The following is a 72,089-nucleotide window of genomic DNA, read 5'->3' as shown; positions in this document are numbered from 1 at the left end:
TACAGTAAAATTCACATTCACAATAGTAATTGAAAAAGACCATAACAATGACATACAGTATATGGAGTCTGGTAGTGGGATAACATAATGTACTTGTAAATCTCTCCTCAGTATCAGCATGTCACCGTGAGTTGATGCAGTGTAATTGTGCCACAGCTGCACCTCTCCTCTATCGACTGAGGAACTATCCAATCTCCGCCATGTCTAATTACAAATGAACAATCAAACTTCGGCAGTCTAGAGAACAGCACAAATCACAGACAGGAAACCATGCAGAGTTTTTCTGCAACTAATTGAATACCCGACACTAAGCGGGTTATTGTGAAAAGAAGTCACATACAGCTTTCCTCGAGAAGTGACTTGTATGTTTGAAAGAAGGGCAGTAGGAGGCCAGCGGCACGTTCAGATAAACACAGATAAACAGTGTACAGTACACAGTCAGTACCTCACACAGAGAACCAGCAGCAATGCATTAGCAAAACTACTCACGTCAAATTAGCTTATTATCCTTAGTGTTTGTTTTATCCTGCTCGGAGTACCAGGTGGTGGAGCTTGACACATGGAACGATCCAATGAGTGCCAGAAAGATTATACCTTTCTGTGATTGACAAGCTACCTGACACTCGTTGAATTGCCTTGATACGGTAAGTCCAACATATCTGACGCTGCAAATTGATTCAAACAAACACTAAACAATTTTTTTTTTTTTTTATCTTTTTCCCCCTCCTTTTTCCTCCGATTTTCTCCCATCCCAATGTTAGTCGTTATGCCAATTCCCAATCCCCTTCCTGGTCGCTGCGCACTTACCCCCCACAGTCGGTTTGGGAGAGTGGAGGCTATCACGTGCTTCCTCCGACACACGTCTAGCCAATCAACCGCTTCTTTTCACCTGGCAGCGCGGACTCTCACTGAGAGGGTGTAACGTGTGGAAGGATCACACTACCCCCCTTAGATCCTATCCTCGCTGAGCAGGCGCCCCGACCGAACTGTAGGAGTCGCTGTTTACAACGACCCGGACCCACCCCGCCAGCTTTCCCACCCTCTAATACAGCCAATTGTATTAGTGTGAACGGCCAGCCAAGCTGGTGACAACGCCGGAGCTGTGAGCTGGATTCACGTCTCCGGTGTTGGTGACGAACGCAATCTCCGCTACGCCACCTGACCGCCCCTACTAAAACACTTTTCTAAATAATTAAACGTTTTAATTAATATTGAAGTCTGTAACAATACAGGCATTTAGGGGGACGGGGGCAACAAAAAGGAACTCGTACAGCTAAAATATTTACTGGGGAGAGGTGGTCTGCCCTTGAAAGAATTCAATATCCTTCCCCATTTCAAGTGGAGATAATGTTGACTAAAGTATTCCTGTATAGCAGAACAAGGGGCCTCTGAACCTATCTGTGCACATCAATAACTAGAAACCTGTGACTTCAAGATGGCTGTTTTTTTCTTCAGTCGCTCCATCTACCCAAGTGGATGAAGTTGACATGCATTCAACTAAGGCTGTGATCACATCGGACGCCTTTTTGAATGTGCCCGTTAGAAAACGGTGTTTCAGCCTGGTCGTCGATCGTTATCAGCCTCTGTCCGTGCCATATCTGCCGTCTGCGCTGTGTTGTTTTTTTCATCGAGGCGATCGTGGTGGAATTCGTACTCCACACCACTATCTATTCCCCGGTGCATTTGGAACAATCATACACTCACTGTTATATAAAAAAGGATGGTTTCTTTTAGGGCTGTCAGTTTATCGCGTTAATTAGATTAATTAATTACACAGCAAATGATCGCGTTATGAAAATGTACTCAAAATGTATTACATTTAAAAAATTCAAGAAAATATTATATATATATTTTTTTTATCTCATGCATTCCATAATAACGTAGAATACACATTTACAGACTTTTTTTTTAATATGGGCCATTTGCATGTTCTTAGGTATCTGAATGTTCTTAGGTATCTGATTCTAGGGACATCTATGGATCTCAGGGAATGTATTCCCAGTGTCAGAAATACTGTGTCTGGTACTAGGCTTGAGTAAATTGTAATGAACCAAATGAGAATATCAATAATTTTTTTTTTAAATCTTTGACTGTGAATAACACCATGCTAAAATTGACCAGACCTGAAGAATCTAAGCAAATGAATAAATGGAAGATGATTAAACAGAAGGTTTTGTAGATACAGTACTGAATTCTGTAACACATGCAATTTGAAATATGATTATAGAATATAGAATATCAGGCCTAAAATGGTTATGCGATTAAAATGTGATTAATTAGATTAATTAATTACAAATCCTGTAATTAATTAGATTATTTTTTTTATCGCCTGACAGCACTAGTTTATTTACATAAACAAAGGTCTAATACAGAATGAAATGGAGGAGGAAAAACAAAAGTCTAAGAAAAGCTACGAAAATATCTATCTATCTGTCTCGTTCTCTCTCTAGCTCTCTCTCTCCCCTTTCTCTCTACCCGATTGTTCTCTGTCTCGCTGTCCAGACCCAACTGACTTCGACCGGAAAAGCCCACAGCTTTCTGTCGGTTTATTATCTTAAAAAAAAGCTGCCAAATTAACTCATCATCCGGGGTAGTCACAACATTCAAGATATACAGTTGATATAGGGTGAAAAGCCCAACAGGAACATTTGTATCTTCCAGTCCCAGTCAGGGAAAGGGGTGAAGTTGATTACTAAGCTCTATGGATGGAAGATCGTACACAAGCTGGAATGCAGTGAAACTGACCAGTGGCGTCATTTCAGTAAAAGCCAAGGTATGGCAAGGGAGGGTGTAGGGGGTGGGTGAGGGATTCCCCCCCTTGGTGGAATTTTTCAGTTGTGCAATAGAACATTTGGTGAGTTGTTTCTATACAATTCACTTATATGAAATTTAGGTAACATTAATGAACAAAGGAGACAACTACAGTATGTAAGTAGTAAACCTATTTTCTGATTATTACGGAGCACTGACTATTACGGCGCGCACACTGCATTCCGAGAGAGGGAGAGAGAGAGAGAGACTCTCATTACATGCATGGCGCGAGTCTGACTATTACGGCGTTGTCCCGGAATGGATTTGGTAGCTGTCATTTCTCACAAATGACATGCAAATGAGATGATTTTGTCACAAATGACAAAAAGATTAATTTCAAATGTCAAATTTGGCTAGAAGCCAAGGTATGGTGAGTGCCATACCTTGCCATACCAAAACGACGCCACTGAAAGTGACCACCCCCCTTCCAAACACACCAAAAAAGGTGTGTGTGTGTGTACTGTATATAGCATATTTGCTTCTCACTGCTTTTTGATGACACTGAGACGCATTCAGTGAGACGCATCTTCAACCATTTCTCCCAAGAAATGCTTCAAACTGTGACTGAAGTACTTGCATGTAGTTCATTAATGTCTTGTCATTATTCAGCACCATGCACATATCAAAGCCATCTGTTTATACTGCAATTGTCAGAACAGGAAAAAGGGTGACAGTGTTCACTGCATGCACACTAAACACTGCATGGCATGGAATAATGTAAACAACATTCATGAAACAACAACTTTGAATTAATATTGACGCCTGGAGGCTTGTCGTTGACACTCACTGGCTTGCATGAGCTGTCCCTGGCGCCCGAACACCTGGGAGAAAGGACTGCTGCTGCAGGTGACAGTCTCCTCCATGGCTGAGGTCCTCTGGGGGGTAAAGGTCCCTCCGTCTTCACCCAGGGAGAGTGCACCGCGGGTCAGCCTAGCCGAGCACCGAGGCAGAGAGGGATGCTGGTTCTGCCGGAGCTCCTGTCCTCTAACACTGACAGCTGCATTTAGGGTTCCACCCTCTTTGTCGCTGTGTTCTTTTCTTTTTGTTATTATAATAGATTTTTTACAGCTGCCTCTGTACCCCGTCGGAGTTGAAGCTGCTCCTCAACTGTTAGGAGATCTGTGTTGTCTTGCTCTCACACCCTGCTCATTAGTGCTCCTACGAGGCACTGCTTCAGAGCGAGAGCACAGCTAACACAGCATGAAAAGAGAGAGAGAGAGAGAGAGGGGAGAGAAGCTTGCTGCAGAGAGGAGACTCTTTCCTCTGATGGAGAATAGATGTGTGTGTGTTTGCGTACACACATGTGTCACCTGTACCATGTCTATACTACATGTACCCCCCCCCCCCCTGGCTATGATGCCTGAATTTCCCCAAGGGGATCAATAAAGGAATACCTTATCTTATCTTAAGTGTGTGCGTGCGTGCGTGCGTGCGTGCATGCATGCGTGTGTGTGTGTGTGTGTGTGTGTGTGTGTGTGTGTGTGTGTGTGTGTGTGTGTGTGTGTGTGTGTATAGTCAGCCCAATATTATTGCTGCTGCTAGTTCATGGTTGCTGTGGTCTCTCCCTTCATTACCTTACCAGTCTAACTCTTCTAAGCTGAGCTGATGAATGCTGGCAGGGTGTAGGTGAGATACACTACAGAAACTGTTATGGATGTTGACATCTTCTCTTCTCTTCTCTCTTCTCTTTCTTCTCTTCTCTTCTCTTCTCTTCTTCTTCTCTTCTCTTCTCTTCTCTTCTCTTCTCTTCTTTCTTCTCTTCTCTTCTCTTCTCTTCTCTTCTCTTCTCTTCTCTTGTTGTCCTCTGGCTGTACACAGATAGCTCATACCGCATCACAAGTGTACACACACAGACACAAAGACATACACAGATACGAACATACACACATATGAACATGTACATGCACAAATACACACACATGTTCAGGTTTACATTGATAAATTCAGACCCTTGTTTTACAAACAGAAACAGCACATTAGTTGTGCTGATCTCTAAGCAAAACCTGGGCACAAAACCAAGAGCCCAACACCGCTGTTACACTTAAGTGTTTTCAGACTAAAGGGGCCAGTGGATCATTAAAAATGTATCTGCATGCTTTATTAATATCCTCATTACCTCTTCTGTTCTGTTCTCACACGGAGATCACACACAGATACAGAAATAGATGCAGACGCAGAACGGTGACAATTATGGTACAAATTACTGGATTCAGCGAGACACACCCGTCCCCCAGTGGGAGTTACCTTCACAGTGTCAGTGCGGTAAGATATGAGTTTTCCTTTGAGAGGTGCTCACTTAAGTATTAGGAAGCAGTAAATTAGCTGAGAGTTGAAAGGAGCTCGCTAGCCCAAAAAGTTTCCGGTCTGATTGTCACATCAATGGCGTAGCAGAGTGAGTGATACCCCAGGGTGCTGTGACTCATCTCTCTCTCCATCCAGGCTTCTTTCTTCTCTGTGGTCCTTTGTTCAGTGCCAACGCATACAGTATGTGTTCAACATGTATAAAGTCACTCCTGCAGCATCAAATGGCATACTTAAGCTGCCGAAAGCCAAGACTTTTTTGGGGGCATAATAAGCCGGGTCCTGTAGCTCAATGGGTAGAGCTCTAACGTCATCGCCGTATTGGGGTAGGGCTGAGCGATTCATCGAGTTTCAAAATTATTATTGTGCCGCATGCCGCGTTGCTCTCATTTTGTCTTGTGTTGTAAAGCAGTGGAGCGCTCCACCCCCCCCCCCCCCCCCCCTAAGCCCAAACAATAGGTTCAACTCATGTTGAGAGGGAGGAGGGAGCCACGGCGCGTTTCTCCAGTTATTTTGTAACGTATTTGGTAACTTGTAGAAGATGACAGAAAGGCAGCCTGGAATATACCAGTACACCCCTCTGTATTACTATTGAATGATGTTTTTGAGTTTGCAGTAAATCCACAGCTAAAGAGATTGGTTTTATCGGGTATCACAGTAGCTAAAAAACTGATCGCATCACGCTGGTTTCAACCGGAAAAAATGTGCCGGAAGGTTTGGTTTCTTACATATCTCGATGTGATTTATCAAGAAATATCTACAGCAAGAATTCTGGGTCTCAACGAATCCAAAATGTCAATGTGGTTAGAAGTGGTGGAGAGAATAAAAGCTAGCTTATAATGGTAGTGTCTGGTTAGGAGTGAGGGATAATGGAGGTACTATCCAAGGAGGGGTCCGGGAGGGGGGGGTTCGAGCTGGAGCATATGTGTGTAGGGTTTTAGATAATAGGTATTAGGAGTATATCCTGTATAAGACATTGGTATAATTGGTCATTTCGTTGGATATACACTGTATACGGTAAAATATTATTATATACTTTTTTTTGTTTTCTGTTTCTGTACTTGCATGTCATTTTAGCCACCTTAATTGTTAGTTTCATTATGCATTGTGTGTTGAGTACTGACTTTTAATAATTTTGTTTTGCAATAATAAAAAAATAAAAAATAAAAAAATAAAAGAAAGGCAGCCTTTGGTCGAGAAGGTAAAACAAATTCAGTCATCGTCATATGATGTTCTGAAATCATGTGTTTAAGCATTGTGATTTCAATATCAATCAAAGTGATCGAACAGCCCTAGTTGACTAACTCAACATCAAAGCTTCCAAAAGACAGTCCTGGGATAGACGTTTGTTTTCCAAGACCCTAATCCGACATGCCCACTTCCTCTTGCAACTTCCTGTATGGATTCAGCTCGTCCCCCAAGGCTAGGATCTTATGCTGCATTCAGCATAGAAAAGTGTCACAGCGAGAATTTAGCACTGACGTTGCCGCGCCTGCCTGTGAGAATGACGTGTCTGCCTGTGAGAATGACGTGTCTGCCTGTGAGAATGACGTGTCTGCCTGGGAGAATGACGTGTCTGCCTGTGAGAATGACGTGTCTGCCTGTGAGAATGACGTGTCTGCCTGGGAGAATGACATGTCTGCCTGTGAGAATGACGTGTCTGCCTGTGAGAATGACGTGTCTGCCTGGGAGAATGACGTGTCTGCCTGTGAGAATGACGTGTCTGCCTGTGAGAATGACGTGTCTGCCTGTGAGAATGACGTGTCTGCCTGGGAGAATGACGTGTCTGCCTGTGAGAATGACGTGTCTGCCTGTGAGAATGACGTGTCTGCCTGGGAGAATGACGTGTCTGCCTGTGAGAATGACGTGTCTGCCTGTGAGAATGACGTGTCTGCCTGGGAGAATGACGTGTCTGCCTGTGAGAATGACGTGTCTGCCTGTGAGAATGACGTGTCTGCCTGGGAGAATGACGTGTCTGCCTGTGAGAATGACGTGCCAAGCTCTGGCCAGTTAGCTTGAAGCAACCCAAAACGAGATCGCTTGATTTCAGAGATGTGTTTTGAATGTTTAATTACATAAAGATGCAATACATTTCTTTTGAATATACAACACATAATATGCAATTCTAGGGGACAATTGACAGCTTGAGAGAAGGCTATTTATTTATATGATGGCAAATGTGGTTTTCAGAAAGAAAAACAGTAAAAACACACAGTTGTCTATGTGTCTGAGATGAGCTGAGACACTGAAAGCTTTAGGGCTCAATTCAGATGTATTGCTCAGATCAGATTTATTTTTCCACGTTTTTTAAATGTGGCCACGATCAGATTCCAGTGTGAACTGGTCACACTCCTGAACTGACCCACATGCGCAAATTAACAATAATGAAGCTGGACATACAGTAAACATGGAGGACACTGAAGTCACAGTTTATGATTTAATTTATAGGTTGGAGCAGATGATAATGGGGGAGGGGAGGAGGTGAAAGAGCCATTCAAACACAGATTGAGTATGATACGTCATACATCCTGACCACCTCCATCACAGCTGTCCTCTGTGGTTGTATTCACCGAGTGACTCATGCCAGCACATAATTGTGATGAATGTCAGTCTAGAGTGATGTAAAAGTGGCATGCATTCTGACATGACTGTTCAGACTGAGGTCACATAGCAAAAACTGTATCTGATTTAGGACCACATATTATTAAAGTGGCCCAAATCAGAACTGAAAGGATCAGATGTGATTTTTGCTGTTCACACTGTCATGAAAGAATCAGATCTGAGTCACATAATGAGCTAAATAAATCAGATTTGGACCTGCAGTGTGAACGTAGCCTTAGATTGGCCCGATCTGTCACAAAAACACTCAAAGCATCTGGTGAGAAAAAACAATGGGGTGAAATAACCCATAACAAACCATTACATAACAGCATATGGCAGATTGATACGTCATTATGGTATTGTGACAACATATCATGCATGGAAATGGAATTAGCAAACCCAGACCCAAGAGCAGGCTGTTCACCTCTCTTTACCCACTGTGACTGAGTGGTGAGCATCTGCATTTTATGACACTGTTAGCTACATCCATGACACAGGGGGATGTAGGGAATTACACAGTGATATGTCACAGTGACAGGTTGATGCCTTGTGGCACAGCTAACGCTACAAAATGCATATCCCACGATGCTGGAGCGGCATAAACAACCTGCTCATTCCCTTGGAGTTTTCTGCTGATTGCTAGTAACAAATCATACATACAGCATAATAGCCAGTATTCAAATTAAATCCATGCCCTATAGCCTGTTGAGGAACATTCAGAGCATAGAGCATAGAGAGTAGTACACTACCCATCTTTGATAGAACATGCAGGCCTACTGTAGGATGGAATCCATGGTCATTGCCGGGATTAAAGTATGGGTTAACTTTTTTTTGTATTACCCAGGCCCAATTTAAAGGTGTTATAGATCAAATGTTTATGTAGAGTAATTTTTTATATATTTTTTAAGAATACATCCAAATATTTTGGAAATATAGGTCCAAAATAAATGTTGTTTAAAATTTAAATGACATGCTCGTGCTCTAGTGCGACATCTAGTGTCTGAATATTATCTATAGCACCTTTAAATGGCTGCTTTTTTATATAGCGCTTTTATCCAAAGCGCTTTACAATTTGTTACTTAAATTTTACCCATTTACTCACACATTCACACACCGACGGCGGAGGCAACCATGCAAGGTGCCAACCTGCTCATCAGGAGCAATTAGGGGTTAAGTGTCTTGCTCAAGGACACATCGACATGCTGCCCGGGGAGGAGCAGGAATCGAACCGGGAACCTCCGGATTGCCAGATGACTGCTCTACCTCCCGAGCCACTGTCGCCCCGGGATATTAAACATGCATGAGTACAGGCCATCATTTCACTGATCGCTTTAGTATTGAGAATTCTTTTTTTGCTGCACCAGGCTCCAATCCAATCCAATGGGGAAAAGGTTTTAGCCTTCAAAAAACATAATTCAGGTCCTTTTCCAAAACAGGAATCTCACAGTAGCCTATGTCAGTTGTATCTTCATATGTTCTTTCTTTCACCATAGGATCGAGGCCTCTGCCAAGAATCTTTGCAAACTGCATGCTACCATGTCCTCCCTCCTCACTCCCCCCCCCCCCCCACCACCTCCTCCCTCATCTTTTTCTGCCGAAGACTTTGCAATCTTCTTTGAGGAAAAAGTGGAGAACATCCGCAGGTCCTTCTCCCAACCCCCACCCATTCCAAATGCTGAATCGAGAACCTCATCCTTCACTCTGTCATCTTTCTCTCCCATTACAGAAGCCGAGACCCTGACACTGGTAACGTCGAACCGTCCGACTACATGCCAGCTGGACCAGCTACCCTTTCCACTCCTCCAGACCATAGCACCGGACATCCTCCCATTCCTAACTGCAACCATCAACTCCTCACTCAACTCGGGGGTGGTCCCCACCTCCCTAAAGCAAGCCAGAGTCACGCCCCTCATAAAAGAACCAACCCTGAACCCCACCGTCATAGCCAACTATCGTCCTGTCTCTATTCTCTCCTTTCTTTCTAAAACACTTGAACGTGCTGTATCCAACCAACTTACTGCTTATCTCTTACAGAATGACCTCCTAGACCCCAATCAGTCTGGCTTCCGGACTGGCCACTCCACAGAAACGGCCCTCATTGCGGTCACAGAGGCACTTCACTTAGCAAAAGCGAAAGGCCTCTCCTCTGTCCTGATTCTCCTAGATCTATCTGCAGCCTTCGACACAGTCAACCATCAGATCCTCCTTGCGGCCCTCGCAGGAATGGGAGTGGCTGGATCAGCGCTGACATGGCTGACATCATACCTCAACGACCGCTCCTACCAAGTGTCATGGAGAGGGACTCTGTCGGCCACCCGCCCCCTCCGGACGGGTGTCCCCCAGGGCTCGGTCCTGGGACCCCTTCTCTTCTCCCTCTACACTAAATCACTGGGTAACATTATCACGTCTCATGGCTTCTCATATCATTGTTATGCCGATGATACTCAACTCTTCCTCTCCTTCCCTCCCTCAGATATCCACGTCTCTGAGCGGATCTCGGCCTGTCTGTCCGACATCTCCGCCTGGATGACGACCAACCACCTCAAACTGAACCTAAGCTAAATAGAATTGCTCCACCTGCCGGCCAAATCCTCCCCCCTGACCGACCTCTCCATCACAGTCGAGAATGCAGCTGTGACCGCGTCCCCGACCGCCAAGAACCTTGGTGTTGTCCTCGACGACCAGTTGAACTTCTCTGCTCACATCGCAGCGACAACCAGAACCTGCAGATTCCTCCTGAGCAACGTCAGAAGGATACGCCCCTTCCTGACAAAAGAAGCCACCCAACTCCTCGTCCAATCAACAGTCATCTCCCGCCTCGACTACTGCAACGCACTGCTAGCTGGCCTCCCGGCCACTGCCACCAAGCCTCTTCAACTCATTCAAAACGCAGCGGCCCGCCTGATCTCAAACCTACCGAAGTCGGCCCATGTCACCCCACTTCTTAGGGACCTGCACTGGCTCCCCATTGCTGCACGTATCCGCTTCAAGGCCCTCGACCTAGCATACCGTGCGGCAAAGGGAACCGCTCCCGCCTACCTCCGGTCAATGGTCTCTAACTACACACCCTCAAGACCCCTACGCTCTGCATCTTCTGGCCGCCTCAGACCTACTCCTATCCAAGCTCCCGGAGGGTCATCAAAGAGAAGCCGCCTATTCTCAGTCCTTGCCCCACAATGGTGGAATGAACTACCCATCCCAGTTAGGACAGCCGAATCCCGTCCAATCTTTCGCCGTCGACTAAAGACTCACTTCTTCAACCATTATCTGAAATGATTAAAAAAATTAAAATTAAAAATCTAACCCTGACTAACCTTACTGTCATGCACTTGTCCTAATAAACTAACCTACACTGTAACATGCAACACTTTGATGAACATTGTTACTCAGCTGATAGAGTTGTACCCTTCTTGCTGTCTTGTCGTACAGAACTTGTAAGTCGCTTTGGATAAAAGCGTCAGCTAAATGACTAAATGTAAATGTAAATGTAAATGTTCTACTGTGGAAAGGGTTGCAAACCATAGCCTATATTGTATCAAACGTTTTTTTGGACATCAACACAATTGTCATCATTTTGGCTCTGTACACCACCACAATGGATTTGAAACCTGACCTGAATCCAATTGATCATGCATTTCACTTGCTGAATTTCACATCTGTTTGTTCTCTCTCTCTCTCTCTCTCTCTCTCTCTCTCTCTCTCTCTCTCTCTCTCTCTCTCTCTCTCTCTCTCTCTCTCTCTCTCTCTCTCTCTCTCTCTCTCTCTCTCTCTCTCTCTCTCTCTCTCTCTGATTGATTGATTGATTGAAAAGTTTATTAACAGATTGCAGAATGGGTACAGTACAGTACATCTCAATACATACAATTGTTAAGGGGATGCAGACCAGAGAAAGACTTTCGTCTTGTTTCCACCAGGGTCCCCCATTTTCAATTCATCATAACATATATGACATACATGACATACAGATAGACAGTACTGCTACATCTATACATTTATGACATATCAGATTTGCAAATACAGTACTGTTTGTGATACAAAAGTGTCCAGAAAAGGAGTGTATATACATTTGGCGTAGAAACTGTACATTGGAGGAGGTTGGTGGGGTGGGGTTGGGTGGGTTGGGTGAGGGCTGTACATTGGAGGTGGGGGGGGTTGGGTAGGGGACACACACACATTTTACACTGTACATTGGAATATTGACAAAGCCTTACTTGGTCATTTACTGTACAACTAGGTTAGGACATTTGTAGGGGCCAGTTTCGAATTGCAGTCTCACGTAGGTGTTTTTTGAGAGTGTTTTTGAAGGTGGGTAGTGATTCACATTCCTTTACAGCTTTAGGCAGGGCGTTCCACATTGATGTGGCATAATTGCGAAACGTGTTTAGTCCCTTGTTTGAGCCGAATCTGGGTTTTACATGATTTGTGGAGCTCCCTCTGGTGTTGTGATCGTGGTATTCACTGACCTTTGGGAAGTATTTTGACATGTACATGGGTACCTTGGTCGCGTAGTGTATCTTGTAGACCAGGCCCATTGCAAGTTGCTGTACTCTGTCGTCTACTCTAAGCCATCCTAGGTTGTCAAAGTGGGCAGGGGTGAGGTGGGTTCTAGGAGTCAGGTCAAGTAGTAGTCTGACTAGCTTGTTTTGAGATGTTTGTAATTTGTTTTTTAGTGCCTTTGAGGTGCTTTGGTACCATGAGGTGCAAGCATAGTCGTAGTACCCTTGAATGAGTGCTCCTGCTAGAGTCTTCAGGGTATTCTTGTTTACCAGAGAGGAGATCCGGTACAAGAATCGCGTTCGTTGGTTGACTTTTTTTATTACATTGGATGCCATTTTGTCACAGGAAAGATTAGCCTCTAGGATGGAACCCAGGTAGGTAATTTCATCTTTCCTTGTGATAATATTGTCACCCACTGTAACCGAGAAGCCGTCGGTCTTGCTGAGTTTGTTATTTGAGCCGAAGAGAATGGACTCTGTTTTGCCCATGTGTAATGATAGTTTGTTGTCGGCGAGCCATATGCAGATTTTGCCTAGTTCCGAGCTGAGGGCTTTTTCAACCTGTAACTTGTTCTTGTCAGAGACCAGCAGGGCTGAGTCGTCCGCAAACAGGAACAAGTTGCAGTCACAAGCTGACGACATGTCATTTGCATAAATTAGGAATAGTAGCGGTCCTAGTATGCTTCCTTGTGGAACACCACAGCTCACTGTGAGGGGGGGGGATAGGGTACCGTTTACTTCCACCATCTGTTCCCTCCCCTCCAGGTAGGATTGTATCCAGCTCACTGATAAACTATCAAAACCAATTGCTTTTAGCTTGTCAATCAGAATGGTGTGATTGACAGTGTCGAAGGCCTTTTGTAGGTCCAGCATGACCATGCCGCAGTATTTGCCCGCGTCCACCTCTTGTTTGATGTGGTCGTTCAAGTAGAGAAGGCATGTGTCAGTGGAGTGGGATGTTCTGAAGCCAGATTGGAATTCGTAGATTAGATTTTTTTCCGCGAGGTACTTTTCGATCTGTTCGTATACTATTTTTTCCATGACTTTCGAGATGGATGTAAGGATAGAAACAGGGCGGTAGTTACCCGGGTCTAATTTGCTGCCCTTTTTGTGCAGGGGTGTTACTCTCGCAATTTTGAAGTCCTTGGGGACGTGTCCCTGTTTTATGGAGAGGTTTATTATGTGTGTGATGACTGGGGTGATGGCTGCTGCTGAGTCTCTGAGGAATTTGGAGGGGATGTTGTCATGGCCAGTGGCCTTGTTTGGTTGGAGGGCGCTCAGTTTTTTGAGTACCTCATCTGTAGTTACTATTTCCAGTTTGAAGTCGTCTTTGTGGACGCCTAGGTTCATGTAGTATGCTACTATGTGTTCTACCCCATACTGCCCTGAGTGGGAGGGTAGTTTGTTTACCAGTGTTGTGGCTATGTTTGTGAAGAAAGTGTTTAAGTAATTGGCTACATCCAGCTTGTCTGTGATGAGCGTGTTGTCCGTCTTTATGTTTATGTTTGAGAACCTGGTTTTGAGTTTTTTACTGCAGCCTAGTTGATTGTTGAGTAATTTCCAAAGTTCACGTGGTTTATTTTTGTTTTCCTCGGTTTTGTCATTGATGAAATTTTTTTTAGCAGTTTTGATCATGGAGTTTACGTCATTTCTTAGTCTGTTTCTTTCTAGTTTGAGTTCAGTCACGTGGTCTTGGAGTTCACTGTTCTCTCTCTCTCTCTCTCTCTCTCTCACTCACACATTATCTCAGGCATGGAGTTCAGGTGTGCTGGAGCCATAGGAGCAGCTGATTGACGTCTGTGTGCCGATTGCGTCACCTATATAGCCCTGTCAACTTTGTGTTTACCAGTCAGTCGTAGCATTTTGCACTCGTTAGTGAATATTCTGTTGTTCCTGTACCCATGTCTAGCCCTGTGTTGTCCTATATTGTTTTGTCTTGTTTTTACCAGGACCTACAATGTGTAGTGTATTGAGAGGGGACCCTATTAACTGTTACACCACTGAACGGCATGCTGGGTACAGGTAGCTAGCCAAGTACTGTAGCATAACAGTCTGTTAACACTTTGGATGCCAGCAACGAGTTTTGTCGTTAGTTCATGCCGCCAGTTGAGTGCCGCCAATGACATATAGCGTCTGTTTGTCGTATTTTTTTTTATTGGCGATTTGAATTCATATTTCATCAATCGAGCCTCATGCTAGTGTTGCAGTCTCTCTGAGCTCAATTGGGAAGATACCGCCCCCTATAGTCTCTCCCTGTGTAACTGCACTCCATTAGTTTAGACTGATGAAGGGGGGGGCCAGTTTCCTCATTTAACTTTTCCGTCAAGCCAACTGAAGAGACCCAAGTTGATCGCCAGGCCCTCAGAACAGCGTGGATTATGTATTTCCAGCACCCAACGCTGAATCAATAAACGCAATCGATATTTGGAATGACGATCAGGAATTGGAATAATCTTTTTGGATAACATCTGATCTGAGGTAAGGAATCAATTTGACCAGTCTTGGGGTAATCAGAGCTTTTTTCACAGATATATCAATGTGTCTCGTATGTGTGTGTGTGTGTGTGTGTGTGCTGAGCTCGCTGATCAGGAAATGAGAGAATATACTTTTCAGATTGCTTCTATAGCGTGCATAAGTACACATATACTATCGATAATCTAGCGTTTATTTGAAAACGATTCATAAATAGGCCGAAAAATTACAACGTTTTTGTGTATGCCCGAATATTCCAGTAAATGCCGTTTATCACGGAATCTATATATTTTCCTGAAAAACAAGGGCTTTTCAAAATGCTATAAAACGGAAATGAACCGATTAAAAAACAATCAGTTTCGACAATGTTGACTGCAAACAAGTCATTGATAAGCGACGGGCAGATTAGACACATAATTTAAGACAGAGATTATGCGTTCACAACGCTATCATTGAAGTTGGTGCTGGCATTTAACCACGTTTTACCATGTTCACCAGTGGTAATCAAAGTGTTAAGAGCTGGGAGAACAGAAAAGAAAGATGAAGAAAGAGAGACTGGAGATGTTACATGGTATCAATGTTTTGTACGTATGCATGTTGTTTCACTAAATTCATACATTTCAAGCAAAGTGATTTAACATTCAGAATGAAATCATTAGTTCCCGCTTGTTTGTTATCTCAGTTCGCTATTAACCTCTTACGCCTGAGCGGTCTGGTCACAAGGAAAGATGAAATTACAAACCTAGGTTCCATCCTAGAGGCAAATCTTTCCTGTGACAAAATGGCATCCAAGGTAATAAAAAAAAGTCAACCAACAAACTAGATAATTTTGACAACCTAGGATGGCTTAGAGTAGACGACAGAGTACACTAAGGTACCCATGTACATGTCGAAATACTTCCCAAAGGCAGGGGTGTAAAAAGTACCCAGAAATTATACTTAAGTGAAAGTATGGGTACCATCTCAAAATCTGACTCAAGAAAAGGCAAAGTATCTGGCTAAAAACACACTTGAGTAAAAGTAAAAAAATACCTACTTTTAAATGTACTTAAGAACTCAAAAGTAAAAGTACATTTTCTTTTGAAAGGGATAGACCACGGGTCTCAAACTCATTCCATCGTGGGCCAAGTTTTCATTTTAACTATACATTGCACCAGGTGAGTTAGTTGAAGAGGTGAGCCAATTAGTGAATAATATCACAATATTAACCGCAGCATACTGGATTATCCTGAATAATATCACAATATTAAAGGCAGAATACTGGAGTACCCTGAATAATATCACAATATTAAAGACAGAATACTGGAGTACCCTGTATAATATCACAATATTAAAGACAGAATACTGGAGTACCCTGAATAATATCACAATATTAACCACAGCATAATGCGGATCTGACTGTCTATTCTTCTGATAGCAGGTGTTTAATCAAAGATCCCCGCTTTCTAGTGTTGCACAAGGACCAATCAGCATGGGTATGGGCGGGTTCATTTTCCATTGATGGGGATTTGATTGGCTGTTTACCTGCGGTCGCAGGATTAATAACGTTAACGTTAGTTCGGCCAGATAAACAATAAAAATATACTAATTAAAATGGTTGGACCTGTGAGATTTGTACTTTGTAGGTCTGCATTTTAAATGTAAGGAGTAAAAAGTATGTTTTTTTTCTCTGAAATGTAATGGAGTAAAAGTACAAAGTATACAAACCTAATAATACTAGAGTAAAGTACAAATCCCCCAAAACAGTACTTAAGTATTGTAACAAAGTACAATTACTCAAGTACTTTACACCCCTGCCCATTGCCCAAAGGTCAGTGAATACCACGACCACAACACCAGAGGGAGTTCCACAAATCATGTTCAACCCAGATTTGGCTCAAACAAGGGACTAAACACATTTCACAATTATGCCACATCAATGTGAAACGCCCTACCACAGCCGTAAAAAAATGTGAATACCTACCCACCTTCAAAACCGCTCTAAGAGCACCTACGGGAGGCTGCAATTCGAACCCCCCCCCCTCCCAATGTAGTTTCCTCCCCCTCGTATGTATATATTTTCTGTTAGGATCTGTTTAACAGTACTGTATATTTGCATATCTTGTATGTCACAAATGTAACAGTACTGTATATCATGATATCTGTATGTTGTGTATGTCATGTCACTATGAATTGAAAATGGGGGACCCTGATGTAAACAAGACGAAAGTCTTTCTCTGGTCTGCATCAACGTAAACAATTGTGTGTATTGATCCATACTGTATTGTACCCATTCTGCAATCTGTTAATAAAGTTTTCAATCAATCAAAACAAACATTCACTGTGTAAACTTAACATTCTCGGTTTATTTTCAACACTCGCCTGAAAAAAAACATTAGTGCAAATCATACATAGAACTGTTCAGAGATTGATACATGATTAAATTATTAATAAATATACATAATATATTTTACACTTTTGAAATGCTACGAGCTTTTTTCAGTTAAAATAACGTTCTTCCATCCTGTACATCCAATACATTGCAGTCTATCTGAATTAAATTAAATGTTGCAAACTGGGTCAGGGAGGCAAAATGAAGAGATGCACCAACCCAATGTATATAAGCTTCAAGTTACTGATTCAATCATTCTAAATAATTCAAACTACCCTGTATAGCTTAGCCCTGTATCTCCAATCCAGTTTGTGTGCTAAACATTAAGTGCATAATATACATTGACAAGTCATTCTTTGAAATTAGTGACACCTTGATGATTCCATACATACTGTCAATACAGGGTTGTTTTAATAACTGCCCTATACTGTCAATTAACGTCTTTTCTTTTTCAATTTCATGATTTATAATAAAAAGAAAATATTTCACTCAATATTCTTGCAGCGTATTACAAAAGCAAGCAATGAAGTGCTCGTTTTCAGACAAATAACACAATTAAATAAAATGTACATACTTCACATATCAAACCTTCCAGTTTTTGAATAAATTAATGAAATCCCACTTCACTTTGTCGAACACTTGTGAAAAGGTGCCAAACATGAAAACAAAACTAAGCTACCGTTTGCAAACAGGTAAGAGTTGTATTTTAGGCGAGATCATGTGAACTTGTGAAGGCAAGCAAAATATGCAAAGTCTGTCTAATCTATACTGTATTTAATATCCAATATTGTTCAGTTGTTTGGGATCAGTCATATGCAATTATATATATATATAATAGTATGAGAAAACTAAAATGTCCCGTCTCGCTCCCACTTGTTGATGCAATATAACTCTAACTACATGTTATATTTCTATATTTCCATCAAGAACATTGTTCTCAGTGATCTTTCATAAGAAACAAATAGTAGCATAATTGCCAAATATAATTTTCATTTAGTATCACATAGGGGCGATACAGGGACGCCAAGTATCGATATTTAATTATTAATTTAAAAAAATTAATAATAATAAATTAATTAAATTGTATAAGGAAGTTGAATTGTTCATTTCAATACATGTAATAGTACAGGAGTAGTCCACACACACATGTGCATTCAGTTAAATTGGAATATGACTGTAATACAAACAGTTCAGTTTGTCAGGTACATGCAACAGATTAGTGTTTACATCTGTCTGCTTGAGAAAACACCATGTTCTGCAATACAAATTATTGAAGTGAGATGAACAGACTGAACTTTATTTTATTAGATAAAACATGTTGACAAAGTTTTACTTTGCAGTTGAAAAAAAGGTAATAAATTAAATTTGATCAAAAACAAATAAAATTCCGCAATACTCAGCGTATCGCGGTATATTTAGTATCGCAATACTATCGTATCGTGACGCAAGTATCGCGATAGTATCGTATCGTGAGGTCTCTGGCGATTCCCACCCGAGGATGTGGGCTCCTTACTAAACTACACATTCACAATGCTGAGAACACTGGATTCCCGAAATAGAATGAATAGTTGCCCATTTCCCCTCAACAACAACAACAACAACAACAGGTAACAGGTTATGTTGCACTGGACTAAACAGCATATTACTGGAAACGGTCGTTTACAGTCTGGATCAAGGATACCTGTAGTCTCATCACCAGACACTCTCCCACACAATTTTACTTCATACCGTTGACCTTGTATTCCATGTAATTCCATTGATTATTGTCAAATGGAGCAACATCCAGTTTATAATTTAAGGACTAATCTGTACCCAGGTAATCAGTCCTATAATTCAGAATCTACACTGAAGATTCAAAAAGATGACATTAACTGTACTATAAGCATGTACTACAGGTAGCATGCAAGAAGACTTCAAAACAAAAGAAGGCTAGACAAAAGATTAAAAAAAATAATAATAAAAAACAAAAGTGCAACTGCATGCTGGTAAGTACAATTTCAACCTGCTGTAGGCTCTATGAAAAATTAAACCCATAATCATCTCATCATTTACATCCTGCAACTCGCATTTCAGTCACAGGTTAGGTTTCTATCAAAGTGCACACCAAAGCCTTTGCCAAACAGCTCGCAAATTGAGTGAGGAAATCTACAAAACTACTACAAAAGCATCTCGCGTTCATCACATCCGCTCACTGTGGCTCCTTTGTCACTCGTTTCTTTTATCCTCACTTTAGTTGATATCGTAAAGTAAAACGCATAACAGTAATGTCTCCCTTTAGTATCTCAGGGTCCGTCCAGCCATAGACGGACGGGGAGCTTCATATAGCCGAGTCCTGAGAAGAGAAATACATTTATTATGGTCATTATAATTATGTTAATTTTGGCAGCAGTTTAAATAAAAAGAATTAGGCTGGATCCCCTCAGCCCTCGCCATAAACCCTCTGGGAGTCCCATCGAAACAGGATGTTGTTTTTCTTCACGTCATAAAGTGTCTACATACAGTAGATGGGTTTCTCCTCCACATCAGACTCAGTGTGCTGTGCATCAAGGAGGCAAAAAGGAACGTAATCCTGGTCAGAACAACGGGGCACTACAATATATTTGCAATTATTAGTCATGTTAGGGAGCTAAACAATCAATCAATGCCAATGCTAGCCATGCTGATTTGGCTAAATAACATCCAGACGTTTTCGTTTTAAACAACCTTTAGTTGGGGGAGTGACATGGTTTCTCCATAGAGCCCCATTGAATATTTTTTTGCACAGCAGCTCACGCAGGTAAGGGCAAAAAAGGCACGTGATTCAGTGAGTATTGCTGATTGGCTCAAACACAGTATGTCAACAGAACACCTTCAGCCCTCGAGGCAGCAGGAGGCAGAGCAAGTAATGAAATCTGTTCACTTCAGCCCCAAATACGACCCACAATGCAATACATGTGTCATGATGTCCTTTTTATTTTATAACTCGGTTGGTCGGTCCACAAATGTTTCCCACTCTAGTGACCCGTTTTTGCCCTAGCAGGTTGACATTTGGCATGGAGGTCAAGTGTGTGTTCATGCCAATTAACTAAAATGGGGAATGGCAATGGGAGTGGCATATTGCAAAAGGGTCACAGCTATTGTGAATTGGAGCTTGTTTTTATTTATTTTTTAAGTAAAGATGGTGGCAACAACGTAACTAAAGTTACTTATTAAACTATATCAAACACATTTGGAGGTAATAATTCATCCTGATGTTGAGTACAATTATGTTTAGCTTGAGGTGTAAATGTGAAGATGTTTTAACATTTAAAGCGATCTCTGCCAAGAGGCTGGAATCATGCAGTGAGGACTCAAATACTTGCTTATTACACATAATTGTGGCAAGGGTGTCTCAATTCAGTTTGTTGCAGCACACCCGTACCACCTCACACAAAGTGACCATCCTAATGATGTGTTACCAAGTGTTCATTTGTTCATTGAAGAGGTGGTTTGTATGAAAAGAAAATGGGATCCAGCCCTGATGTTCACATTTTGACTCAAATGTTTACTAGTTTTAGTCACATCTTAAGTTATTCCATCCCATAAAGTTTTTATTTCGTTTTAGTTCATTAAAATATGTTGGCCTTAAACTCCTTTGATATTTTTCCTTTGATCCCCATTCTAAACACTCGCTCGGAGCTGCCTGTGTCTCCCTGGCACCTCTGCCTACGTTAAAATTGCAATGACGATGGAATCCCGCCAGGTGGCAGTATCGCCTACCTTTTGAACTGGGTCTCTAGTCTCTGGGTCTCTCTCTCTCTCTCTCTGTGCATCTGGCTAGAGGAACCCCTCCCCCTCAAAGTGAATCAGAACACAGCAATCTGTCGGCGATTTGATCGCCTGAAACATATTGTTTCCCTGTATGATAGCCATGCCCAATGCACATGAGTAATTGCGATCACGATGGAACGAATGGGATTATTAATTTTAGAGTACCTTCTGACTAAGGTAAGGACATCAGTCGTATTTCACCGAACCTAAAACATGCTTTTGGTCGCAGCTTCGAGGTAAAACTACCCCGCCCACCCCCCTTGATGATTTTGTGAAGAAACATATATATATGGTATATACTTTTGATTTGGAAATAATAGGTTCTAGGCGAGCAACCCGAACGATTTGGGCATATGCATATAACGTCATATCTCGCGATCTAGAAAAAAATACTGGATTATTTCTAAAAGGGGTGATGTTTAGCATGGAATAGCGCACAAACTAAAGTATGTCGAAATTAACTGGTTTGTCAGTGTTGGACTATAAACAATGCCTGTCAAATGTGCTATATACTATTGTCTCCATAGCTATAATATAGAACACACGATGGGTCCGCAAACATCGTGAAAATGGTCAATAACGCTGACGCCATTGAGTAAAGATGGGAAAACAGCATGGCAGTCAATGAGTTAATCATTGTCGTACCAGTCTCTCACTGGGACTTGTGTATAGCTTCTGGGTTCAGGGTATAGGAGGGTGGGGGGCCGTAGGTTACTGGATATTTCGAAAGGCATATTCATAGTATTCTCATGACGTTATTTGCCATACACAGTGACACGGCGCCATAGCTCATTGGCTACGGTTGTAATTTTATGATTATAACCTGCAATTTGATTACAATCATGGGGCGACAGTGGCTCAGGAGATAGAGCAGTCATCTGGTAAACCGGAGGTTCCCGGTTTGATTCTCTCTCCTCCCGGGCAGCGTGTCGAAGTGTCCTTGAGCAACTTAACACCTAATTGCTCCTGATGAGCAGGTTGGCACCTTGCATGGTTGCCTCTGCTGTCGGTGTGAGAGTGAATGGGTAAAATGTGAGGAAATTTTTTTTTTATCTACCTTTTCTCCCCATTTTCTGTTTTTCTCCCATCCCCAATTTCGTATTGTCCAATAGACTTATCTCAAACCCTGCCCTCTTTTCTTGATCCTCCAATCACAACTGTCGCTTACAGTTGTGATTGGAGGATCAAGAAAAGAGGGCAGGGTTTGAGATAAGTCCATTCTACCCTCCCCTGTCTCGAACGTTGTTAGGCCATGCCTCCCACAAGCCGGCTGCAATGTGGACGAAGCCTTGCATCACGTGTCCCCTCCGGTACACGAGGAGGCAGCCGTCGCATCTTTTCACCTGCACAGCACAATCTCTCAGCGGCGAGGGTCTGCGTGGGAGGGACACGCCGCCCCCGTTGCTTCCTGATTCTGCTGCGCAGGCTTCCCACCCCTAACACTGCCAAATGTGTTAGTATGAACGACCAGCCAAGCTGGTAGCAATGCCGAGAGCTGGGCTCGAACCCAGCATCTCCTGCATTAGTGGCGAGCGCCTTGCCCACTGCGCCACTTAGCCGCCCGCGAGGAACAAATTGTAAAGCGCTTTAGATAAAAGTGCTATATAAATGCACCATTTACTATTTACAATCACCTGTTGTTCACAACCAAGACGTCTGCGATAGAATACTATGAAAGGTACCTGTCAATCCCTTACAGGCTGCTGAATGATCATCAGCTTGTCTTGTGAAACTGTAGCGCTCTGCAGCTGGCTGCCAGTAACCACTCCTGTCGCTCCTTCTCTGCCCCGCACGGGAGGCTGCTGCTCCTCTTTTTTGGGCTGTGGTGGAGTGTGTTGTGGTTTCACTATGGTGATTTTAATGGGGATTTCTTTGACACCGTGCTGCATTCTACCGTACTGACGCATGGTGGGGTTGAAAGTTCGAACAGTAGGGAGATCACCCAATGTGGGCTTTTCCTGTTTTGTCTGGGTTCTTTCTTTCACCACAACAATCTTAGTCTTTTTGTTGGACAGGACTGTGTGCACAGGCAGGATGGCTGGCCTCTTAGCAGGACTAGACGTATGATATCTGGTTCTCTGGTCCTCTGGCCTCTTAGCAGGACTAGACGTATGATCTCTGCTTCTCTGGACCTCTGGCCTCTTAGCAGGACTAGACGTATGATCTCTGCTTCTCTGGACCTCTGGCCTCTTAGCAGGACTAGACGTATGATATCTGCTTCTCTGGTCCTCTGGCCTCTTAGCAGGACTAGACGTATGATCTCTGCTTCTCTGGACCTCTGGCCTCTTAGCAGGACTAGACGTATGATCTCTGCTTCTCTGGTCCTTGGCTCGTCGTTTCTCTTCCAGGTGAGAGACACCTCTACGAAGGTGCCCGTTATTCTCCTTGGTGACGGACACGCCTCCATCTTTCCTCTTCTTCACCTCTTTAAGTCTCTTGGGGCAGACCGCCATGTGTTTGGTTCTACTGCGGCGTAACGTGAACTCTCTGCTACAGTGCGGGCAGACAAACACCTCACGCTCCTCATCCACCTGAGAGGGCGCCGCTTTATTCAACGAAGAGGTCTCTTTGTTCCTCTGTGACATTGCCCTTTGGACCAACCTTTTTTTCCTTTTGTTGAGTGCGTTGAGCTTCATCTTGGCCGGTGTCTCTTGGTTAGGTTTGCCATTGGCCTGGCTGGACGTGTGGTTCATTAGTCCATTAGTGGCATTAGTACTGGACAGCACTCCATTCTGAGCTTTAGCGAAGTGGCGAAGTGGGATCGGATTTTTCTTGGGTGTGTAACGTCTTTTGTCGCTGGCGTTTGCACAAGCCAGGATGTGTTTGTGCAGTTCTGGCATGTTGTCGTAGCTCTTGCCACACTTGGTGCATCGGATCGCCGTGCTGAAAGTCTGCGGGATGTTGTGGGTGGTGAAGTTGGTGGCCGAGGCCACGGCGCCGGCAGGCGACCTGTTGTGATAGGGGAACGGAGGTGGCTTGAAGCTGGGATAGTGCTGGTTGATGCCGAGACGAACGTCTGGCCCTTTGAGCTTGGCTCCATCAGAGGCCATGATCTTAATGGTTGTGAGCAGCTCTTCAGCCGCCTCATCTACCACCTCCTCTTTTTTAACAGGTTTCCAGGGCCCCTTTGAGGCGCAGGGCACAGACTCCTCTGCATCGACTTTGGCTGAGAGGTTGTAGTTCTGAGGTCTCAGCTTGCCCTTCTCTTCCTCTGTATATGTACACTGCTGGCCGGGGTGCAACTCTTCCTGGTGATGTTTCAGGTTGCAGAGGTAGACAAATTCCTTTGTGCACACGCTGCAAACGTACGTCTTGCCAACACCGTGGAGGTTCGAGCGGTGGTCGAGCAAAGCAGACGGCTTACCGAAGAGCAGCACGCAGAACTCGCATTTATATGGCCATTCATCAGCGTGGTAACTTACGTGATGACTTAGTTCTTTCATTGAATGGAAAAGCTTATTGCATACATTGCAGATGAAATTCTTGGTGAAGGATTGTTGTTGTGCATCACCGGGTGTCTCGTTTGAGGATTCTTCCAGTTCAGCGGGTTCAGAGGGGGGTGAGGTTTCAGTAGACATTTCACAGGTAGAAATGGACTCGTCAGCAGTTTCTTCTTTTGGGGTGGATTTCTCTTCAGAAACAGCCGACTCTGGGTCAGGATATGATGATTCACTAACTAGAGAATTATCAGATATAACTGCAGATGTGGTTGAGAGGGTTACTGATTCTGCAATGCAAGATACTAAAATAGGAGGGTCAATGGTTTCCGGGTTAGGTAACGACATAATCTGTTGCTGCTCTATGTGATTTATGACCATCTGAGTAGATGCTGCAGGCTCAACAGTGTTTTCTTGTAAAGTAATTGCAGTAGGGACAAGATTCCCTGGAGCATCAAGAGCTATGGTGCACTCTATCAAAACTCTGTTGCTGGTAATATTGTAAGAGCTGATAAGGGAATCATTTAAAGTTACAGTGGGTGTGAATGGCACTTCAGACCCTATAGCGGTTTCAACAATGGGTGCAGTGAGAGTGATTTGATCAGTGATGAACACATGACCAGATAGATTTAGAGCTGGGTCAAGGGGTTGGGACAGAGTAATGAGGTTCGCAGCATTAGCAGTGGCAAATGCAGTAGTTAAATCACATTCTGATAAGCTTAATGTGTTTTCCGTACAAATTACCAAAGGTTCAGGGGTCATGTTTTGGGCCAGAACCTGGAAAGGTTGGTGTGATGGGTTGGAAATGGAAGTCGGTGGTGCCAAAACTGTAATCAACGAAGGAGTCGATGTTAGTACCGAGTGTGGAGTTGGGGCACCTAGTGCTATAGTGCATGGTGAGGCTGGCTGCAAGGCAACAGGAGTAAGAGTAGATGGAGATTGAGCAAGAGAGTTGGAGGGTAGAGCAAGTCCATAAACAAACCCTTCTGGAACAGGTTCTACTGGTGTCATCATATCTGAACCTACCACTAGGGCAAAGTCTGAGACCAAAGAGGCCTCAGGATTCCCCAATATGTCTTGCTCAGCGACATCAACATTTGCATACTCGTTCATCAACACCTTCTCCAACACGCAGGTGTTTGGTTTCTTTTTTTTTAGCAGAGGTTGTGAACCCAAACTTGACATAGAATCCAGGTCATCTGTGCTCTTTCTTTGCAAACTCAAGTCCAGTGCTGCCTCCGCTGGAGATACCTCTTCGTTCTTCTTGACGGCATTAGAGAGGTCTAGTGGCTGTTGGTTACAGGGATTACCGCCACTTATCGAGGGCCAACTTTCTGGCAAGACTTGAGTCGCCATCGTCTCGTCTACAGGCGGAGGCGTGCCTTCATTCTCATTAGGCAATTTCTGTGGAGGTGAGCTGTGCTGGAGCGGCGTGGCACTGCCAGCATCATACTCTATGAGGTCTGGGGTCGTGTTTTCAACAGTAGACGTTGGGCTTTGCTGTGGAGAGCTGGTTGGAGACCCCGTCCTTCTCTTAAACCTCCCTGTTCCCGCAGGCAGCACAGTGAGGGAGAGTGGCGAACAAAGATTCTGGCCATCAGTAATGACGGCAAGAGTAGGTTTAAGGCCATCTTGCTTCTCCAGGAGCTGTTTAAGCTTAGGAGAAAGAAATACAGTTCTTTCTTTCTGCATAGCTGTAGATTCCGTGTTCTGGGGAAGTAGGTTTTCTATTAAAGAAGACACAAGTGATGCTGAAGATGAGGATGAAGACACAACCCCCTCAGACTCCAACTCAGTTTTAATTTGGGGTAAGAGAGGCGGTGTTGCTGTTCTCCTCTTGGTCAACGGTTGACCAGGTATCTCTTTGCCCACAACTGCCCCTACATTCAGCACCTGGCTGATTTGGACAGAGTCAAGAATCACAGCTTCCAGTCCAACCAAAGTAGCAGATCCATTGTTAACCTCGACTACTTCACAGCTTCTGACTGTGCTTGTCGAGACGATTTTTCCATCTATGTAAAAGCTGAGGTTCTCTGAGATGTTGCTTGAGATGTCAAGCATGTAATGCTCTGCCTGTTCACCTCCATTCTGCAGGACAGATACAGCTGTTACACTGTCAGTTGGCTGTGGTTCCTGCTGAGACCTCGGAGACGTTTCCTCCGGGGGCGGGGCCTTGTCCACACCTCTGACGCGGAGATGCCGCTCGTGGATCCTGCGCTCGTGTCGTCGTTTGTTAGTATGTGTACTAAAAACCTTTTCACAATATTTGCAAGCGTGACCCCCCTCAAATTCTCTGTGTTCGTCTAGTGTAGTAGCCTGCTCTCCGTCAGCCAAGACAGAGGTACCACAGCCACTGGGGGATGGAATTGAGTCTAGAACACCAGTGTGTGAGAAGAAGCCTAGAGAATCCACCGGGTTTATTAAAGAACCAGGCCTCAACTTGGCCTCATGCCTCCTCTCGTGCCTCCGCCTACCAATCTTTGAACCAAAGGACTTATTGCAGTACTTGCATTTGAACGTATGCGTCTGATAGTTTGCCAAGGCATGGATGTGTATGTGACGTTCCAAGCCTTGTTTGCTTGTAAAACGTCTCTCGCAGAGCTGGCAAGGAAACAAATCGTGATGCTCCAAATCCTCGCCCTGATCAGGATCTTCAGGTGGAAATGGTTCAGGTGTATCGGTTTCCATGTTGTCCTCTTGATCGTTGTCCACCATCTTCTGCATCTCCTCCTCCTCTTCCTCTTCTTCCTCGTCGTCGTCTTCCTCCTCTATATCTCCATCATCTCTAAATTCAGAGATGTACAGGTGAGAAGAATCCTCCATCTTCTCAGGAGACCGTGTCCTGTTCTCTTAGAAGTCTTCTGACAGCAACAGGTGACGTGAGAGCTTTGACAGCCTTCACACACCTATTAAAAAAGGACAAAGTAAGACATCAGCCATTAGGACCATAGCACAGATAAGAGCAGAATACTTGTTCACTAGGGGTGTAACGGTAGACGTAACAGTTTCAGTACTGGACCTTCGGTTCAGTCCGCGCTGTGTACCGAACGAATGCAGCGGTACGTTAACCACCAACGCCATCTGGCACATATGTCGTCCATGCAGAATGCTTCAAAATCTATGCTTCAAAATCTGCAAAAAGCCAGAGTGGGGATTGTTTATAATTGTGCGTGGGCCACAAATTCAAAATGTTATTTTCCATGTTGTACTCTGTGGAGCAGCACAACAAACTATTGACAAATTTGACACCGCGTGCATAACTTTTTTTTGCATGCAGAATTCAATTCAAAACTCCAAGTTCACCCCTTCCCAAAATATAACTTGCGCAAAGGGACGGATGTTCGTTCAGCCCACGCACAACACAGAGATTACCTGTAATTTAGCATAGCCTCATAGTTTGGCGAACACACACACCTACACACCCACTCTCTCTCTCTCTCTCTCTCTCTGTGCGTGAGGAGGATTGGTGCTAGATTGAGAAGGGGCTGTCTCTCAGAGATCAAATTAATGATAGTTTGCGGCATATAGAACGGACATTCATACACAGCAACACGCCTCCAAACAAGGTGTGATAAACATGAATTGATATATTTTCCTCTGCATGAAACAGGAAATAGTATTTACCATTAGGGACCTGCATGACGCTTCTTTCTCTATTCAATAACGTGGTCGCGGTTGTACTTAACTCTTTCAGTGCCACTCACGAGATTTCTCGTGTTTTTTTATAGGTGGTTGCTAGCCACTCACGAGATTTCTCTGATTTTTTTTTTAATTATTGCATCACCCGAGCCTACCCGAGTATAGCCGAGGGGCGCCGACGATCACTGTGGAAAAAAGCGCCCCCTGTCGTCTCCCAGATGACATAAGTGATTTTGGAATGGACTCAATGAAAATGAATGGGGGAAAAAATCCGGTACTCCACATTTTCCAGTTCACTGATCCAGCCGGGGTTACTAGAGTTCATTCTGGAGCCTCAGATCCCCGCGGATCATGGAGTTCTACTGTATCGCGTTGGATCCATACACGTATCGATTTTTTCGAATGGTGATCAGGAATTGGAATATACCAGTTGGATACCATCTGATGTCAGGTAAGGACTCTATGTTATCAGTGGTAGGATAATCAGAGTAAGTTTGATGAAGTTATAAGCTGTTTTGTGAAATGTCTTCTTTCGGTTTCACTGTAAAAGTCCAAGAGGAAATCAACGGAGCGATTATCCGTGCGCGGCCATAATGTGCGTGCGTGCACGTATAATATTGATCATCTAGCGTTTATTTGAAAACGATTCATAAAAAGGCAGACGAATATCAACGTTGTGGAATATTCCACTAAAAGACGATTTTCATAGAATGCTCCAGAATGAGCTGTTTTTTATATCAAACTGCTCTAACTGCTCTGAAACGGCAACGACGCGATAAAAAAACAATCTGTCTCCACAGCACTGACTGGAAAATAGTCTTTGATAATGCGATGGGCAGATTAGACACATAGCCATAATTTAAAACATAGATTAGGCGATATTAACGTTAACATTGGCGCCGATGGTGGCATTCAAGCGGTAAAACTGAAAACCAGGCGTGGCACTGAAAGAGTTAACAGTTACTGCATCACCCCTGAGTGGAACATGGAAAGCCAAATAAATAAACAAACTTTCCCCCAATGTACCGAAAACCCATACCGAACCGTGACTTCAAAACCGAGGTAGCACTGTAGCACCCACTCCACACACTTTATAGCACACACTCACTTTAAACAAACACACTGTAGCACCCACTCCCCACACTTTATATTTATTGATGAAGGATTGCACTACAACTCGTACACCTTACTGTAAATTGTACCTAAATTGTACCTCATCCCATTTCTGCTTGCACTATATAGTACTGTACATTAGTACACTGCATAGTATTGTATATTATATGGTAACTCAGTTACGTCTATTCTGCATCGAACATTGTACATATGTCTATACTGAACACTGTGACCTCATTTTCTACTTCTAAATTACATGCTATACTATGTTATTTGATACTATCTTGTCTAGCACAGTCTCTGGAGCGTAACAGTAAGAAGCATTTTGTATGAAAGTATTCTGTACTTCTGTATGACAACTATTAAAGAAACTTGAAACTTGAACTTGAGGTACGTATCGAACAGTGGTTTTTGTGTACACCCTTATTGTTCACCTTAGATTACATTGGTAATGACCAATAGCATTGGATTTTGTATATCTGGTTCTTTATCATCATAGTCAAGTGTGTTTTTGTGAGACACCAGTGGTTGAAACATCCGTTTTCAGTCGATAACAGAAGGAACTAGAGGACTTTAAAATACTTTTCTTTTTGTGCATGTTAGTCCTAAGGCAACAAAAGCTATTGTTAATTATTTAAGATGTCATATAAAAAGGTCCAAAACACAGACAAGGGCCTTATTTCTTTTTCCTTTTCATGAGCAACCGATTTCACTTTAATTAGGCCTGTATAAAGAGGTTATTCCATTTTGATTAGGCCTGTATAAAGAGACTATTTCACTTTGATTAGGCCTGTATAAACATTTACATTTAGTCATTTAGCCAACGCTTTTATCCAAAGCGACTTACAAGTTCTGTAGGACAAGTCATCAGCTGAGTAACTATGTTCATCAAAGTGTAGGTTAGTTTATTAGGACGAGTGCATGACAGTAAGGTTAGATAAATTTTTTTTTTTTTTTTTTTTTGTTAAATTTGACGAAAAATTACGAATATCAGCGTGGTTTTAAACACTAAATAATTAAAGTAACTAATGAAATTAAAGCAATGTGAAGCAACCTTTTACCGTTTTCAGGGTTGAGGCAGAGTAGAGAGCATCTTTTCTTTTGTCACAGATGAATGCAGACTTTTGGCTGTAGGAGAAAGAAAACAGAATTTCAAAATGATTCAAAATAAACAGGCTAAAGATGCACAAGACAGCTGGATGCCGCCCACAGTGAAATTACTGCTACTTGAAATTACAGCAGGGGCGGGTCTGTGAATTGTAATGGCCCTTTCACCTGTAGTAAGATGTGTTAATCTGATTGTATTTGGTGGAGAATATTAAGTGAACTATATGTACTGTTGGACTGTAACAATTCCATGTACGAATAAATAAAAATGAAATAAAATAACCACAAACATGAATGTTCCTTTGATTGATTGATTGATTGATTGATTGATTGATTGATTGATTGATTGAAAACGTTATTAACAGATTGCAGAATGGGTACAGTACAGCTCAATACACACAATTGTTAAGGGGGTGCAGACCAGAGGAAAGTCGTTTACAATTAATCATAACATGACATACACGACATACAGATACACCTATACATTTATGACATACCAGATTTGCAAATACAGTACCGTTTGTGATACAAAAAGTGTCCAGAAAAGAGAGTATATATTTTGACGTAGAAACTACATTGGAGGAGGTTGGGTAGGTGGGGTGGGGGTGGGGGAACTGTACATTGGAGGTGGTTGGGTGGGTGGGGTGGGTTTCCTAAATATTCACGTCACTACTACAAGGTAAGAAAACTGTATTTTCCCAGTTTCCAAAATCACCGCAGACTCGACACATGACAAAATTCCTCCACACCTGAAAGCCGTAAATCCACAGCAAAACGGTAGGCAAGGCACCCGGGTCTAGAAATGCAGGCTTCAATCTATGTTGTTCAGTCAATCTGTTCAGTACTGCTCAGCACTGTTTCAAGATACACACTGACCTCTTCTGAGAGAATTGTTGAATATAGATACACAAATGTTCTAGAATGTTTGGTTATGACGTCATACTGTGACATCACAAATGTTCTAGAATGTTTGATTATGACATCATACTGTGACATCACAAATGTTCTAGAATGTTCTATTATGACAAATAAGACGGCTCAATGATTTTATCTAAATCCAATCAATATTCCCAATGCCGTTTCAATGTAAGGTTATAAAAATAAACATATAAACATTCATATAATACAATAACCTAAATATATAGCTTTGGCTCCTCTACAGAAGACATGTAAACAAAGCTCCCATGGCTAGCATTTTAGGCAGAAGCCTTTGATGGACGTCAGTGATAAGTCGTACTTGCAGAAAGCCGATTGAGTAATTGAGGCCTATTGTATTAACACTGGTCTACAATAGTGGGCAACCCTAAGAGGCCTAATTATGGCTGTTACTTCAGTTTTCTACCATATTCTTATTCTAAAATAGTCGGTGGTGCAATATAATAGCTATGCTACTTTAAATACAAAAGGTGAACGGTCTACTAATAATTGGAACTATATATATAGTAATTCACATCTGCTTTCACCTGGCTGTGATGACACGTCCCTCCCCCCCGGACACCATTGCTGGCGAGTCATACAACACGTCGTCATACACAACAGATACTAGCTCCAGTCGTTACATTGAAAGGTCAATTGGCTGCTACTAAAACGTAGTATTCGTGTGTTACACATACGGACAAGTGGGGCGCAAGTAATTAACACGACAAAAAAACAGACACTGTTTCAATGACTGAGTAAACGACTCAGTTGGTATCGGCAAACATAATGCTAGCTAGCGTGCTGCTAACTAACCACATTGACTGCCATTTGTGGACGTGGGTGGTTCGCACCGTCAAGACAACGACCACTTGCATGACAATACTCTGCTCTGGTTACGGAAATCATAATCTATATAGTGTACAGTACATACTTCTGTTCGCAGCCTAAACGTCGCCAGGGATGTGTGGATTGTTATTCTTATTTTTGCAGGTTGCAGGTATTTGCTTTGGCTTCTCTTCCCTATTGTGCTGCAGTTAGTTTGTCCGGCGCTTGGATTGGCTAGAATGTGTAAACGATCAGTTCCGAACCAATCAGCAACAGGTTTGTTGAGACACGACAAGGGGGAAGAACATCAACGCAAAGGGCAGCTGTCTGAATGAATGATTGAAAACTTTATTTAACAGATTGCAGAATGGGTACATTACACTACGGCTCAATACAGACCAGAGAAAGACGTTTGTCTTGTTTACATCAGGGTCCCCCATTTTCAATTCATATTGAGTGTCAGGCTGTATTTAATTATTTTGTTTCGATGCATATCACATGACTGCCAGCCATGATTTTGTAATTTCCCACAAATAAAATGAGATAGATAAATATGGAAATATGATTTGCCTTTTTGGTTCAGCATTCACTGGATCAAAAATAAAAATAATTTCTCAATCAAGCAAAAATATCTGGCACATATGTCGTCCATGCAGAATGCTTCAAAATGTATTCTTCAAAATCTGCAAAAAGCCAGAGTGGGGATTGTTTATAATTGTGCGTGGGCCACAAATTCAAAATGTTATTTTCCATGTTGTACTCTGTGGAGCAGCACAACAAACTATTGACAAATTTGACACTGCATCCAAAGTGGATTATAAATCGGCTCATAAGCATCCGTGGGATAAAACATAAGACCCAAACTAGACATGTACCTTGCATTTGACATCACTCATGATTCGGGCCAAAATTAGACTGACCAATGATGGAAATTCTCTGAAATAATTTCCCTAATACCGTCACAGTTTATTATTGCAGTCTCTTTTATTGTCCTCTAGAGGGCGATGCATCTCAATATAAAGAATTGTGTCATCTCAGTTGAATTTACAACCAGGACCTGGTTACACCCATCAAGGATGTTTTTCTGTTTGTTACATTAATCTACCATGTACGATTACTGATTTTACAAGATTACTAGGGCTGTTCTGGGATATTCTGATAAATAAAATAGATGTATTGATTTACATTTGTTTGTTTTGTTTTAGCCCGTTTCCCCTTAGACCTAATAGGCTACACATACAATTGTACTTATGTGAACATAATTTCCATGTGTTCATGCACTGGATAACGCATACAAAGACAATTCGTTTTTCCTCATGCAACCATACCTGATATTTCATGTGTTCACTTTGAAATATGCCTTACTGCATGTACACTACCTCAACTATGACAACTCTAGAAAGATCCATCACCGGAGACTATTCAAGGTATTCTCCTGACACACTGTGCCTACCAACATGGCGTAATGCCACAGAATTCTGGCCACGGCTGTCATTTAAGGATAATCACCTGTCTTTTCATTACTATCACCTGTTGTCTTCCTATCAATATGTCTGCGACGGCATGCTATGAATAGTGCAATGTCCTTTTTCCTCACATAATGAAAAGACAGAAGCCAAACACATCTGACAGATGTAACCCACGGTTGATATGATGAATGTCTTTACTGCGCCCCCGTCCCCTGAGCGGTTCTGTTTTCCCCAAACAATCGTCAATTGATTCAACAAGGAACACTGGGGCTGGCTTTGCATTAATCCAGCACCTACACTGCTGCGTCCCAGCTGGGTGCCAGCTCCCTGTTTCTCATGGCATTATTTACGCCTTCAGATCCATGACAACAGAAAAGACATTCTTTGAGAGGGTATACAGGAATGCACCAGGGCCTACAGATGTACTGCTCGCTATCGTGTAGCGCATGGGTGTTGTCATGTGATATGCAAGCTTTGTGTGTTCTTTTCATGTCCGTGGGTCATGTAGGCTACATAGGGGCGACGTTTCAATATCGAACTACATGCCAAGGAAGCTTTTTTTCGCAAGACATAATGAAGAATTGTCCCAGAAACAGCCCTCTGTCCCGACCTCTGCAAGGAAAGTAATGGACCATCTATGATTGACTAAGGCCTTGTTGAGCCTTTTTATTTAGAACTGTAAATCCAAAGGTCATGGGGCTGTGAAAACATTTTACTTTGAACCACCTACAGTATGACATGCTTTGGGTCGAATGTGTCAAAAAAAACACACTGAAGAGTTTCTAGGCTGTGTACAATCAACATGCTCTCTATCAAGTGATGTACCAAACTGTGGCACACCGCATGAAAACAATTCTTATCTCTGAGAAAATGAATCAAACTGATTTGTTTAGATTTTTCTTTAGGAAAAGTGTGTTTTCAACTTGGTAAGCAGTGAGGAAAGATTCATATTTATTTTCATGTTTATCAATACATTGTGTAACTAAACTGTAACTAACTCCCTCTTCAGAAATACTGCCCTCAGTTTTACCTGATCAGGTTTGGTTTCACCCAAGGAGTGGAAGTGAAAACCCTAAGAGTGACACCTGACCTGTAACACCTGCCTTGGGATGCGATGGTACGAGACTTTGATGGTACGATTGTAGTCTGAGGAATTATCACGGTTCCACGGTATGATGATTATTATTTGTAATAAAAAATATATATATCTGAGCTTAGCTAAAACACGCAAAAAATACCATAGGATAGTGTACCATAGCTACTATAGATAACGTAGCTTCTAAAATGCATACACCATGACATTTCTAATTGCAGTTAATATTGAATTTGGTTAATTGCTGCAGCAAATAACCATATACTGTAACTCCATTTTAGGTTTTCGGGGGAACAATGGTTTCAAACTTGGTAGAGTGTTTTGTTCATTCATAGTTATAGACAGTAGAGGTTGAGTATTTTACATTGATTGACTTTACAACTGTAAATACATGGGCTGGTTCTTCAGTGTGACAGTTCACTTGAGACATTCTAAACACAACTAGAATGACACTCACAGTGATGGTTGTAGTTTGTTCCTTTGTGTTTTTAGTGTGTGTAGTGTTTGTGTCCTATCCCCTGCTTCCTCATCTTATCATGCAGACAATAAAAGCCTGGTTTGATCTCCTCTACAGTGCCAGATCATTCCATCTCGTTGGGAGAGTCACCAGTGCCACACTTCTTGTGTTTTTGGTAATTCTTGCTCCAGTGAATGTATAGCTTTTTGACCTCTCGTGTTTTTCCTATTTTCCAGATAGACTTTGGTGTGTCACACCGGCAGCGCCCCGGTTGCTGATTGATTGATTGATTGATTGATTGATTGATTGATTGATTGATTGATTGATTGAAAATTGTATTAACAGATTGCAGAATGGGTACAATACAGTACGGCTCAATACACACAATTGTTAAGGGGATGCAGACTTTCGTCTTGTTTACATCAGGGTCCCCCATTTTCAATTAATCATATTCAATTAATCTGCTTCCTTGTTTCCCCCGTGAGGATTTTTGTATGGACCTGTATCCGACACTGTCGCCTCACAGCCAGAAGGTCCTGGGTTCGATTCCCGCTTGGGGACCAGGTTGCGGTGTTGCCAGTTACCCAGGTGGGGTATCTCCTGGGCCTTTCTGTGTGGAGTCTGCATGTTCTCCCCGTGCTCACAAGGGTTTCCCCTCCTGATAAGATAAACCCAATGGAAAAACATGCACAACATATCGCTGTCGCGTCCCTGATGAAGACGGACAGGAGCACTTGGATTGGCCCCCGGGCGCGGCCCTTGTCTGCACCCGGCTGCCCTTGGGGGGAAGGACGACAGGATGGAAAGTGCAGAGAACATTTCATTCAGCGACTCAGTGCATGTGTGTGTGTTCCTGTGGGTTTCCCATCGCATGTGTGTTTGTGTGTGTGTGTGTTAAAATCTGCATGACAAATAAAGACTTCTTCTTCTTCTTCTTCTTCTTCTTCTTCTTCTTCTTCTTCTTCTTCTTCTTCTTCTTCTTCTTCTTCTTCTTCTTCTTCTTCTTCTTCTTCTTCTTCTTCTTCTTCTTCTTCTTCTTCTTCTTCTTCTTCTTCTTCTTCTTCTTCTTCTTCTATCCAGTGGTCCAGCCTGTTGCTTTGTGTTCGCTTTTGATTATTGTTTGTGGTTATTAAAACACTTGATTAACTTCTACTCAGCGGTGTCCGTCTATGCCTTTGGGGTCCGAGTTTGAGCTGTTTGCACACGGCCGTTCCCACCACTGTCACACCAGGGCCCCATCATCCTGTAGATCTTACCGCAGTTCCTACAGAATATCACCTCAAGAGGTTTTCAGTAAGATTCAAGAGTTTTATTTGTCACATACACGAGACATGTAGTGAAATGTACGTCGCCATGCCCGCCTTGATTGTGCAAAAATACAAATAATAAATTACAACAATAAAATAGAATAGATAATAAAATAGAGTAGACATGATCAAATACAATGCTAAGCTTAAGAATAAAGGCAATGAGTAATATATACAAATTGTGGCAGACCGGCTGACGTGGTAATAGACAGCCGCCATGTGTCGGCCAAGGTACTGGGGCATATGTCCATAGGAGTTCCGGAGAGATTCCCGCCAGAGCAGAGCACATCAGCACAGATGAAGCGCACCTGTGCCAGACGCGCACGAGACAGGTGAGCGCAATCCCCACTCAATCAAGCAGCATAGAAAATGGAGACAGAGATACAGAATCATTGGAGTAGCTGAGGCAAAACCATACGGAAGGAGAGGACGTGAGTAAGAGAGAGAAGAGGAGAAGATTATTGTCTGTGTGACCAATGTGTCTGAGAACCCACATGTGTATCGACCCCTGCTTGTCTCTTCCGGATCAGCCCCCGCCCGTATGAGAACTGCTCTCTGTGTACTGGACCCCGCTAACGGACCAAGACGATTCTCTTGCATTACGGACTGGCTGACGATTTCCCTAACCTCTCCTTTCCCCCTAAACAGTAATAAAACTGCTGTTAAACGTGCTTCTACCTTGTGCCGTGTGTATTTTGTTAATTCCAATCTGGTGACAGCTCGTAACACCCCAGAGTGTCACAAAATATACAGATCTGTTTTTTAAAGTGACCTTTTTGTAGTGTATTTGTGTGTGGGGTGTGTGAAAGAGTGTATGTGAGGATGTGTGTGTGCCAGTGGAGGTTTCTCTATGACAACACGTGAAACACAAATTCACTCATAATTCATAATTATTATTAATTTACATATACATATATATATATATATATATATTTTTTTTTATTATTATTATAATTTTTTTATTATAAATGTTTTCCTCTGTAAAAAAAAATGCCAGTGAATTTATTTTCTTCAGAAATGGCCAAAATTGACAGCTCTGAGCAGGCCTGCACTGCAGTAATTATTCGTGCAGAATAACTGCACAGGTTGACCCAGGGTTAAATAAATAATAAATAATAGCCAATCAAAATAGGCTATTACTGTCATCTAAGCACGGTCTGTGCATTTAAACTCTTGCCATTGAATGGGGGATTGAATGATTGACAGCCCTTGACATCCAATACACGGAGGTTGAATGATTGGCAGCCTTGCAAATCCAATCAGAGTATGGCTCCTACTCTGCAGGTCTGCAGCTACACGGCTGTTTCTCCCCTCGCAGGATTGATTGATTGATTGGAAATTTTATTAACAGAGCACTGAGAGCAGCCACGTTCGAAACCTCTATATTAGTGTATCTAACATTTAGCACTTTAATAGCAACTTATTTTTCGCCGGCGGGACATTTACTGAGGACCAGCACAACACACCTGTGGATATTATGATTTAACAAGTCTATCTGTCCAGGAGGATGACAACATTATTGCAGGTACTGTAAGCAGGCAGCCTAGCAGTTTCTAGCTTGGATGCTAATAACTACTAACGTTATCACGCTAGCTTGGATGCTAACTAACGTAATTAAGCTGGTCATGGTTCATGGTGAGCTGTTTGTGTTATAACGAGACAGCACATGAATGAATGAATGAAAACTTTATTTGGGTGAATCGCTTGGGTGACTGTCTGAGTGACCACCTGTCGGGAGTCGGAGTCCCGAAAATGGAACGTGTGTCACGCATCAACAGAACAATGTTTAGTGGATTTCGACAGCATCCTCACGCAAATGAAGGATCGATTAGATCACAAAAGACTGCTGTTTGTTGCATTGCTGGATTTGCAACTGCAGAGGAGGTCATTGAACGTTTCATCAGAAAAGAGCGAAGGATGGATTTAATTTACAAGGAGCGACAGGGACACTATTTCCTCCTAAGAAGTAACGTCGTCAATGGTGAGTGAATTTTCTTTTTTAATATTTAGTAGCTGTGTGGGGCGGGTCTGTGTTGGTATGCGTTCTGCCTTTCTGTGGTATAACAAGCGATTTCTTTTGGTCCGCCGTGGCCCCCTCCCTCCTCCTTCTCCTCCTCCCTCCTCCTCCTCCTCCTCCTCCTCCTCCTCCTCCTCCTCCTCCTCCTCCTCTCTCTCCTCCCTCTCTCCCCTCCCCTCCTCCTCCTCCTCCTCTCCTCTCTCCCTCTCCTCTCTCCTCTCCCTCTCCTCTCTCTATAGGTCTATATGACAGGCGTTGTACTCTTAAACAGTAATGTATATTTGTAGATCTGGTATGTCATAAATGTCTGGATGTAGCAGTACTGTCTATATCTCTGTATGTCATATATAGATGTAGCAGTACTGTCTATCTGTACAGTATGTCATGTTATGATGAATTGAAAATGGGGGACCCTGATGTAAACAAGACGAAAGTCTTTCTCTGGTCTGCATCCCCTTAACAATGGACCTGTCTCAAAACCCTGCCCTCTTTTCTTGATCCTCCAATCACAGCTGTCGCTTACCTCTGACTTAGGTAAGAGGTAAGCGACAGCTGTGATTGGAGGATCAAGAAAAGGGGCAGGGTTTGAGACAGGTCTATTGTGTGTATTGAGCCATACTGTATTGTACCCATTCCGCAATCTGTTAAATAAAGTTTTCATTCATTCATTCATTCATTCATTCATTCATTCATTCATTCATTGTCCTTGTGTTACATAAAACCCATCTGTGGCCTCGTGCAGAGGAAGGTGGTAAATACATGTACAGTTTTGCATACCATTGACTCAGAATGGTCTGTTTTATTGAAATCGTCACAGCAGTATATTTTGTTTATACTTCAGAAGTATGATATTTAAACATGGTCCCCAAAATGAATGGAAGCGAATGAGGAGCCTGACACCTGGGAGGAATGGGGGTGTTGCAGCGTTGGGGATGTTTTAAAAAATATAATTTAATATATAATATAATATAATAATTTGTGCTTCACCTAAAAATTTGGTCAGCAGCCTCCACTGGTTTGTGTCCATATGTGCTTGTGGGCTGAGAGATCAGTGTTCAGTGTTCTGATGGCCTGGGGGAAGAAGCTGAGTCTGAGTCTCTGTTTTTGCGGAAGCGCTTGCCTGACCGCAGCAGCTTGAACAGACTATTGTTGGGGTGATGAAAGTCCTTCATTATCCTGTAGGCTCTGGATCGGCACCTCCTGGTGTACAAGTCCTGCAGGGGTGGTAGTGCGATACCCGTAGTATGCTCTGCTGAGCACACTACTCCTGTAGAGCCTTCCTGTCCTGGGCAGTGCAATTGCCAAACCAGGCAGTAAGGTTCAGGCTCTATCACTTCCCCCACAAAGCCCTTATCATTGTACTATTGACTTGCTCCCGGGCACCCCTTATCCTCTTGGAGACTGTATAACATCTCCAGACCAGAAAAGGAGGTCATGGAGAATTATATTAATGAGTGTGGCAGCAGGACTCATTCGTCCCTCATCGTCACCTGTGCAGCAGGTGGTCCCGCATAGCCATGGACCTTGTCACTGGACTTCCTCCATCAGAAGGTAATACCCACTGTATTGACTATTGTGGATCGTTTTTCTAAGGCAGTGCATTTTGTTGCTTTCAGCTCTGGAGACTGCTAATCTTCTGGTGCAGCATGTGTTCGGACTCCATGGTATCCTTCAGGACATAGTGTCCGATCGGGGGCCGCAGTTCTCTTCCCAGATCTAGAAATCCTTCTGTCAGGCATTGGGGGCATCCAAGACCTGGATTTTCCTCACCCAGCCTCCTGTTCCACACTAGTGCACTGCAACCCTGCCCGAGCCCGACGGGGCCCTACCCGACCCGACGGGTTCGGGCTGGGTAGGGCTTTGTTTTTAAATAAATAATTCGGGCTCGGCCGGGCCGGGCAGTGCCCTCTTTTAAAAAAAAATCTTTTTTTTATAGGATAACCTTAAGTTTCTGTTTCATTTTCGCGTAACCTAGTGCTGTCATCAGAGAGTGAAAGCCTCGTGTCTGAGGAGTCAAGATGTATTAGTTAACAGATAAAATTGGATGTAATTACCGCAGCTTGGAGGGAGAACTCGAGGGGAGCGCTGCAGGTGGATGATGAACAAATGAACCAGACCAAAGTGGCATAGGTTGAAGTTGGAATATAGCCAGTTGGCAAACGTTTTAATTTGTTCTTGGATGTATGTAGCCGGTTGGCGAAGTTTTGTTAACGTTGTTCAACGCGTTGCTGACATCAACACAGCAAAGTGGTGAGTCTGATTATTATTATTTGCTGGTGTGTTCTGTTGCGCTTTCATTATATAATAAATGTTGCTGTGCTCGAAATCTGATTTCTGTTTTCTGTTTGTTTGTATAGTGACTGAGTAGGCTATTGTGTCGTGTGTGTGTGTGTGTGTGTGTGTGTGTGTGTGTGTGTGTGTGTGTGTGTGTGTGTGTGTGTGTGTGTGTGTGTGTGTGTGTGTGTGTCAAAGAAGATTCCATATAGCCTTCAAATACGTTTTACGAGGCTGCCGTGTGAGTCAACGCGAGCGCTGGGAAATAGAATTTGCGAACAAGGCTATAGAATGGTTGTTAGTTTTCAGCGTGATATGTGTTATTTAGTTAGACCTATTGGACATTTTCGTTTTTGTTTAATATTAAACAGTATTAATAAACTAAAAAAAAATTAGTTAATATATAAACAGTGTTTAGAATATTTAAAACAAAAAAATAATTTAATGTTTCTTTAGTTTTCACTATCTGTTATTTAGGTAGACCTATTGAACATTTTCGTTTTTGTTTATTTATTAAGTTCATATAAAACCGTGTTTCGAATATTTAAAACAAAAAAAAAAAAATCAGGTTTTCACGCGGGCTTAAAATATTATTTACAGTCTGGCTTATTTTCGGGCAGGGCCTGAAGTTCACGGGCTCGGGCTGGGCACAGGCTTCATTTCAAGGCCCTTGCAGACCACTAGTCCACACACCTGCCATGGGTGGAGTACGCTCACAACTCCCCGGTCTGCTCTGCCACAGGTATGTCTCCATTTATGGCCTCTAACGGCTTTCCAACCCCCGCTTTTCCCAGCCGAGGTGACAGAGCACCTTCGACGTACTAGCCGATCGTCACCGCAACCCTGCTCTCGATTATCAGCCGGGTCAGAAGGTCTGGTTGTCATCCCGTGACCTGCCGCTTCAAACGGAATCCCGGAAATTGACCCCAAGTACATTGGTCCATACGAGGTGGACCGGATCATCAACCCCAGTGCAGTGAGATTAACGTATATCCAATGTTCCATGTCTCTCCTTAAGCCTGTGTCCTCCTGCCCGAGCCCCCTCCACCCTCCCGGGTCATCCATGGTCATCCAGTATTCACTGTCCGGTGCCTGCTGGACATATGGCGGCGGGGGTGGGGCTATCAGTATCTGGTGGATTGGGAGGGGCATGGACCTGAGGAGTGCTCTTGGGTTTCTCGTGCCCTCATTTTGGATCCTGCTCTTGTCAGGGACTTTTATGCCCAATACCCTGATAAGCCAGGAAGGCCGCCAGGAGGTGTCCGTTGAGGGGGGGGGGGGGTACTGTGATGGTTGTAGTTTGTTCTTTTTGTGTTTTTAGTGTGTGTGTAATGTTTGTGTCCTATCCCCTGCTTCCCCCTCCCTCCTCTGTTTGCTCCTCTCCAGCAGCATGCCAGGGGGGCGTGGCTGACAATGTGGCACACCTGCATTCACTCCTCTCATCCCGCAGACAATAAAAGCCTGGTTTGATCTCCTCTACAGTGTCAGATAGTTCTGTCTCATCATAGTGTAACCAGTGCCACACTTCTTGTGTTTTTGGTAATTCTTGCTCCAGTGAATGTGTAAATGTTTTTCCTTTTTTCCAGATAGACATTGGTGTGTCACACTGGCAGTGCCCAGGCTGCTTTCTTGTTCCCCCCTGTGAGTATTTTAGTATGGACCTGTATCCAGTGGTCGGCCAGAGATCCAGCCTGCCTGTTGTCGCCACTGTGCTTTGTGTTCACTTTCACTTTTGATTATTGTTTGCAGCTATTAAAACTCTTGATTCACTTTTACACAGTGGTGTCCGTCTCTGCCTTTGGGGTCAGAGTTTGAGCCGTAACATTGATTTCAATAAACAATGGTGGAAATGAATTCAAATAAAATATTTGTCATTGATTGATTTTAAAAGGATTCAAACATTTGGGTCCTTGGCCTCCTGTCAACCTGTCAAATTTAATCCAAATGTAGGAGTTATGGCTGATGTGGACAGGACACACACTCACACGGACAGGAGTGAATTCAATACCTCCCTCGCCGGGTGTAACGATGATGGAACATTCTATGGGTTTTGCATGTTGTGAATGTATACATGTACTTTTTTTTTTTGATTAGATTAAAATGTATTTTCATCATACAGTACAACAAAAATAAGTTTGGCATCTAACCAGAGTGCAAATGTAACAGTAAAATGCAATAGCAATATACAATGGACGGGTGATTCAACTGGATATATAAAGAGTACTACTGAGTAATAGTTCTAATCAGATGTATGTGCCGTGTTATAGTATTATTATGTACAGTGATACAGGTATAAAGACCCTATGGTAGTAAGTCATACTGGCCAGCGGTATGATGAGTAGGTAAGAGATATGTACAGATTTAGATATAGTATCTACAGGTATGTAGAAGGATTATAATTAGGTATATACAGACAGATGTGGATAAATATAAATATGGTCAATATAAATATGTATACGGTATATACAGCATTATTGTACATATACAGAGTTATATTATCGTACTTGGCCATCGCGTCCCGCTCTTAAGCCATTCCGAGATATACCTCATCTCATGTACCTATTGTACACCATCAACGAAAAAACAAATACGCCCATCACCTGCCGGGCCCCGCCCCTATAGAGGCGTACTCTATAAGATACTAGGCATGGTCACCAAACACCCTTCCTCTATTTTCGTTTTCATCATAACGGTCGCAAGACGCCTTATGTAACTAGTTGTTATGAAAAGATTAGAGAAATTGCGTAATGTTGAAAGTTTACCGGAGGTTTGCTTACCCCTGGAATCTTCGGGCATGTTTCAGCGACACGTCGGGCCTATTATTTTTCTTTTTCTTTTTATTGATCTTTTCCCCCCTCCATTTTCCTCTGATTTTTCTCCCATCCCAATGTTAGTCGTATGCCAATTCCCAATCCCCTTCCTGGTCGCTGCGCACTTACCCCCCACAGTCAGATCATCTGGGAGAGTGGAGGCTATCACGTGCTTCCTCCGACACACGTCCAGCCAATCAACCGCTTCTTTTCACCTGGCAGCGCGGATCCTCCCTGAGAGGGCGTAGCGTGTGGAAGGATCACACTATCCCACTCAGGTCCTATCCGCGCTTAGCAGGCGCCCCGACCGAACTGTAGGAGTCGCTGTTTACAATGACCCGGACCCACCCCGCCAGCTTCTCCCACCCTCTAATACAGCCAATTGTATTAGTGTGAACGGCCAGCCAAGCTGGTGACAACCCCGGAGCTGTGAGCTGGATTCGAACAGGCGAATCCAGCTCACAGCTCCGGGGTTGGTGACGAACGCAATCTCCGCTACGCCACCTAACCGCCTGATGTCGGGCCTATTCTGATGTTTCCTCGTCTGGTGGCAGCAGATCAAGGAGCAGCGTGCAAGGTTTGGCTATCGAGCCGGCTTGTACACAGGTAGGCCCTGTGTCATCAGGCATTGATGTTGGTGTTAGTAATGCTGTGGAGTGTGTTTCGGCGCCATGGGCGGGGTGGCTTGGTGAACATTCCACTGCAGTGGACATATTCCTGGCTATCCTGGAGCATGCTGCTTACACTAATGCTACTAATGCTACTGCTAATGTTGATGCTGAAATGGGTCGTTGTTCTAATATTCCCCGCCGCGGGACGTTGCCGATTTTCCCTCCTCTTGCCCGGTTCATTGATGAAGGTCAGTCGGTTGCTAATGTGGGGCGTTTCGCTGAGTCTTATTTACCTTTTTTACGGGTAAAAGGGCTAACAACAGGGTGCAGGCCGGGTGTACCGTGGCTACGTAGCCAGGTAGCTTTGTTCCTGTGCCCCGGCGGGGATGAACAATGTCCCACCCAGCCGATGCTTGAGAGCGAATCGGCTCGGAGGGTGGCAGTATGGACGGATGAGTGGTATACTGCTGCAGGATGGTTTGTAGCGGCGGCCAGTGTTATGGCTCAGCTGGCTATTTTCCTATCCACATTGGCGTCGGGTAGTGGGGCTATGGGTCCAGCCGACATTGTAAACATGTTGCATGTTTGTGGTGTTATAGAGATCTTGACTCAGTCGCAAGCTATAACTGCGGGGAGGATTAGGATGCTATCAACGTTTGTTGTTAGGCATGTCTGGTTGGAGCACTCTCCTCTTGGGGAAGAGGATAGGTTTTCTCTCCTCACGACTCCTTTTTCCACGGAAGGACTTTTTGGTCGTTCTGTGGAGGCGCAGGCGGTTGTTGATCTGGGTCCCACACCGCCTCACGCTGTGCAGCCAGAGGTTGGAGCACGGCCTCGTCAACGACTGTGGCGAGGCCCTCGAAAGGCGGCCATGTTTCCCCCGCCAGTGGTACCCTGGGCGGAGAGTCAACAGGGATCCACAAGGCCAACAGCCTTGGCGGCCGAGGGATCGGCCATTTTGGGTGTATTCGGCTTGGATAAAACAAGCCGTCGTCATTCTGCCGCGAGCAGCCCGCTCCCCGTTCAATCCTCTCTCCGCTACCCACGGAAGCGGGGCTCTGATCGTTTTCCTTTGGCTGCGGGCCGCGAACCTTCTTTGTAGCGCATGCGGCCCCACTTTTCACTTCTCATGGGGACAGGGGCTGACACCCAGTTGATGGCTGAGCCTGGGTCTGTCCGTGAGAATGTTGTGCTGTCGCGTAGCTCCTGCACCACACGTTGTGTGATGGGTTAGCCTGGTGTTACGGCTGCCACTAGCTACAGTGGTCAGCAGGGGGACTCGAGGCCTCTTCTGTTGAATGCACAGCAAGGGTTACCCCGGCCTCGCCTTCGCCAGGCGGGGTGTCACGCTGACGCCTCCCACTCCCGTGAGAGCGGCAGTGGTCTGCAAAGGAGAGGCGAGCGTGATTTGGGTGATAGCAATATCACTGCAGGGCTACGGCGTGTAGGAGCCCATGGGGTCCTCACGCCTTGCGTGTCTAGCTGTAGAACAACTCCTCAGCATGCGCTAGAGGGGTGTTCAGGGGGGGGTGTGTGTCAACCAGTTTGATGGCAGCTTCTCCCGTATCAAACCGGCCTTTTATGTCGGGGTCCCCCCTTGGGTGAGTCGCACAGCGGGAGGGACCGGGCCAACTATCTACTGTTCCTTGCGGCCCAGCGTCAGTTGACGGCGGGTGTGCTGTGGGATTATTTTCACATATGGCGACAAGAATGCCGTTTGGAGGGGTGGATAGAGAGAACGTTGAGGGAGGGGCTTGTGTTGCAGTTCGCACAACCCCACCCTCCGTTCTCAGGTTTGGTGCCGACCCTATTGTCAGGGTCAGAAGCAGTAACAGCCCTGGCCGACGAGATCCAATCTCTGTTGGCGAAGCAGGCCGTAGTCGTGGTCCCGAGAGAGGACGCGATGTCAGGCGTCTACTCCCGTTATTTTCTGGTGCCCAAAAAAACGGGAGGGGTCAGACCTATACTGGATCTGTCCGCGTTCAATCGTCTGATTGTAGCGAGACCATTCAGAATGTTGACCGTCAAACTCCTGCTGCTTGCTGTCAGAAGGGGAGACTGGTTCACCTCCATAGACCTGAAGGATGCGTATTTTCACATCCCGATACAAAGGTGGTTTTTCTCTATGGGAATAGATCCGGTGAGGGACAAGTGGAAACGGTTGACGGTTCCTTTGTCGATATGGGGAGATCTCGCCCATTGGAGGAGGCTGGGTATCCTCACCATTGGGGTCCCCATGGGCAGCAGGCGCTCACACGTCACGGTCTTCACCGACGCCTCTCTCACGGGTTGGGGAGGGACGTGTCGGACCCACGCAGTGGGGGGCAGCTGGACGAAGGTCCATGCTGGCCCGTCTACCCCGCACATCAATGTGTTGGAATTGAAGGCGGTCCTCCTAGTCCTCAAACGGTTCGACCACCTGGTGGTAGGCGAGCACGTTTTGGTCAGTACAGACAGTATGACGGCAGCGGTGTATATCAACATGCAGGGTGGGAATCGTTCCATCCGCCTGCACCGGGTGGCGGTCGAACTTTGGCTATGGGCATCTCGCAGGCTGCGCAGTCTGAGTGCGCTCCACATCCCTGGGGTGGAGAATGTGGGCGCGGATGTGATGTCTCGGGGCGGTCCTCGTTACGACGAGTGGGAACTCCGCCCCGATATAGTCAGGCAGATCTGGGATCGTTTCGGGGAGGCCTCGGTGGATCTGTTTGCGAGCCGACGTTCTCACAAGTGCCCCTTGTGGTTCTCGGTCAGTCGAGCAGATCATCCCCCCTTGGGGGTGGATGCCTTCTCGATCTTTCCATGGCCACCCGGTCTTCTGTACGCCTTTCCTCCTGTACAGCTGTTGGGTCAGCTGTTGGAGCGGATACGGAGGGAGCGCAGGACGGTGATCCTGGTCGCACCGGACCGGGGCACGGCAGTGTGGTTCCCGGTCTTGATCCAGCTGCTGATCGCTCTGCCTTGGGTTATTCCTTGGTCGGCGACGGCCCTCTCTCAGCAACACGGGTCGCTGTTTCAGTACCCGGTGTTGGGCCAACGCCTGTTGGTGTGGCTGGTGGGAGGGTAAGTCTGGGGAGGATGGACCCTTCTGTGGTTGATACCATCCGGAATGCGCATGCTCCCTCCACTGTCGCGCTTTACGCGGGCAGATGGCTTATGTTCCAAGAGTGGTGTAAGGCGGGGGGCCGGGACGCGTGAATATTAAAGGCAACCAACTTGTGTTCAGCTTTTCTCTGATTGGCCACGACCCCACGCCGCTAGCCCGCCCCCTTTTGCCGCGAGCGCGGCAGGAACCTTCAAGTTCCCTGGTGCAAAATAAATCTGGTAGTTGGTTTATGACGTTAATTAATAATAAACACTGTTAGGACTCTTAATAATAAACACTGTTAGGACTATCTGACTCTTACTAATAAACACTGTTAGGACTATAAACACTGTTAGGACTATCTGACTCTTAATAATAAACACTGTTAGGACTATCTCGATTCATGCGTCACTACTGTAACTAGAAACTCTGGGTGTCACTGTACATTTTTTTCATACAGTCAACATATTCTTAAATAATAGCGCTGCCCGAGGCTGGGCATGATACAGTCAACATATAGCAAGAGAGAGAGCGAGAGAGAGCTCCCGTTCTACAGTCAATATACAGTGTTATCGCTGCACAGACCCGGCAATGCCCCTGACCCTCCACCAGAGCAAGGCCAGAGAGAGAGAGAGAGAGAGAGAGAGAGAGAGAGAGAGAGAGAGAGAGAGAGAGAGAGAGAGAGAGAGAGAGAGAGAGACATTGGAAAGAAACAACCCAAAACCAGAGCAAATTGAAATGCTATTTGGCCCTAAACAGAGAGTACACAGTGGCAGAATACCTGAGCACTGTGACTGACCCAATACTAAGAAGATCCTTGACTAGGTACAGACTCAGCGAGCACAGCCTAGCCATCGAGAAAGGCCGCCATAAGCAGACCTGGCTCCCAAGCGAAGACAGACCCACTGCACACAAGATGAGGTGGAAACCGAGCTCCACTTCTTAACAACCTGCCCACTATACCAAGACATATACTTCCCACAAATTGCAAACACCCAAAGAGACTTTGAAAACATGGACAATAACTCAAAACTCTCATACCTACTGGGAGAAATACAAGAATGTGAAATAAAGCCCATTTGAATTGAAGAGAGAGAGATAGATAGAGCATGTCTGTGTGTGTTAGAAAGAGAGAGATAGAGAGAGAGCATGTCTGTTTGTGTGTGTGTGTTAGAGAGAGAGCATGTATATGTGTGTTAGAAAGAGAGAGAAATATAGAGAGAGAGCATGTCATTTTGTGTGTTAGAGAGAGATATAGAGCATGTCTGTGTGTGTTAGAAAGAGAGAGAGAGAGAGCATGTGTGTTTGTGTGTTAGAGAGAGAGAGCATGTCTGTGTGTGTGTGTTAGAGAGAGAGCATGTATGAGAGAGATAAGCAAGACAGCTAAGATGAGCCCCTATATTAAGGATATTCAACTTTTAATGGAAGAACAAAACAGAAGGAAAAGATAACTTCACAAAGGCAACATGAATATACATAGATCCAAAAGGACAAAGAGAAGAGGGTCTATACCAGAGAAAACAAACTAGCAAGGAGCCAACAGCCGACATCAGCTAAATAGGCTAACTGCAAATAGAGTAGCCAGGTACTGACACCAGGTACACACCGTTAGCTACAACAGCTAGCCGGCCCGTTTGGCTCAATATAACGTTAGCTACATTAGCTAGCCGGCCCGCTTTGGCTCAATATAACATTAGCTACAACAGCTAGCCGGCCCGTTTGGCTCAATATAACGTTAGCTACGTTAGCTAGCCGGCCCACTTGGCTCAATATAACATTAGCTACAACAGCTAGCCGGCCCGTTTGGCTCAATATAACGTTAGCTACGTTAGCTAGCCGGCCCGCTTGGCTCAATATAACATTAGCTCAGGGCCGCGGGAAGTCCGCGGGAAGTGGGGGTGCTGAGATATTGATAGTTTTTGATTAAATCTTTTTTTTATTTTATATAATTTTTTCTTTTTATAAAATATATATATTATATAATTATACTTGTAGTTGTATTGTCTCCGAGACATCGCCACCACGCAACAAGTCAAAATGCTCGCTATCTGCAAACAGCTCCACTGTCTGTGTGTATACTCTGCTTTGTCAAATCACATTTAGCGTGGGGCCTGAGAGTGCTGAGGCTGACGTTCTGCAGATGGATACTATTGAGTCAGAGCGTTCAACAGGGTCTGAAACGTGTTATGAGGGGGTGCTGAGATAAGTGATATAATAATAACGTCATAGGTTTACCACTCTGGTAAACCAACACTCTCGTTCACTAGAGACCGCGCTCTCACGCTCAGCTCTGCGGAGCGTGCGAGACAAACATGTAACATCACAGCCCAGCTTACCCCAACTGTTGCGCCCTCCCTCTGCAATTAGTTCCCCGCATACATGATCGCCGACATGCAAAAGGTCTTCGACCACCCTCCCGGGGGCTCGGATAGTTCTGCTGGCTTGTTCACGCCAGGGAAACCGCAGATATATTTTTCCTTTACTGCGAATTCAGCGTCCCAAAACTTCCAGGCTGAGTCTATTTTTTTTACCAACGGATTTCCAGTTCCGCGGTGACGCTTCCAGGCCGCGTCAATTCGAATCCCAACCGGTTCATGCGTCGGCTACACGCTGCTTTAATAACATTGCATTATCGAGACAGCGCCCCTATGAGGATCTGGCAATGAATTCCAAGAGTAGGGTAAATCTGCAGTGCCGCTCTGTGACATTGAGTAGCCTCGGTTACAATGGAATAAAAGCCAAAACAACCTGGCAGTTGCAGTTACACTCCCCGCCAGCAGGGGGTGCTGCAGCCCCTGCCGCACCCCTAGTTGCCGCGTCCTTGCATTAGCTGCAACAGCTAGCCAGCCCGTTTGGCTCAATATAACGTTAGCTACGTTAGCTAGCCGGCCCGCTTTGGCTCAATATAACATTAGCTACAACAGCTAGCCGGCCCGTTTGGCTCAATATAACGTTAGCTATGTTAGCTAGCTGGCCCGCTTGGCTCAACATAACGTTAGCCAACATAACGTTAGCCTTAGCCACGATAGCTAGCCGGCCCGAGAGAGAGAGAGAGAGAGAGAGAGAGAGATATATCCACGGCGGGAATAGAATAGAGTGCATTAAAAACTCACCAAACGTCCAAGAGGATGGAGACAACCGCGTGGAGTTGACGAAGTTCATCTGCCGAATGACCGTCCTCTTCATCTTGGCATAACAATGCTGCACGCGCTCTCTCTAGGTTAGCTAACGCTAGTTAGCCTTTAGCTAAGCTAGCTACTAGCCGACATCATCATGGCTATCCCGACTGAACCACACGTTAGCACTCGATATTATAACGTAGCTAAAGCTAACTAGCTGTCCCTGCCTTTAGCTAAGCCGACATGGCTAGCCTGACTGAACTGTCTAACATGCAACAACTTTCATCTTCAGTCCATCTGCCGAATGACCGTCCTCTTCGTCTTGGCTGGCATAACTAAGCATAACCTCCAATGCTGCACGCGCGAAATAGTCAAACGCAGCTGACGCACGCCGGCCGACTGTACACATGTAACCCCTCCCTTCGTTGAAACCAATAGTATGTCTGCTGCAGAGCCCCAGAGCTCCAATAGTGAGTATGTCTGCTGCAGAGCCGCAGAGCCAGGAACAAGTCAGACACATTCTACAAACGTGTCTAATGTGAAATATATAAGCATATAAGCAAAACTAGATTTTAGGTCTGTGATGAAAAAGGGCCTCGCGGGAAGGGGGGCCTCGCAAAAAAAAAATAAATAAAAAGAAAGAATACAAAAAATAATAAATAAAAAATATTTAAAAAAAAAAAAAATTATTTGTTTTTGTTTTTGTGCAAGGCCCCCCTTCCCGCGAGGCCCTGTGCGACCGCACTGCTCGCACACCCCCTGAGGCGGCCCTGAATGTTATATGTTATTTCGCGTTTTTAACGTCAGTCACTGTACATCAGTGTGGAGGGTGACGCCTGACTGATTAACTAGAAACTGTACGCTGTAACGTTATATGTTATTTCGTGTTTTTAACGTCATAAACCAACTACCAGATTCACTCGTCACTGTACATCAGTGGAGGCTGCTGAAGCGCCAGCGGGGCGATGCGGTGGTTTTTCCCCGGCTTCCGTGCGCCGCCGCCGGCTTGACTCGGTCCAGCCCTTTCAATGACAGAGCTCTCATATTTTGCGAATGCATAAACTATATCTTAAATTATGGCTATGTGTCTAATATGGCTGTCGCTTATCAATGACTTCGCGACAGCCATATTAGACACATAATTTAAGATATAGTTTATGCATTCGCAAATATGAGAGCTCTGTCATTGAAGTGGGTGGCGGCGTAACAGCGTTCACCCTGATGTAAAGTAGCGATTTTTATTGTTTTGTCATGACAAACCAATTACATAATCCCAACATATGTGTAAAGAAACAACATATTCCAGTTAACGGTATATTTTTTTAATGATTCATTACGGTATAAATTAGGTTAACTGGAGCTGCGTATTGCTGGCTCTCATATTTGCGAATACAACAGCGTTCACCCTGATGTAAACAATTCTACAACGGAAGACGGCCGCTGCCGCGGGTGGCGCAACTCTCTGCCGCGCGGCAGCGCGGTCACGTGGCCGTGTGGCCAATCAGAGAAACGCTGAACGAAAGGCTGAACACAAGTTGGTTGCCTTTAATATTCACGCAGCCGGGACCCAGTCTCCTGCCCCCTGGATGCTGTCCTTGGTTACCTCCAGTCTCTCCTTGGTAGACTGTCGGCTTCGACGGTGAGGGTATATGCAGCAGCTATATCGTCCTATCATGAGGGGTTTGACAGGGATGTCTTGTTCAGCCACCCTCTTGTGAAGCGTTTCCTGCTTGGCGCTCGACGCGTTAAGCCGGTGCAACGCTCTTTGGCTCCGAGTTGGGATCTTCAATTGGTCCTCGGTCGGTTGTCCTTGGCCCCGTTTGAGCCGCTTGAGCAAGCGCCGTTGGGACGGCTGTCTTTCAAGACCGCGTTCTTGCTGGCTGTCACCTCCGCTAAACGCGTGGGTGAGCTCTGTGCTCTTTCGGTACATCCAGAGTGCCTGTCTTTTCGTTCCGATTGCGGTGCCACTCTGCGGCCTAATCCTGCTTTCGTGCCTAAAAATATCCGGAGTTCCTTCCGCTCCAGGGATATTGTGGTTCAGGCGTTTCATCCGCCTCCTCACGCTAGTGAGTTAGATGCGGGCCTTCACCTGTCATGTCCGGTCCGTGCTTTGGGAATTTACCTCAGCCGTACTCAGGACCTCAGGGTTACCGATCAGCTTTTTGTCTGTCACGGTGGTTCTCGTGCCGGTAAGGCACTATCGAAACAGCGCCTGTCCCATTGGTTGTGCGAGGGTATTGCCCTCTGCTACACGTTGGCCGGGCTGGATCCCCCTGGGGGCGTCAGGGCTCACTCCACTCGTGGGGTGGCAGCCTCTGCCGCTCTGCTGGGTGGGGCCTCGGTGGAGGACATCTGTGCTGCAGCTTCATGGTCTTCCCTGGGCCCCTTTGTAAGGTTTTACCTCATGGACATGACCGGGGGTTCTGTCTCCCAGGCGGTTCTGGGGTCTGTGGCCTTTCCTGCTTCCCGTCCTTTGGTAGGGTAGCAGGAGTGTGTGGGTATGGGCCACAGTGTGTTAGGTCACACGTGGTTCCGCCTGTGCTGTGTGTTCAAGGGGTTCTAGTTCCCTCTTGCTCGCACTCGGGTGGAGTTGACTGCGCCCCCCCTTCATTAGGAAGGATGGGGTGACGGGGCTCTCCAACCCCTTGATGTGGGCTTACGGGTCCTCAGGGGGTACATCTGTCGGGCCTCGCGTCCGCTCTACCCCATATCTCGGAATGGCTTAAGAGCGGGACGCGATGGCCAAGTACGATAATATAACGACAGGTTATGTATATAACCTAGTTATATGAGTACTGGCTAAGCGTCCCGCTCTTAAGCGGCCCTGAGTTCCCTTGAGGAATCTTTTCCTGGAAACGGGTTTTTTGGCGAGGAAGAGTGTTTGGTGACCATGCCTAGTATCTTATAGAGTACGCCTCTATAGGGGCGGGGCCCGGCAGGTGATGGGCGTATTTGTTTTTTCGTTGATGGTGTACAATAGGTACATGAGATGAGGTATATCTCGGAATGGCTTAAGAGCGGGACGCTTAGCCAGTACTCATATAACTAGGTTATATACATAACCTGTCGCTATATGGGTTATATGCAGGTGTATAAATAGGTATATAGAAAGGGTTATACAGTATGCAGGTAAAGTGCACAAAACCTAGGTGAGACTGAGTGAGTATTTCTGATACACTAATATGACATAGAGATGATATCAAGTAAAGTCAGGTAAAGTGTTCCTTTATTAATCCCCTTGGGGAAATTCAGGTGTCATAGCAGCATGGGGGAGGGGGAAGGGGAGGTACAGGCAGAAACGATAGTAAGAGAAACAGTCATAATAATAGAGTAGAACATAGTGATAATGGCACAATGCAATCAATAATAATAGTAGTAATAATAATAATAATAATAATAATAATAATAATAATAATAATAATAATAATAATAATAATAATAATAATAATAATAGTATACATGGTATAGGAGTCGTTATAAAACCGTTAATCTGTAGACCGTTTTCGCCTAAAGGTACATGCCTAAGTAAATGGAAGATTGCTCCACTTCTGCAAGGTAAATTTGCATGTTCTTGGTATCTAGGAACATATAGGGACATGGGGGTATGTATTTCCAGTGTCAGAAATATTGTGTCTGTTACTAGGCTGAGTAAATTGTAATGAAGAAAAGGAGAATATAAATTATGATTTATGATTTTTGCATCTTTGATCAAAAATTGATACGGTAGGATAAAATGCACATTCACCACCTTATTGAGATCATGTGTACAGAAAATCTAAGCAAATGAATAAAGGGAAGATGATTAAACAGAAGGATTTGTAGATACAGTAATTAATGATAATCGATTTTAATTATAAATTCATATTTGACCTTGAACTTGACCTTGACCTTATTATGGCCAAATCATACATCTATGGATAGGGAAAATGCTCCTCTTTCCAATGGCAGGGTTGAATCTGGATTTAGTCATTTCCTTGCGGTTTTTACGATAATTAGCATTTCCAGATAAATTCGTATTTCCGATAAATCGGTAAAATGAAAATATACACTTTGACTACTGTTTTTGATAGGGTTATGGTCTTTACTCTTTGCTACAAAAAAAATATTTAAAAACATTAACCTCTTAACATCCAAGGGCCCACATGTGGACGATTCTTTGCCGACCTCTAATGGCTCGGGTGTGCATTTCTTTTAATACAATATATAGATAGAACTAAAGCCATATTTGTTGCCTGTCGATTGTCCTTTCAGGTGACAAAATCCGTTCAGCGGTTATCGAGTTACATGCCGATATGTGAGGCGTGCCCCAAAGTACGCAAAAGTACACATTACCACCCCCGACTCCCGGGGCTCTAGTTCCGTCAATCATTTGGCGATCTCGAACATCTTTGCACAGGGTTGTAGCCAATGAGTGTGGCTTTCCAATGATACATGATATGATAATTGGGGATCTAATACGTTCTCTATTGATCGATTTATGATAAAGAAAAGCAGGGGGTCCTATAGGGGGACCTTAAGGCTTAACAGGTGAGCTCTGAATTCACATGGATTTTTGTGAAAGGTAATCACTGGAACTCAAGGTTCAAACCAGTCCTTCAAACTTGATGTGAGTTGCAGCTGTGAGAGTGTGATGAGCCATAGATGTTTGAGGCCCTCTTTTCCAACATGTCCGTCACATCATCGCATAAGCAGGTGCTACCCTGACTATCACTGCAGGAGAAAGTACTGTACACAGATGGCCTTTTAACCTAAATCTGCAGTGGGCTGTTAGGAATCTTTTGCATCTAAAAAATGTTTTTTACATGCAAATATGCACCTGTACAATCTATGGTACACACATATTTACATTTATTTGTATTACTTACATTTTTATTAGGTTTTCCAACAAAAGAAAAGAAAAGAAAAGTAAAAGGGAATAATATATTTTACACAAGATGAAAAAGAAAAGAAAAAGTAAAAAATGTATAAAAGTGTCAACCGAGTCTGCTGTCCTAATGACCTGCGGGAGAGTGTTCCAAAGTTTTGGGGCGTAGTAACTGAAAGCACTCTCACCACTTTTTAACATTTTTACAACGGCCCGACAGCGGGCCACCATGCACTCGCGAGCACTTGCGGCACTTTGCGCTCATCTGCCGGCTCCAGGCTGCATTTTTCGCCAATCATCCAATACACTGTTTGAAAGTTGAATTTGCCGACTTTCGGTTGCCACCACACTCAACCAATTGCGTGCTTCGGGTCTCGAGTTACAAGACGATATATCCGCCGAGTGACATTTGACAGGCCGCTCCGTCAAATGACTACGTCCGGTAATGAACGGTCCTGAACTGACCGATCACCGCTGATGGTAAAAATTATTGATCACCGTTGTTGCCAACGAGCGTCCGCTCCGAAAGCGATCCCACACGGGGTGAGAATGGGTGAAGTTGGGGAAAGTTGACAAAGAAGTAATTTGTCCTGACTCAAGCGTCAGAATGAATGGAAGTGGACGGCTATTTTGGATAATCACGCTGTATTTGTACCGGTACACACATTACCAAAACTTCTCAAACACTCATTTTGCGTGGGATTCTTATCAAATTTGGACCTGTACTACATAAGACTTCAGGCTATTGAACTGCTGTGTTTTCCAGCTCCTACCTCTATGCTGGAACTTAAAAACAGGCTTTATTGCTTTAGCAACTCCAGAATGTTACCTTTCAAAAGAGACAAGACTCATGCATGTGCTATAAGTATAAAGTATATTATACAATAGTTAGGTCCGACCAGGCATTGTGATTGGTCGAGAGCGTTCTAAGCCGTGAGTATATTCATGATACACCCACGGTTAAATCACCATGAATATACCACTGCGCTGGCTTTAGAATGTTGTAGAAAGTTTCAACTGCCATTCATCAAACGGAAACTGTCAACATGACCTACTCCGGACAACGTTACGTTTGATTTAACGTACCCGTTAACTATAAACAAGTGGATAGATATAGAGGAGTCTAATGCAAGCGAAAGTCGGAAAAAGTCATCAGCACCTCGGACAGTTCCAATTCAATGTCCAGGCCGTCGACTGTTGAAGGATTAATTGTGGCTTTCTCCAGCGCGTCTAGCTCATCTTTCGTTGGATTGGCATGTCTAATAATGCTGTTTTTATGAATACCGTTAGATGTAGGCCCGTCCTCTATATCTACCTATCCACTCGTTTATAGTTAACGGGTATGTTAAATTAGACTAATACGTCATTCGTTTGCGTTGCCAAGCTGGTTTATTTGAAATTCCATAGCAACGATACATCTTTAGGAACAATTTGTCTACGCCAAGTTCACTGAAATCGATATAAAAGACCCTAGAATTGTCTATATTCATCCTATATTTTTCCCGACGGTGCTGTATAAAAGCTATAATACACTCGAACAAGTGGGATATCATGAATATTGCCACTCTGTGACTGTGATGCCTACGCCACTGGAGCTTCACTCTCGTGGCTGCGGGCGCATCACAGCCATGGCAATATTCATGATATTCCACTGGTTCTCGTGTATTATTGCTTAAAAGTTAAGCTTTGCAAAAAAGGTATGCAGTCGTCAAAAACAAAAATTGCCCAGTTTTTGCGTGATGCTTAGCATGTTTTATTTATTATTATTATTTTGTCTCAATAATGTGAACTTTTAACTGGAAATGAAAGATTCAGTACAATGAAAATGTCATAGAATTTTACTACAATTTCTTTTACAAAAGGTATGTTGATACCTGTCATAGTCACGGCAAGAGCCTTCCTCACCCCTCCTCCTTCCACACCATCACGGCGGAAGCCTTCCTCACCCCTCATCCTCTCACACCCTTATATGGGCAGCATCCAATCCCAGGATTCCCACGCTGCCAGGGGGACACTAATTAACACGGCTGTGAGGGATTCCCTCATCAGAGAACTCCTACTTCAGCCCACAGATCCTGCTCTACCCTCGTCGCAGTGTTAACCTAACTTCCTAGGTACGACAACGAACCCTAGCCTTGCTACTCTATCCTTGTTGAAATACCTTGTCCTAATCTTGTTCTCTCTGTGCCCAGGACCACCGCTCCGGTACACCTCCCACCTGGACGCCCCGTGCTGCATAAGGAGTGCACCTGCTCTCTTCTATTGCACATTCATGTACCTGTTGCACATTCTGATATTGTAAACCTGTCTGCTTGGGGGTAAACATTAAAGCCAACCTAAAACGCTCCATTCTCTCTCCTCCTGTGTTCTGCTATTGGGCTCCGCCAACCCCTGCCCTAACAGAACACTGCGACCAGATGTCGAGCCCAGCATCACAGGAGCCCGGAGAATGGAGAGAGTTCCAGAGGGAATTCCAGACCGTCGTCAACGGCCACGCCATTCTGGTAAACCAGCACACACGCACACTGGAGGAAACCACTGCCCAACTTGGCACTCTCACGCTCAGCTCTGCGGAGCGAGACAGACAATGTGACCATTTTGAACCCACCTGTTGCGCCCCCGCACAGAGAGCCCCATGTCCCCGCATCCAGAACGTAACGACGGAGACGTCTCTAAGTGTCGTGCCTTTATTTTTCAATGTTCATTAGTATTCGGACAACAGCCGCAAACCTTCCAAAGTGATGAATCTAAAATCGCTTACCTGTCGGGTCTGCTCAAGGGTCCTGCATTAGAATAGGCAACCGCTCTTCACTTCAGTCAGTCCCCCCTCTGCAATTCGTACTCCGCATATATCGACGACATGCGAAAAGTCTTCGACCACCCTCCCGGGTGCTCAGATAGTTCTGCTGGCCTGTTCACTGTCCGCCAGGGAAACCGCAGCGCGAGCGAAAATGAAATTGAATTCCGTATCCTAGCAGCGGGCTCCGAGTGGAATGACACTCCGTTACGAGGGGCATTCCGTCAAGAAGGCCTCAGCGACGTTCTAAAAGACGAATTGGCGTCTAAAGAGAAACCGACTTCCCTGGATGAGCGAATTAATTTAGCCAGAGAACTGGACACACGTCTTCACGAGCGCCGCCGTGAAAAGGCTAGCGGCACTCGTCCTCCATTGCCCAATTCATCTCGTTCTCCTCCCCCCGGGAGCGCCGCCCGCGTCGAGCACAGCACCTCTGAGCCAATGGAACTTGACCGCTCTCACCTCCATCCCAGCGAACGCCGCCACAGACTCAAGACGGGGGCATGTCTGTACTGCGGTCAGCTCGGCCACTCCCTCGATGCATGCCCGGTTCGCCCAAACGGTGTGGCTCGACAGTAATGCTGGGTGCATGTTCGAGCCTAAATTATGCTCCCAGCTCCGGTCCAAATATGCAATTCAGTGCCACGCTGTGTTACAATGGCCAATCGCTTCACCTGTCCGCGCTGGTTGATTCAGGTGCTGATGAAAATCTCCAGGCCCTTGTCAATGACATTCTCCGTGATGTCCTTAACCGCTCTGTTTTTGTTTAGTTGGATGACATTCAGATTTTTTCCCGCTCTATGGAAGAGCACGTCCAGCATGTCCGCCGGGTCCTCCAACGCCTGCTGGAGAATAAGTTGTTCATCAAGGCGGAGAAGTGTGAGTTCCACGTCTCCTCCATCGGGTTCCTCAGCTACATAATAGAGGGCGGCCGGATCCGGGCGGACCCCGAGAAAATCAAGGCAGTGTCAGACTGGCCCAGGCCCACCAACGTCAAGCAGCTCCAACGCTTCCTGGGGTTTGCTAACTTCTATCGGCGTTTCATCCGGGACTACAGCCGGGTCGCTGCACCCCTTACCCAACTCACTTTGCCCTCCGTGCCCTTCGTCTGGTCCGCTAAAGTGGGCTCCGCCTTCTCCGAGCTGCGTAGGCGCTTCACCTCCGCGCCCATCCTCGTCCAGCCGGACACGTCCCGCCAGTTCGTGGTGGAGGTGGACGCCTCGAGTACCGGGGTGGGGGCGGTCCTCTCCCAGCGCTCCGCTCTCGACCAGAGACTACACCCCTGCGCCTTCTTCTCTCGCCGCCTGACCCCGGCGGAGGTCAACTATGATATTGGAAACCTGGAGCTCCTGGCAGTCAAGCTGGCCCTGGAGGAATGGAGGCACTAGCTGGAGGGCTCAGAGATCCCCTTCCTGGTCTGGATGGACCATAAGAACCTCGCCTACGTCCAGACGGCCAAGCGCCTGAACTCTGGCCAGGCCCGCTGGGCGCTGTTCTTCGGCCGGTTCAATTTCACCCTGACCTACAGGCCAGGCTCCAAGAACATTAAGCCGGACGCCCTCTCTCGGCAGTTTGTTCCCGAAGGGGGTCCCTCACACCCTGACACCATCCTCTCCTCCTCCTGCTTGGTGGTTTCTGCCACCTGGGAGATCCAGTCCGTTGTCCGGGAGACTCAGCGCGTCCAGCCTGATCCAGGTAACGGATCCCGACGTTGTCCGCTCCCAGGTGCTCCAGTGGATCCACGCCTCCCGGTTCGCCTGTCATCCTGGGATCAACCGTATGTGACGACCCCCACTCTACCTGCAAATGGGGAGTCTTCTGACTCAAAGAGCAGGTTGGAGTGGGTAGGTCGTTATCCCAATTTGAATCACCTGTGCACACACAGTATATATGTTTCCCTTGTCTAACCCTTCTGTCTGCTTCTCCCATCTGCTTTCCCACTTCAGACACCACAGGTTGCATCAGCCACCAAGTGAACCATCTTGGGATCCTTATCCATTCTGATACATACCTATTTGTTTATGTCATTATGCTTTTGTTGTTTAATCAATTATTGTTTGTTTAGATAGGATTAAAAAAATCATCTTTGTTAACTTTGTTTCACACGTTTTGACTTCCTTTATATGACAACCCTCTTATAGTTCGTCATATATGGGGGCTCAAGCCGTTTGGTGGACCTTTTGTAGCACTTAGACATTGATTTGTTCTTGGGGGTGTTTGTGGTTTGGGATTTGGGGGAAAGTAGCAGTTTGTTTGTGCAGATTTCTTGTGGTAGAGATTTGTTACTTTGTTTTGTTTGTTTGTTATTGCTTGTGTTGTGGCTTTGGAGTTTGATGCCTTAATAATACAGTCTGTGTGTTTTGGGAACCATAAATCCCCAGGTAGGCAAAGATGGCAGGTTTCCAATAGGGGGACTTGTCTTGGTATTTTCTTTTTTAGGCGGCTGCAAACGTGGGCAGAGACAGGGACTGGCATTGGCGCTTGTGTCCTCTCGGGAGCACGTCTCTGGCTCAGAGGAGTGGCTGTATAACAGGTACTTTTTCTGCCCAGAGAGTTCTAGTGCATTAGTACCCCCTGCATGTAGTGGCACAAAGATTGAGGTTTTGAGGTAGTTAGTTAGTTAGTTAGTTAGGACCTGTAGTTAGTCAGGGTGGGGAGGTTCATTGGATCAGATTGTCTTATTATTGGTGTTCACGCTTCATGGTCCCGACATAAGTTTGGTTTGTTTGTAGCCACTGGTACATTATGGCCTCTGTTGTGGAGGAATTTGACCAGTCACCATCAGTAGAACTGATTGATCAGTGTACTAAGGAGCAGTTGTTAGCGATTGCTAAGAAATATGATATTGAGATACCTGTTAGACTGTCAAAGGTGGCAGTCAAGGCCACTTTAAAGGCAGAGTTGGTGGATAAAGGTGTTCTCAAGACAGCTGGGGGACCGCCTCTCAGTTTTGAGCAGCAGAAGGAACTTCTGTTACTGCAGCAGTGTCAGCAGTTGGCTTTGGAGGAACTTAAGCAAAAGACAGAGCTTGCCAAAGTAGAGGTGCACAATAGTAAGCACAGACAAGAGTTCGCTTTGGAGGAACTTAAGCAAAAGACTGAGCTTGCCAAAGTAGAGGTGCAGAATAGAAAGCTGGATTTGGTTGGGGAGGGAAAGTGGCTCGGTTCCGATGTTACTGATGGTACTGGGGATCCGTCTCAGGGGGGTAAATTTGACGTTTTACGTGAACTGCGTTTGCTTCCTCAGTTTAATGAGAAGGACCCCGATGTTCTTTTTTCATTGTTTGAACGTTTGACAGATGCAAGGCACTGGAGTAGTGAGGATAGTTGTATGATGTTGCAGTGTGTTCTCACTTGTAGAGCCCAGGAAGCATACTCTGCATTGAGTCCTGCGGACTGTAAAGTTTATGTACGGGTGAATTCAGCAGTGCTTAAGGTGTACAAACTTGTAACTGAGGCGTACAGACAGCGGTTCCGTACGTGGAAGAAACTGGACAAACAGTCTCATCTTGAATTTTCACGGGATTTGAGTACCCAGTTTACCCGTTGGTGTGTAGCGTCTGGTGTCGATACCTTTGCACAACTCTCTGATCTGCTGGTATTAGAACAGTTTAAAAACTCTGTTCCTGTAAATGTGGCAACTTACATTACACAGCAGGGAGCGGTGATGCCGGGGGAGGTGGCAGCATTGGCAGATGAGTATGTATTGATTCACAAGGGTAACTGCGGTGGTTTAGCTATAGAGAAGGCTCATAGCAGAGAGAATTTTTCTCCTCGTCCAAAGTTTGGATCAGAGAGAAGGGGTGATTGTGACACACGGTATAGACAGCCACCTGCATCTGACACACGGTATAGACAGCCACCTGCATCTGACACACGGTATAGACAGCCACCGGCGTCTGTCAAAACATGTAACTACTGTAAACGTTCTGGACATTGGAAGGATGAGTGCCCACTTCTTGGCTCGAGGGGTGGGTTTAAGGCACAAGTAAAACCTGCTCTGCTGGCCAATTCCCTCACCCAAAGGATGGTGTCACCATCGGTACCGCCTGCTAAGACCATAGGACAGACGTGCCTGGAAGAGTATGATGCGTTTCTTTCTGATGGTTTTGTGTCTTTACAGGGCAGTGACGTTAGGGTGCCGGTCAAGATACTGCAGGACACTGGCTCAATCGATTCGTTTGTGCGTGAGTCAGTGTTGCCTTTTTCAATTGATTCTGACACAGGGGATGTTATCTTGATTCGAGGGATGGGGATGTCTGTATTCCCTGTTCCTGTGCATAACATTTATCTTGTTTCAGGTTTGGGGAATGGTGATGTGCAGATAGGTGTGCGTGCTGAGTTGCCTGTTGATGGAGTGGACATCATTTTGGGTAACAATCTGGCCGGGGTACGAGTGTGGGCCGATGGGCCTCTCCCAAATGTAGTCACCCAAAAGTCATCTAGTCCAACTTTGTTAGACACTTCATCTGATGTCGTTGTGTATCCAGCCTGTGCCGTTACATGTGCCATGACAGCGGCGGGTGACCACCGGGTGCTACCCAGGCGACAGGTGTTGCATCGGTTCATGTGGGTTTGGTTCTGCCTGGCCCATTACAGTCCGTGTCGCAGGGCAGTGATCCGGCTTTGGAAACGCTGTTAGATACAGCCATGCCGTTTGGAAGAAATAATAAGACAAATGTTGTTGGCAAAAATGCAATAACGTATGAACATGTGGACCTCCTAAAGCCCACCTACTTTTGCCCATCTAAAGGGGGGGGAAATTATGGGGACTGCAATAATGTTTCTCTCTGTTCCACTTCTCCAGTACCCGTTCCCGAGCAGGGACTGCCATGGCTCCTACTGGCTTCCAGAGAGGTCGCCCAGGAGATCACAGGGTTTAGCCCTAATGACCTGAGGTTTGGTCAGAAAGTTGGTGGTCCCATGACTATTCAGAGTGAGATGGTTGGGAAGGAAAAAATTAAAACTGGAAAGAGAACTGGAAAGAGAAAGAGAAAAAAAGAGAAGATAAGATCTCTTTATGGTCATTGTGCTGAGATGGATGTGGTTGTGCCCGCAACATTTCAGCACCTAATGACATGCGTCTGGGCATGGTTGACCATTTAAGTTTAAATGGTAGATTTAAATTATAGGGTTGACTCCATTGTTTTGAAGTGCATCATCTTATAACATTCTGTTCTTCTCGTCTCGTTTGTTCCCCCAATCTCTTCTGTCTCTTGTTCTCTTAATTTGCTTCTTAGGATCCTATGTTGCAGAGAGCGGAGGCAGGAGGGTGAGGGAAAGGGTGACCGGTCAGCAGGGGTGTTGGAGATGATGTGTGCCTAAAATTGTGCTGTTTGTTTAAATTGATGTTGTTTATTTGTATATACCAGGGTTTTTACATTGTAGAGTTCTGGCTATGAGGTTTTTGAACCAATGACTCTTAGTTTGCTTTAATTAGCTCTGTAAAATATATTGTTGGCAAATATGTTGGATTGTGGACATTTGTATTGGTATGTGCTGTTATCTAATGTGTAACCTTTGTTTTGTCTGTTCCCTAGTCCCTACTGTCTCCTGCTCTCTTAAATTGCTTCCTAGGTGCCTATGTTGCAGAGAGCGGAGGCAGGATGGTGAGGGGAATGGATCAAAGGGTTAAACAGGATTTGATTTGGGTTTAGAACAACTGTTGAAAAAATATTATTGTTACATTTGGGTTAGCTTGTTTGTAAATAAAAAAAGTAATTTGTTAACAGGGTAGAACCCTTGTCTTTAGGGGGAGGGTGTGACGACCCCCACTCTACCTGCAAATGGGGAGTCTTCTGACTCAAAGAGCAGGTTGGAGTGGGTAGGTCGTTACCCCAATTTGAATCACCTGTGCAGTGCAGAGAGCTGCCTGCACACACAGTATATATGTTTCCCTTGTCTAACCCTTCTGTCTGCTTCTCCCATCTGCTTTCCCACTTCAGACACCACAGGTTGTATCAGCCACCAAGTGAACCATCTTGGGATCCTTATCCATTCTGATACATACCTATTTGTTTATGTCATTATGCTTTTGTTGTTTAATCAATTATTGTTTGTTTAGATAGGATTAAATAAATCATCTTTGTTAAATTGTTATCACGTGTGTTGACTCCCTTTATGTGATAAACCTCTGGTTCGTCATTCGTACCCTGTCCCTACTGAAGCGGCACTTCTGGTGGGTCTCCATGAGGGAAGACACCCGCGCCTTCGTCCTTGCCTGCACCGTCTGTGCTCGTGGGAAGGCTTCCCACCGACCACCTGCCAGGCTCCTCCGCCCGCTGCCTGTTCCTGGCCGGCCCTGGTCACACGTCGCCCTGGACTTCGTCACCGGCCTGCCCCCCTCACACGGTAACACAGTCATTCTCACCATTGTCGATCGATTCTCGAAGGCCGTTCACTTTGTTGCTCTCCGCAAACTTCCCTCTGCTTCAGAGACTGCGGACCTGATGGTGCTCCACGTCTTCCGCCTCCACGGGATCCCGGTGGACATCGTCAGATGGTTTGGCTCTCGTCTCGGGACCTGCCTCTCAAATCAGTGTCCCGAAAACTCACCCCCCGTTTTGTTGGTCATTAACCCCTCAGTCGTCAGACTCCAGCTTCCCTCCCATATGCGCATTCACCCCTCATTCCATGTCTCCCAGCTGAAGCCGGTGGTCTCCAGTCCCCTGTCTCCCCCGAGCTCCGGAGCCTCCCCCTCCGCTGATCATCGACGACCATCCGGCCTACACGTCCGGCAGTTACTGGACGTGCGTCGCCGCGGTCGCGGCTTCCAGTATCTGGTGGACTGGGAGGGCTACGGTCCGGAGAGGGCGCAGCTGGGTCTCCCGCCAGATGGTTCTGGATCCTCCCCTCATCCAGGATTTCCATCGGGCCAACCCTGGCAAGCCTGGAGGGTCGCCAGGAGGCGCCCGTAGAGGGGGGGGGGTCCTGTCATAGTCACGGCGAGAGCCTTCCTCACCCCTCCTCCTTCCACACCATCACGGCGGAAGCCTTCCTCACCCCTCATCCTCTCACACCCTTATATGGGCAGCATCCGACCCCAGGATTCCCACACTGCCAGGGGGACGCTAATTAACACGGCTGTGAGGGATTCCCTCGTCAGCGAACTCCTACTTCAGCCCACAGATCCTGCTCTACCCTCGTCGCAGTGTTAACCTAACTTTCTAGGTACGACAACGAACCCTAACCTTGCTACTCTATCCTTGTTGAAATACCTTGTCCTAATCTTGTTCTCTCTGTGCCCAGGACCACCGCTCCGGTACACCTCCCACCTGGACGCCTGTGCTGCACAAGGAGTGCACCTGCTCTCATCTATTGCACATTCATGTACCTGTTGCACATTCTGATATTGTAAACCTGTCTGCTTGGGGGTAAACATTAAAGCCAACCTAAAACGCTCCATTCTCTCTCCTCCTGTGTTCTGCTATTGGGCTCCGCCAACCCCTGCCCTAACAGATACCAAAATGTTAGAATGACAACAACTGTTGTTGTTGTTGTGAAAATTATGACTAAAGCCCTGTTACGACCCTGGCTCAGAGGGAAGCAACATAAAGGCGACACGGACACCAAATGTCAAGTTTAAACCAAAAGGATATATTTATTATAATTACTAACACAAACACAGAGTTAATTGTGGTGGAAGGGGGGAAGACACTGCTCCCACAGTGTCTTCCAGCAGTAGAGTGGCAGTGTGTGGGGCGGGGGAGGGCCTTTTGAGCCCTGACAGGCAGCTTCCCAATTAGCAGCTGATTGCTGCAACACAGGAAACAGTGACAAACAGCCTGGCATGTAACAAGCCCTTTGATCTCTATCCCCGCCCCTGGACATGAACAGAATCAAACCATTTCAGATATCCAATCTGCTTCCTTGAAGAGATTACATAATGTGCTCTGGTTACTAGAGTGTCCCATCAGTCAGTCTGTCCGTTTTAAGTCGTTGTAACAGATCTCCTCAGAGAGGGTGGAGCGCTAAAACAGTTACAAAAAAATCAAACCATACATCTGAAACTGGGGAAAAAATTACACCCCTGACATTTAACATTCAACAATAAGCTTTTATTTTTTTGACCGAATTAACATAATCGTACTGGTTCTTTAAACACAGGCAACAAAACGCAATGGCATGGAATGGAAGCCTCGCACCTCGCACAAGTGGATTAGCAGCGGGCCTTAACACCCCAAGACTCCTCTCGCTGAGTTGAGTTACAGTGATCTTGTGTGTCATGTGTTGCTACCACATGTCTAGGACATGCATGCCCTCGTTTGTGACTTCTGAGAAATGAGTTTGCCAGATGAGAAATGTGGCCCTAAGCCAAATTGGGGACCTGAGGCACACACCGACGTTAAGGTTGGCATGCAATGCCACCCACAGTCACTACAGTAGCCATAAATGACCCTGCATTATGAGTTTGAACATGGGAGTCAAAGGTCACAACAAGATTTAAAAAGACACTGGCTCCATCGTTTGATTTGACTTTTGACTTGTGGTGGTCGTAGTAATAATAGTAGTAGTAGTAGTAATGATGATAATAATAATAATAATAATAATAATAATAATAATAATAATAATAATAATAATAATAATAATAATAATAATAATAATAATAATAATAATAATAATAATAATAATAATAATAATAATAATAATAATAATATTACACATTTGTTTAGCACCTTTCATACAGGCACAACATGAGCACATAAAGTGCAGACATATAAAATCACAGTTTTTCACATTAGGATCTAACATCCCAACAGGCCACCTTGTTTATGGTTTTATTCTATGGCAATAATAAAAAGAGTAAAATAGAATAGACAGAGTAAAATGATGCAATAGTGCAGTGCAATAAAATAGTTCTTAATTACTGTTTAAAACCGTCTTTACCTTCCCTGTTTTATATCCACAGTTTAAAACCTGATAGTATTCCTTCCTGTTTGACCCACTTAATTTAAGACCCTTCAACCTCCCTCTCAGGGCGCAGTTCCCTCTCTCACGGCACAGTTCTAGGCCTGGGTCCCCCACACAGTTTTAAAAACCTGACAGTCTTTCTTCCTGCTTGATACCCACACAGTTCAATACCTGACAGTTTAGAACCTGTAATAAAAGTAATAAAAGAGTAAAATAGAATGGACAGAGTAAAATAGTTCAATCTACAGTACACTCAGCAGCGGAGTGTATTAAAAGGCTATGGTGAAGAGGTATGTTTTTAGCTTATTTTAAAAAGTATTTAGAGATCTAGCTTCCCTAATGTCCATAGGTAGGGACCAGGGTGTTCCATAACTTTGGTGCATAGTTTGCAAAGGCTGCGTCCCCAATTTTCCCAATTGAATTATATTATAATTGTAACTGAGGGGTACAATTCCCTGACTGTATTGAATAAGTATGGTATCATTAAACCACTACTGAGTTATGTACATTACTACTGGCCATACAGTACACATGTATATGAGATGAACACCCACACAATAACACGGCTTAACAAGAAAGTACTGTTTATAATAATATTTATTAGAAGAGCACCAAGATTATCTTACATTTATTAAGATTGAGAGTTGCGCTTGTAAGGCGAAGAATGTGCATGAATAGGTCAAGAGCGTAAGTCCATGAGCATATTACGAAGGGGATAATTAATACCACCTGTAGCATAAGAATTATATATGGTACACTAGTAGGTCAGCTGGAGATACTAAGGGGGTTCCCTCCGGTTGTAAGCCAGCAGGGGAGAGGATTTGTCGGTAGCAAAAGTCTGGATCAACGAGGAATAAGGAGACTCCAGGTACAGGAGACAGTGCAATAATCCCTTGATCCGTAGACAAAACAACAGCTATTCTCCGGTGTGCAGTGCCGCATGGAGGAAAGCTAGCCAGCCTCAGAGTCCTAGAGGCGGGCTCGACTGTGCTCCTCACAGGGTAAATCCCACACGGTAGTGGGGGTAGACGATTCTCTGCTCCAACAGCCACAGGACCAAAGCATTATAATCCAGCCGAAAAGGGCTCTGTAGTCGTCGGTGTAGGTTATCCAGTGTACATATCCACACGGTTCTCGTCTAGGGCTCCTCGGATGACGGCACAAGGTTAGGCCGCCCAGCCTGGATAAGCACACTAGCTCGGTACGATGAAACGTTGGTAATGCTGGTCACTGTAGAACGGTAGCCGCACGATACACTATACATAATAGACTATTACTTAATAATAGAATAGGTCGAACTCGACGATACAGCGTTAAACTCTGACACTTCAGCTATCAATTCGCACGCGGTCTCAAGGCTCTATTTCGGGGCAAAACGGGCCCACTTCACAGCACGTTGTATCGTGGTGTGAGGCTTCAACTTGTTACGGTAACATACTGCTATATCCACCTGCAACGTATTTATACGTAAGGTGAACAATCTAGTACCAGCCTTATTTCTGTCTCATATTACTGCGCAGAACCGGGCATGTCCAGGCATGTCTTAGCGGTGACTTTGAACTAGACATTGGGGGTATGGCCGTGGCGCCTAGGGGATCGCTGTCCAATAGGAGAACGAATATTATGGTCTGGCCTGTACTAGGTAAAGGGATATTCCGTGTATATGTACAAAGAATATACAAGGGATATCAGACGATATACAAATACTATACAATATATCTCAAGTAATAAATATATATATTCGGTTTAATCTGACCCTTTGTAACAATAATAGTTAGCTCCTCAGTTGCTTTTGGCAACCGACCACAAAAAGGTAAGCAATTGAGTACCTCAGATGAAGAACCATTTGAAGTTTTCAGAGAAAAAATGCGTTCAAACATTATTATCTGAAGATGGTAAGTTACGAGTGTTGTGTTCATTCATAGTTACAGACAGTAGAGGTTAAGTACTTTATTATCTAAAGATGGTAAGTTAGAGTGTTGTGTTCATTCATAGTTAAAGACAGTAAAGGTCGAGTACTTTATTATCTAAAGATAGTAAGATAGAGTGTTGTGTTCATTCATAGCTAAGGACAGTATGAGTACTTTATTATCTAAAGATGGTAAGTTAGAGTGTTGTGTTCATTCATAGTGAAAAACAGTATGAGTACTTTATTATCTAAAGATGGTAAGTTAGAGTGTTGTCTTTATTCACAGTTAAAGACAACTGCAAACACACATGGGACGGTCCAAAAATAAATTGAGTTAAATGGGTCTTCCGTTGCAAGGGTTCAATTGTTCTGCTGTAGCAAGACACCAACGGACCTCAAAAGTAAATATTCATGAAAACAACACACGAGGACCAGAACTTATTGTGGGAGGATGGAGCAAGGCGGGGGTGGAGGTGTTGCACGCCAGATAAGATGCATGGGGGGGGGTGCATCCTGTGGCGGCAGACACTGACTAGTGCCAATGACATGTGTACCATGGGCACGGAAGTATAGGACAAGAGAGAGAGAGAGAGAGAGAGAGAGAGAGAGAGAGAGAGAGAGAGAGAGAGAGAGAGAGAGAGAGAATGTAAGAATGAAGGGAACAGGTCCACAATGCATCTGTGTATATGCGACCTATCAATGTACAGTGTTTTGAAGCAAGGACAATAGGCGTCTCTTACAGAGTCACACAGAGGCGACACATGTTCCCTGCTACCGCATGTCCCCTGCTACCGCACACAAAGCCTCTTCTCTCATGGGCAGCGTGCAGTCATGTTACAGAAGAAGAAGAAATACGACTTCTATATGGTCCGGGACGCCAGATGTGCGGTCAAGTACATGCACATACTAACACACTGGAACACACACACACACACTGTTATCGTTTAACTGAAACTAAACTGAAAACTGAAAAACATTTGAGTTACCTGAAAGATACAAGTAACAACTAGTTACAACTAGAAAACTAACTGAAACTATATTGTACAAAACAATCTAAAACAAAATAGAAATATACAGAAAATGTCTTTAGTTTTAGTCAACACAGCAAGCATGAGGAGGCAGTGGTGCATTATGTTCACTGAGACTGGGAGTAAGTTACCTTCACAAAGGCATGTGTTTGTACACAATACCTATTCTGAACTTCTTAAATCTTGCCCCTATTCCAAATTCCACCCATATTATAATGAACAAAAGAAATACTAAAAGTAGTTTGATTGATTGAAAATGTAACAGATTAACAGATTGCAGAATGGGTACAATACAGTATGTCTCAATACCGTACTAGTACTGGAACTAATAAAAACTAAAGTAAAACGAAACAATTAATATTTTTTTGTATCTACTTTTTTTCTCCCCCCTTTTTCTGTATTTTTCTCCCATTCCAATTTTAGTCGTTATGCCGATTCCCTTCCCTCCCTTCCTGGTCATTGCGCACATTTGCCCCCCACTTGCCGGTCTAGGGAGGGTTGATAGATACTATCACATGTCCCCTCCGATACATGTGGAGTCAGCCAGCCGCTTCTTTTCACCTGACAGCGAGGACTCTCACTGGGGGAGTGTAACGCGTGGGAGGCTCACACTACTTCCCCCTGCAGTTCCCTTGCTCGCTGTAGGAGTCGCTGTTTACAACAACCAGGATACACACCCCACCGGCTTCCCACCCTCTAACACTGCCAATTGTGTTAGTATGGACGACCGACCAAGCCGGAGGTACCGCTGACAGCTGGATTCGATACCAGTGTCTCTGCGGTGGTAGGCAGGCGCTTAGTCCGCTGTGCTACCCAGCCGCCCAAAAACGAAACAATTCTAAACAATAGAAACTTAACCGAAACTAGCAAACCCACTCTGGAAACTAACCGAAACTAAACTGAATTGAAAACAAAAATGTTAAACGAATGAAAAAACTATAATAACACTGGAACACACAGACTCACACACATATACACACACACACACACACACACACACACACACACACACACACACACACACACACACACACGCATGCACGTGTCGAGGGCTTGGAGCCAAAAGGCGCATTAGTGGCATGTTGGGCGAATATGAGTATTATATATCAAATGAAATCTCTTTCATCTTTGTAATTAAAAGAAAAGTTGAAAAGCCCCAGGCCATCAGGATGCTAAATGCTAAATGACAATAACACTATGTAACAAACCATCAAATACACTCACAGCACACACATCCACACGCACACACTCACTTTAAACAAACAACTCACTGCAGCACCCATTTTAGACTTTATATTTATTGGTAAAGAATTTGCACTAGAACTCATACCTTACTGTAAATTGTACCTCATCCCATTTCTCAGTAACTCAGTTACTTTTCTACTCTGCATTGTATATTGTATATATGTACATTGAACACATTTGTCTACGTACTTGACTTCTATTTTATACTTATTATACTTATTTTATACTAATCTATTTTTATCTAGCACAATCTCTGGAGCAAAACAGAAAGAAGCATTTTATATAAAAGTACTCTGTATTTTTGTATGACAACTAATAAAGAAACTTGAAACGTGAAACTTGAAGCTTAACAGTAAGTGGGGTCTCTAAGCTGACACCCTTATACCCCTTTACTTACTGTACAGCAGAATTAGTTTAGGCTCACCTGTCAAATCTAAGGTACTATGGCTCTAAACTACATGCATGATATCTCCCTCTCTCCCCATTAGATGGGCTGGGCAAAAGTACACACACACACACACACACACACACACACACACACACACACACACACACACACACACACACACACACACACACACACACACACACACACACACACACACACACACACACACACACTCACAAACACACACACACACTCACAAACAAACACACACACACACTCACACTCACACACACACACACACACACGCACGCACGCGCACACACACACACACACACACACACACACACACACACACACACACACACACACACACAAACACACCCCTACCAGACCCATGCTCATAACCCCCAAAACCCCCTTAAAATACACATGTGCCTGCGACCCCCTGTCACGTCTCCGTCCATACACACACATATTTAGAAGTGCACCCTGACCCCCTTAAAGTAACACACCATATGCACACACACACACAAACAGACGCACGGCCCCTCTCCGCTTTCACTATCTTCAGGAAAGCACACACACACACACGCATGCACGCACGCACGCACGCACGCACGCACGCACGCACGCACGCACACACACACACACACACACACACACACACACACACACAAGCAAGCAAGCTCAGCTATTCCACTATCTTCTGGAGTCTGTCCAGCTACAATCAAAAGCATACACACACACTCACACAGCTACACATGCACGCACAGACTCACACACATATGCACACACACACACACACACACACACACACACACACACAC

At 44.7% G+C, this 72,089-nt stretch overlaps 1 protein-coding gene across 2 annotated transcripts; it reads right to left on the bottom strand.

The window, feature by feature from the left end:
- Window positions 1–17,030: 17,030 nt before the first annotated feature.
- Window positions 17,031–32,089, bottom strand: prdm2a (PR domain containing 2, with ZNF domain a). 2 transcript variants are annotated; one of them, XM_084334180.1, is made up of 4 exons: window positions 31,987–32,089; window positions 30,092–30,158; window positions 22,524–27,184; window positions 17,031–19,384 (listed from the first exon to the last, which is right to left on the bottom strand). In XM_084334180.1, exon 3 carries the CDS (start codon window positions 27,099–27,101, stop codon window positions 22,527–22,529), a length of 4,575 nt encoding a protein of 1,524 aa, XP_084190306.1. In that variant the 5' UTR covers window positions 27,102–27,184; window positions 30,092–30,158; window positions 31,987–32,089; the 3' UTR covers window positions 17,031–19,384; window positions 22,524–22,526. The 2 variants fall into 2 exon arrangements, with proteins under 2 accessions (XP_084190306.1, XP_084190305.1); XM_084334179.1 differs by having other exon boundaries at window positions 22,539–27,184.
- Between the last annotated feature and the right edge of the window lie 40,000 nt (window positions 32,090–72,089).

The sequence above is a fragment of the Notolepis coatsorum genome (assembly GCF_963971535.1).
Source record: "Notolepis coatsorum genome assembly, chromosome: 17".
NCBI lineage: Eukaryota > Metazoa > Chordata > Actinopteri > Aulopiformes > Paralepididae > Notolepis > Notolepis coatsorum.
This window is presented reverse-complemented; position numbering and strand designations above follow the sequence as displayed.

What these genes read in the sequence shown, in the direction of transcription:
- prdm2a (XM_084334179.1), bottom strand. Translation starts at nt 27,101, where the DNA reads ATGGAGGATTCTTCTCACCTGTACATCTCTGAATTTAGAGATGATGGA.